Consider the following 72,089-nt stretch of genomic DNA (forward strand, 5'->3'; position numbering starts at 1 on the left):
AGAGGAAAGAAAACTTTGAGAGTGCACTGAAAACGAATTCAGTTTGTCAAGTTTCAAGCAGATAGCACACACCGAGTTTGATTTAGAGTTCCAAAGTCATCTATCACTATAGGAGAAAACAGAGTGAAACCTAAAATTTCAAAGTATTCCTGGAATCAAACTCTTCATCCTAGAGGCATACAGTTTGGGGGGTCCAAGTGCGAATGGAGTAATGATCATTACAGCCAAGTATCATCAAATTAGGGTGAAAAAATATTTGCTGAGATTTCAGGAAACTCATAGACTTGTGGAAGCTTGGAAAACGCTTCAAATGTAAGTGTTATTCTCATGCTCTGCTGAGGGCCTCTTTCCGAGGAAACAAATCATGCAGGTACCACTGAGAGCTAATTTAGAGTGTCAAGGTTCGAGCAGCTAGCACAAACCGTGTTTGATTTAGAGTTCCAACGTCATCTATCAGTATAGGAGAAAACAGTGTGAAACCTAAAAATTCAAACTGTTACTGCAAACGAACGCTTCCACTTAGAAGAAAGAAATTTGTGCGGCCAAGTGGGATTGGGGTACAGATCAATTCCACCAATTATTATCCATATTGGGTGAAAAAATATTTGCTGGTATTTCAGGAAACTCGGAGTTCTGTGGAATCTTGGACAGCGCTATCAAATGAAATTGTTCATTCCCTGCCTTTCCTTCGTTCTACTTCAAGAGGGAACAGAACTTTGAGAGGGCACTGAAATGTAATTCAGTGTGTCAAGTTTCAAGCAGCTAGCACACACCGAGTTTGATTTAGATTTCCAAAGTCATCTATCACTATAGGAGAAAACAGAGTGAAACCTAAATTTCAATGTATTCCTGAAATCAAACGTTTCATGCTAGAAGCATAAAATGTGGGGGTCCAAGTGGTAATGGAGTAATGATCATTACAGCCAAGTGTCATCAAATTTGGGTGAAAAAATATTTGCTGACATTTCAGGAAACTCGTAGTTTTGTGGAAGCTTGGCCATCGCTTCAAATGTGTTATTCCCATGCTCTGCTGAGGGCTTTTTCCCGAGGAAACAAATCATGCAGGTACCACTGAGAGCTAATTTAGAGTGTCAAGGTTGAAGCAGCTAGCACAAATGGTGTTTGATTTAGAGTTCTAATTGCATGTGTCACTATAGGAGAAAACAGTGTGAAACCTAAAAATTCAAGCTGTTACTGCAAACGAACACTTCCACTTAGAAGAAAGAAATTTGTGGGGCCAAGTGGGATTGGGGTACTGATCAGTTCCACCAATTATTATCCATATTGGGTGAAAAAATATTTCCATTGATTTCAGGAAACTCGGAGTTCTGTGGAATCTTGGCCAAGGCTTTCAAATGAAATTGTTCATTCCCTGCCTTTCCTTCGTTCTACTTCAAGAGGGAACAGAACTTTGAGAGCACACTGAAATCTAATTTAGTTTCAAGTTTCAAGCAGCTAGCGCACACTGAGTTTGATTTAGGGTTCCAAAGTCATCTATCACTATAGGAGAAAACAGAGTGAACCCTAAAATTTCAAAGTATTCCTGGAATCAAACGCTTCATCCTAGAATCATAAAATTTTGGGGTCCAAGTGCTAATGGAGTAATGATCATTACAGCCAAGTGTCATCAAATTAGTGTGAAAAAATATTTGCTGGTATTTCAGGAAACTCGGAGTTCTGTGGAATCTTGGACAGCGCTGTCAAATGAAATTGTTCATTCCCTGCCTTTCCTTCATTCTACTTCAAGAGGAAAGAGAACTTTGAGAACACACCGAGACCTACTTCAGTGTGTCAAGCTTCAAGCATGTAGTATATACCGTGTTTGATTTGGTGTTCCATCGGCATCTATCAGTATTGGAGAAAACAGAGTGACACCGAAAATTTCAAAGTATTCCTGGAATCAAACGCTCCATCTTAGAACAATAAAATTTGGGGGTCCAAGTGCTAATGGAGTAATGATCATTACCAGCAAGTATCATCAAGATTGTGTGAAAAAAATGTTTGCTGCGGTTTCAGGAAACTCATAGTTTTGTGGAAGCTTGGCAAACGCTTCAAATGTACGTGTTATGCCCACACTCTGCTGAGGTCTTCTTCCCGAGGAAACAAATCATGCAGGTACCACTGAGAACTAATTTAGTGTGTCATGGTTGAAGCATTTAGCACAAACGGTGTTTGATTTAGAGTTCTAACTGCATCTATCACTATAGGAGACAACAGTGTGAAACCTAATTTAGGGCTCAAAATAGCAGTAATGTTAGAGTTAGGGTTAGGGTAATGGATAGGGTAAGGAATAGGGTTAGAGTACTGGGTAAGGTTAGAGCTAGAGTTAAGGCTATTGTTAAAGTTAGATTTAGGGCTAGGGTTAAGTTTAGGGTTAGGTTTAGGCCAAGGTTTAGTGTTAGCATTAGGTTATATTTAAGGTTTCGGGATTGAGCTAAGATTTGCACAAGTACAAGGTTTAGGGTTAAAGTCAGGGTTAGGGTTAGGTCTAGGTTTAGCATTAGGTTTAGAGTTATGGTTAGGGTAATGTATAGAGTTAGAAGTAGACTTTGGCTTATGGTTATGGCTAGTTTTAGCATTAGTGATATGGCTAGGTCTAGGTAAGTGTTAGGTTTTCTGTTAGAAGAAGGTTTCGAGCTAGGGTTTGTGTTAGGGTAAGGGTCAGTGGTTGGGTTAGGGTTAGGTTTATGATTAGGTCCAGCATTAGAACTAGGGTTAGGTCTAGAGGTAGAGTTAGTGTTTGGGTTATGTTAAGGGTTGTTGTTAGGGCTAGGGCTAGGTTTATGTTTAGGGCTAGGGCTAGAGTTATCACTAGATGAAGGATTAGGTGTAGATCTAGGTCTAGTGTTAGGGTTAGGTATTGGTATAGGGTAACAGGTAGCACCAATGTTAGGGGTCAGATAGGGTTAGGGTCAAGTTTAGACCTAGGGTTAGTATTAGGGTCCGAATAAGGGTCAGGGTTAGATTTAGGGGTTTGTATAGGGATAGAGCTAGTGTTAGGACTAGTAATCGAGTTAGGTTTGGGGTTAGGCTAAGGATGAGGTTAAAACTAGGTAGTTTTAGTGTTAGAGTTTGGCTTAGGGTAAGGGACAGGGTTAGTGCTAGGGTTAGGGCTAGGGTTAGGGCTAGGCTTAGGGTCAGGGTTAGGGTTAGGGCTAGGGTTACAGTTAAGGGTAGTGTTAGGGCTTGGATTAGGGCTAGGTTTGGTGTTATCTTTAGGTCTAAGGCTAATGTAAGAACTAGGGTTACAATTGGGGCTAGTTTTACGGTTATTGTTACGTCTAGGTCTAGTATTAGGTTAGCTTTAGGGTTAGGGTTATGTTTATGGTAATGGATAGTTTAGGGTTAGGGAATGTGTTAGGGTTAGACTGAGGGTTAGAATTAGGGTTAGGGTTCGAGTTAGGGTATTGGATAGGGTTATATCTAGGGTTAGGTCTCGGGTTTTTGTTTTAGGTTTAGGTTTAGGTTTAGTGTAAGGAATTAAGTTAGGATTAGGTTTAGGGTAAGTGTTAGAGCTACATTTAGGTTTAGAGATAGGGGTAAAGCTAGTGTTTGGGCTCAGATTAGGGCTAGGCTTTGGGTTTTGATAGGGCTAGTGTTAGTGATGTGGCTAATGTAAGAACTAGGGTTATGATTGGGGCTAATTTTAGGGTTACAATTAGGACTAAGTCTAGTTTTAGGATTAGGTTTAAGTTTAGGATGATGTTTTGAGCTACAATTAATGTTAGGTTCAGAGTCAGGTTCATGGTTAGTTTTAGGTTAGGGATAGGACTTGAATTAGGGGTAGGCTTAGAACTAGATGTAGGGTTAGGATTTGGTTTAAGTTAAGGATTAGGGTTAGTGCTATATCTCGGTTATGTTTTAGGGCTAAGGCTAAGGTTATGGTAAGGGATAGGGTTGGAAATAGAAATAGGGCCAGGCAAGAATTAGATTTAATCTTAAGGCTCAGGTTAGGATCAGGGTTAGGGCTAAACTAGGCCTAGGAATAGGTCTAGGAGTAGTGTTAGGGATAGGCCTAATTTTAGGGCTATGTTTAGGCTTAGGTTTAGGGGAAGATGGGGTTATAGCTAGGTTTAGGGCAAGGGTGATTATTGGAATTAGGTTTAGGGATAGGGTTAGTATTGGATTAGGATTAAGGCTAGATTTGGTGTTAGGATGAGGGCTAGGGCTTTTGTTAGGTTTAGCGCAAATTTTAGGGATAGGGATAATGTGAGGTTTAGGGTTATGGCTAGGGGTAGTTATAGGGTTAGTTTCATGGCTAGGTCTTTTATAAGGGTTAGGTTTAGGGTAAGGATCAAGTTTAGAATTAGGTGTTTTTTTAAGGTCAGCTTCAGGTTTCGGTTATGGGTTAGGTTAAGTTTTAGTGTTAGGGCTCAAATTAGGGTTTGGGTTAGAGTTAGGTTTAGGGTAATGGATAGGTTTAAATTTAGGATTCAGGTTAAGATTAGGATAATGGGTATGGTTAGGGATAGTTATAGGGTTAGGGTTAGGCCTAGGGTTAGCATTTGTGTTATGGTTATTGTTAGGGTAATGGATAGCATTAGAGCTAGAGTTATGGCTAGTGTTTTGGTTAGGATTAGGGCTAGAGTTAGGGTTAGGGTTAGGGATAGGGCTAGGGTTAGTGTTTGGGTTAGGTTTATGATATAGGTTAGGTTTTAAACTAAGGTTAGTGCTAGGGTGAGAGTTAGGTTTAGTGTTATGTCTAGGGTTAGATTTCCAATTAAGGTTAGGGTTAGAGTTAGGGTTAGGGCTAAGGTTACCTTTAGAGTTAGGTTAATGGATAGGATTAGATGTGAAGTTAGGGTTAGGGGTAGTTTTAGGTTTAGGGTTACTGTTAGGATTTGGGCTAGGGTTAGTTAGAGTATAGTTTAGGATTTGATCTAGGGTTAGGGCTATGATGAGATTTAGGTTTAGGGTTAGGTCTAGGATTAGGTTTACAGTTAGAGTTAGAGCTAGGGTTATCATTAGGTTTAGGGTTAGGTCTAGGATTAGGTTTACAGTTAGAGTTAGAGCTAGGGTTATCATTAGGATTAAGGTTAGGTTTATTGTAATGGATAATTATAGAGATAGTATTAGGGTTAGTATTAACATTATGATTAGGGCTAGGGTTAGCGTTAGGTTTAGGGCTAGGGCTAGGGTTATGTTTAGAGTTAGGGTTAGGGTTTTAGCTAGGTTTAGGTCTAAGTGGAGGGTTAGGATTAGCGTGAGGGATACGATTAGTGTTAGGGTTATGCTTAGGGCTAGGTTTAGGCCTAGGATTAGGGGTAGATTTTGTGTTAGGTTTAGAGCTAGGGTTAGGGCTATGGGTATATAAGAACTAGGGTTATGGTTAGAGTTATGGCTATGTCTAGTGTTAGGTTTCTGTTTTGGTTATGATCAGTTTTAAAGCTAATTGGTGTTAGTGTCAGGGTCTGTATTTGGATTAGGAATAGGGTTAGGGAAAGAGCTTAAATTAGGATTGGTTAGGTCTAGATGTAGGGTTAGTGTTTGGGTTAGGTTAAGGGTTATCATTAGGGCCAGGGCTAGGTTTTTGTTTCTGTCATGGGTGAGAGATGGCTAGATTTATGATTAAGTTTATGTCTAGGGCTAGTGTTAGCGTAAGGTTTAGGTATAGGTTTACGGGTAGGGCTAATGTGAGAGTTTGGTTTATGGTTAGGATCAGGGCTAGGGTTAGTGTTATGGTAATGGTTATAACTAGAATGATGGCTAGTATTAGGACTAGTAATAAAGTTAGGATTTGTGTTAAGCTAAAGATTAGGGTTAGGACTAGGGTTAGCATTAATTTTAGGGTTTGGCTTAGGGTAAGGGATAGGATTTGTAGTAGGGTTAAGGTTAGGGTTAGGGCTAGTGTTAGGGTTAGGTTCATGTATAGGTTTATTTCTAGTGCTAGTGTTAGGGTTCGCTTTAAGGTTAGGTCAGGTTTAGACCTATGGTTACTGTTAGGGTCAGAATAAGTGTCAGGTTTGGGTTATGGTTAGAGCTAGAATGAGGGCTAAGGTTAGGACTACTAATAGGTTTAGGGTTTGAGTTAAATTAAGGATTAAGGTTAAGACTAGTTTTAGCATTAGGTTAGGGTTAACTTAGGGTAAGGGATAGGGTTAGAGATAGGTTTAGGGCTATGTTTAGGGTTAGGGTTAGGGATAGTGTTAGAGTTAGTGTAAGAATTAAAGCTAAGGTTAGCTCTCAGTTTAGAGCTAGGTTTAGGTTAGAGTTAGAGCTAGGGTTACAGTTACAGCCAATGTATGGACTAGGGTTACGATTTGGGCTAGTTATAGGATTAGGGTTAGGACTAGGTCTAGTATTAGGATAAACTACTGGAAAATTGACCCTAGACACAATCCTAAATTTAACAGCATAGCTGTAACCCTAACTCAAACACTAAACCTAACCATAAATCTAAACATAAACATATCCCTAATCCTAACCCTAAACCCAAATCTAACCCTAACCCTAACCCTATATCTAACCCTTTCCATTACCCTAACCCTAAACCTAACCTTAATAATAACCCTAGCCCTAACCCTGACTCTAACACTAACTCTACCATAATTCTATCCCTAGACCTAACCCTAAAACTAATCCTCTCCCTAGCCATAATTCTAGCTAAAAACCAAACCCTTACACTAACCATAACTCTAAACCTAACCCTAGTTCTAAACCTAATCCTAACCATAACTCAAGACCTATTCCTACCCTTAACCCTAGTTATAACCTAAGCTCTAATTTGACCCATTACTATAACCATAACTCTTACCCTAATGCTAACCCTAAGCCTAAACCTAACCCTATTGCTAATGCTAACCCTATCAATTACCCTAAACCTAACCTGAACCCTAAACTAAACCCTATCATTACCCTAACTCTAACCCTAATGCTAATTCGAGCCCTAAACCTAAATCCTAACTTAAACAAAACCTTAACCTTGACCCTAACCTTAAAATTTCCTAGCTCTAAACCTGACCCTTACCCTATTCCTAACCCTTACACTAGATGTAGACCTAAACTTAACATTAAAATTATCTTTAACCATAACCCTAGACCTGATATTAGCCTAGCCCTAATCCCAGCCCTAAAAACCAACAAAAAACCACTAGCCCTAAACCTAGCCTTAATCATAACCCTAAATCTACACCTATCCCTATCCCTACTCTAGCCCTAACCCTACCTCTAAACCTAGCTATAACGTCATCCCTTATCCTAAACATAATCCTAACCATATATCCATATAACCATATATCATATAACATATCGCTAGGCCTAAACTGAACACTAACTCTAGCCCTAATCCTGGCCTTAACTTAACCCTTATCCAAATCCTAACCCTAATCCTAGCCCTAAGACAAACTCTAACTCTCACACTAGCCCTATTCCTAGTTCTAACCCTATCTCTTTCCATAACTAAACCTAGCCCTAACCTTAGCCCTAACCCTTGCCCTATCCTTAGTCCTAGCGTAACCCAAGATCTAAGCCTAACTCTAAATATAACTGTAACCATAAGCCTAAGCCTAACACTAACAGTAGACCTAACCCTAATACTCATCATAAAACTAGTGCTAACCCTAACCCTGGAAATAAAACAAAACCAAGCAATAGACCTAACCCTAAACCTTAACTTAAAACAAACTCTAAATTACACCTAGAACAAATCCTAGCCCTAATTTGAGTCCTAACGCTAATCTTAAAACTAACCCTGACCCTGACTTATACCCTAACACTCACCCTAGCTCTAAAACACCACTCTTACATTAAACCAAACCCTAACAGTAAACCTAGCCCTAATTTGAGTCCTAATCCTAAAACTAACCCTGTCCCTGACTCCTACCTAACAATAACCCTAGCTGTAAATTCATCCTAAACTTAAACTTAAACCTGACCATAAACTTAAACACTTACCTTAAATCTAACTAAATTGTAATCCTGATTCTTACATTATTCATTGCCCTAACCCTAGCCCTAATGCTAACCCCAAAACTAGCCATAATTTGAGCCCTAAACCTAGCTTTAACCCAACCCATATCCTAATCTTAACCCTAACACTAACCCTAGCCTTAACCATAACCCTAACCCTAACTCTAGCCCTAATCCTAAACATAATCCTAGCCCTAACCATAGCTCTAAATTGATCAATTAACCAAACAATAACCATAAACCTAATGCTAACCCTAGGCCTAACCCTAACCCTATCCATTAACCTAAACCTAACATGAACCCTAAACCTAACCTGAAGACAAAACCTAACCCTATCCCTTACACTAACCCTAACTCTAACCCTAATGCTAATTTGAGCACTAACCCTAAACCTCAACCTAATCCAAACCCAAAACCTGACCTAACCATTATAATACCCCTAGGTCTAAACCTGAACCTTACCCTAAACCTAACTCTGAATATAGATCTAGCCATAAACCTTACCCTAAAACTAGGGTTAGAATTAGGGTAAGATACGGTATAATATTATAGCTAGGTTAAGGTCTAGGGTGAAGGTTCACTTTAGGTTTAGCCCTAGTGATAGGGTTTAGGCTCAGATTAAGGCTAGGTTTTGGGCCAGGATTAGGAGTATTTTTTTTTTTTTTTTTTTTTTTTTTTTTTTTGCATATGGGCTAACATTAGGGCAAGGGCCAATGTTAGGTCTAGGGTTATGGTTAGGGATATTTTCAGGGTTAGGTTTATGGCTATGTATAATGTAAGGTTTAGGTTGAGTGTTAGGTTCACTTTTGGAGATAGGGGTATTATTAGGGCCAGGGTAACAGTCAGGGTTTGTTTAGGTTAAGGTTTAGGGTTAGGGCTCAAATTAGGTTAGGATTATGTTTAGGGTTAGGATAAGGGATATGGTTAGGTTTAAGGTTCAGATTAGGTTTACGGTAATGAACAGGGTTAGGGTTATGGATAGAGTTAGGGTTATCCTAGGATTAGTATTAGGGTTAGGGTTAGGGTTAAGGTAATAGATAGGATTAGAGCTAGAGTTAGGGCTAGGTTTATGGTTAGGATTAAGGCTAGGGTTAGGATTAGGTTTAGAGTTAGGTTAGGGTTAAATCTAGTGTTAGGGTTAGGGTTAGGGATAGGTATTAGATTAGGTTAGGGTTAGGGTAGGGCTATGCCTAAAATAAGAACTAGGGTTATGATTAGGGCTAGTTTTAGGGTTAGGTTTAGGGCTAGGTCTAGTGTTAGGGTTAGTTTATGATTAGGGTGATGATTTGAAATAAGCTTAGTTTTAGGGTCAGAGTCAAGGTCAGTGTTAGTTTTAGGGTTAGGGATAACAGTATAAATAAGGCTAGAGTTATGAGTAGGTGTAGGGTTAGGTTTTGTGTTAGGGTTAGGGCAAGAATTAGGGCTAGGTATAATGTCAGGTCTGAGGTTACAGTTAGGTTAGTGTTAGGGTTAGGGCTAGGGATCAGTTTTGTTTTAGAGTTACAGCTAGTTTTAGAACTAGTTTTAGGATTAGCGATAGTGTTAGGGCTAGTGGTAGGGTTAGTTTCAGGCGTAGGTTTAGGGTTATATTTAGAGTTATAGTTAGATCTAGGGTTAGGACTTGGGCTAGCTTTAGGGGTTCGGTTAGGGCTACTGTTAGGGTTATGGTAACAGATAGAGTTAGTACTAGAAATAGGTCTAGGTCAAGAGTTAGAGTTAGTCTTAGGGGTAGGGTTAGAGTTAGGGTTATTATTAGCCCTAAATTAGGGCTAGGATTAGAGCTAGGGTTAATGATAGGGTTAGGGTTAGGGTTAGTATTAGTGTGAGTGTTGGATTAGGGTTATGGTTAGGGTTAGGGGAAAGGATGTGGTTATACCTATGTTCAGAACTAGGGCGAGGGTTGAAATTAGGGATTGGGCTAGGGTTGGGGTTTAGGTTAGGATTAAGGCTAAGTTTAGGGCTAGGATGAGGGCTTGGGTTTGTGTTAGGTTTAGGGCGAGAATTAGGTCTATGGTTAATGTCAGTTAGGGTTACGCTTAGGGATAGTGTTAAGTTTAGGTTTCTGGCTAGGTCTATTGTAAGGGTTAGGTTTCGGGAAAGTGTCCGGTTTAAATCTAGGTGTATTGTTAGGGTAAGTGTCTTGTTTAGGGTTTCATTTTGGTTATCGTTTAGGTTTAGGGCTTGATTTATCATTAGGGTTAGGGATTGGGTTAGAGTAATTAATAAGGTTAGGTTTAGTGTTCAGGTTAGTTTTAGGAAATGGATAGGGTTAGTGTTAGTGATAGGTTCAGAATTAGGCCTAGGGTTAGCATTTGGATTAGGCTTATGTTTAGGATAATGGATAGGTTTAGGGCTAGGGTTATGGTTAGGAATAGGGTTAGGTTTAAGCCTAGGGTTAGTGTTATGGTTAGGTTTAGGGTAAGTGTTAGGGTTTGCTCTATGGTTAGGGTAGGGCAATGGTTAGGCTTAGTGTGACATCTAGTTTTAGGGATAGGATTAAGTTTAGAGCTAGGTTAAGCATTATTTTTATGGTTATGTTTAGAGAAATGGATAGAGTTAGAACTAGGGTTTGGCCTTGGTTACGGTTAGGATAGGGACTAGGGTTAGGATTAGGTTTAGGGTTAGTTCTAGATTTATATTTGGGCAAGGGTTAGTGTTTGAGCTAGGGTTAGGGTTAGTGTTAGGTCTAGGGTTAGGGTTAGGGTTATGCTTAGAGCTAGGTTTTGTGTGAGGTTTGGGGTTAACATTAGGGCTATATGTAATGTAAGACCTAAAGTTAAGGTTATGGCTAGGTCTATTGTTAGGGTTATGGCTAGAATTTGGGTTAGCATAAATTTAGAGCTAGGATTTGTGTTACAGAAAGAGACAGTGTTTGGGTTAGGGTTATGGCCAGAATTAGGACTAGGTTTAGGTCTAGAGGTAGAAGTATGTTTGGGTTACGTTAAGGGTTATTGTGAGGACTAAGGCTAGGTTTTTGTTTAGGTCTAGAGCTAATGTTAAGGCTAGATTTTAAATTAGGTTTAAACCTAGGGATAATGGTAGGGTTAGGTGTAGGTATAAGGTTACCAGTAGGGCTAGAGTTAGGGTTTGGTTTAGGGTTACAGTCAGGTTGAGACCTCTGGTTTGGGTTAGTCAGAATAAGGGTCAGGGTTAGGTTTAGTGTTTTGGATAGGGTTAGAGCTAGAATTAGATCTAGGGTTAGGACTATTAATAGGGTTAATATTTGTTTAGCCTAAGAATTAGGAATAGGTCTAGGGTTACCATTAAGGTTAGTGTTTTGCTTAGGGTAAGGGATAGGGATAGACATATGTTTAGGGCTAGGGTTAGGGTTATCATAAGGGTTAAAACTATGTTTTTGGCTCAGATTAGGGCTAGTTTTTGTGTGATGTTTAAGGCTAAGGTTAGGGCAATGACAAATATAAGAACTAGGGTTACAATTAGGGTTAGTTTTAGGGTTAGGTTAGGGGTAGGTCAGTGTTAGGGCTAGGTTTAAAGTTAGATTGATATTTATAGCTAGAGATAGTGTTTGGATATGAGTCAGGTCAGGTTGAGTTTTACGGTTAGGGTTAGGACTCCAATTAGAGCCAGGGTTACTGTTAGTGTTTGGTTTAAGTGTAGGGTGCTGTTTAGAGCTAGGGTGAGTGTTAGGATATGAATCAGGTTCCGGGATATTTTTAAGGTTAGGATTAGGACTTGAATTAGGGATAGGGTTAGTTCTAGGTGTAGTGCTAGTGTTTGGTTTAAGTTACGGTTTAGTTTTAGGCCTGTTGCTCAGTTTTGTTTTAGTGCTATTGTTTTGGTTAGGGCTAGTTTTACAATTAGCTTTAGGGTTAGGGCTAGGGTTATGGTTTGGATTAGAATTAAGGATGGGTTTAACACTAGGATTAGGGAAAGGTTTTGTGTTAGGTTTAGTGCAAGAATTAGGGTTATGGCTAGTGTCAGGTCTAGGTTTAGAGTTTGGGAGAGTCTTAGAGTTAGGTTTATGGCTAGGTCAAATTTAAGTGTTACATTTAGGGAAAGGGTCAAGTTTAGAGCTAGGAGTATTATTAGGTTCATGGTCAGGCTTCAGGTTTGATTTAGGATAAGGTTTAGTTTTAGAGCTCAAATTAGCATTAAGGTTAGAGTCAGGGTTAGGGTAATGGATAGGGTTAGAATTAGGGTTCAGGTTAGTTTTAGAGTAATAGATATGGTTTTGGTTTGTGATAGGTTTAGGGTTAGGCCTAGAGATAGCATTAGCATTATGGTATCATTTGGGTAATTTATGGGGTTAGACCTAGGGTTAGGGCTAGGGTTATGGTTAGGATTAGGGCTAGAGTTAGGGTTAGGGTCAGGGTTAGGGCGAGGGTTAGAGTTAGGATTAGGTTTTGGAAATGGTTTAGGGTTTGAGCTAGGGTTAGTGCTAGGGTAAGGTTAGTGCTAGGGTTATGATCATGATTAGTATTAGGGTTAGCATTAGGGTTAGGGCTAGGGTTATCATTAGGATTAAGGTAGTAGATTTAGATGTCAGGTTAGAGTTAAGGATAAGTTTAGGTTAGAGTTAGGGTTAGGTTTAGGGTTAGGGTTAGGATTTGAGGTAGCTTAGTTTAGGGTTAGGGTTAGGTTCACTGCTAGTTCTAGGGTTAGGTTTGTGTTTATGTTTAGGGTATGTTTAGCTTTAGGTCTAGTGTTATCATTAGGGTAAAGTTTTGGGTTAGGGTAATGGGTAGTGTTCGAGCTAGGGTTATGTCTAGGGTTCAGGTTAGGATTAGGGCTAGGGTTAGGTTAGGTTTACGCCTTCAGTTAAAGTTAGGGTTAGCTTAAGTTTAAGGGTTAGGGATTGAGGTAGGTTTAGGGCTGGAGTGAGGGTTAGGGTTACAGTTAGGGCTAGGGTAGGGTTAGGATTAGGGTTAGGGCTAGGGTTAGCATTAGGTTTAGTGTTATGGTTAAGATAGTGGATAGAGTTAGAGTTAGGGTTTGTGCTATGGTTAACGTTAGGATTAGGTCTAGGGTTTGGGTGAGGTTTTGGGTTTAGGCTAGGGTTATGTTTATGGTAAAGTTAAGGGTTGAGCTAGGGTTAGAGCTAGGATGAGGGTTAGGGTTAGGTTTAGGGCTAGGTTTAGGGTTAGAGTTATGCTTAGGGTTAGGTTTAGGGCTACAATTAGGGCTAGGTTTTGTGTGAGGTTTAGGGCTAGTGTTAGGTGTATTAGTAATTTAAGAGCTAGAGTTATGGTTATGGCTATATTTAGGGTTTTTCTAGTGTTAGGGTTAGTGTTTGTGTTAGGATAAGGTTTAGGGATAGAGTGATGTATAGGGTCCGTGTTAGGGTGAGAATCAGGGTTAGTATTAGTTCTAAGGTTAGGATTAGGACTTGAATTAGGGCTAGTGTTAGGGCTAGGCGTAGGTTTAGGCTATGGTTTAGGTTAAGTGTTAGGGTCAGTGCTCTGGCTCGGTTTTGCTTGAGCGCTAGGGCTCAAGATATAGTGTAAGGGTTAGGGCTTGTTTTCAAATTAGCGTTAGGGTTAAAGCTAGTGATAGGGTATGGTTTTGGCTTCTGGTTAGGGTTATATTTAGAGTTAGGGTTAAATCTAGGTTATGGCTAGGGTTTGTGCTAGGGTTTGGGTTATCATAAGGGATAGGGTTAGATCTAGGGCCAGGGCTAGGCGAGAGTTAGAGTTAGGATTAGGGTTTGGTAGGGTTAGGGTTTGGGTTTTATTAGGGCTAGGTTTAGAGCTAGGGTTAGTAATAAGGCTAAGCCTAGGTTTAGGGCTACATTTAGGGTTATGGTTATGGTTAGGCATGATGTTATTGCTAGGTTTAGAACTAAGGCGAGGGTTAAAATTAGGGTTAGGGCTAGAGTTATGGTTAGGTTTAGGATTAAAGCTAAGTTTAGCACTAGGATTAGGGCTAGGATTTGTGTTAGGGTTATGGCTTCATTAGTGCTAGGGCTAATGTCAGGTCTAGGATTATGGTTAGATATAGTTTTAGGGATAGGGTTATGACTAGATATAGTGTAAGGGTTAGGTTAAGGTTTAGGATAAGGTTTAGAGCTAGGGGCATTATTAGGGTAAGGTACAGGGTTCCAGGTTGGATTAGGTTAATGTTTAAGGTTAGGGCTCAAATTAGCATTGGAGTTAACATTAGGTTTAGGTTTATGGACATGGTTATGTTTAGGGTTCAGGTTAGTTTTAGTGTAATGGGTAGGTTTAGGGTTAGGAATAGGGTTAGAGTTATCCTATGGTTAGCATTAGGGTTAGGGTTAGGGTTAAGGTAATGATAGGATTAGAGCTAGGTTTAGGGCTAGGGTTATTGTTAGGATCAGGGCTAGGGCTAGGGTTAGTGTTAGGTTTTGGGTTATTTCAAGGGTTAAGGTTAGCATTAGATTTTGGGTAAGTGTTAGATCTAGGGTTACAGTTATTGTTAGTGTTAAAGCTAGTGTTAGGGCTCTGATTAGGATAGGTTTTGGTTTAGGGTACTGCTACAGTTAGGGCTAAAGCTAATGTAAGAACTAGGGTTACAATTGGGGCTAGTTTTAGGATTGGGGTTAGGGCTAGGTCTAGTGTTTGGGTTCGGTTTAGGTTTTGGTTGATAATTAGAGCTAGAGTTAGTGTAGGGTCAGAGTAAGGGTCAGGGTTAGTTTTAGGGATAGGGATAGGACTCAAATTATAGCTAGGTTTAGTGTTATGTGTAGGCTTAGGATTTGGTTTAGGTTAAATGTTAGGGTTAGGGCTATGGCTCTGTTTTTTGTAGGGATTGGGCTAGGTTTGGGCTAGTTTTAGGGTTAGTGTTACAGCTTGTGTTACTGAGAGACTTAGGCTTAGGTTTAGGGTACATTTAGAATTAGGATTAGATGTAGGATTATGGCTAGGGCTTGGGTTAGGGCTAAGGTTTTGGGCAAGTTTTAGGGTTATAGTAAATGTTGGGGATAGAACTAGAAATAGGACCAGGCTGAGAGTTAGAGTTAGTCTTAGGGGTAGGGTTAGGTTAGGTTTAGGTCTAAATTAGGGCTAGGATTAGGTGTAGGCTTTGTGCTAGGTTTAGGCCTAGTTTTAGGCTTAGGTTTAGGTTTGGGGATAGGGTTAGGTTTAGGGGAATTGATGGGGTTATAGTTAGTGTTAGGGCTAGGTCGAAGGTTAGAATTATGATTAGGGCTAGGATAATGTTTTGGGTTAGTAATAAGGCTAGGTTTAGGGCTAGAATGAGGGCTAGGATTTGTGTTAGGGTTATGGCAAGTATTAGGGCTAGGGTTAGTGTCAGGTCTAGGGTTATGGTTAGGGATAGATTGAGGGTTAGATTTATGGCTAGGTCTAGGATAAGGGTTAGGTTTAGAGCTGGGAATATGATTAGGGTTAGAATCAGGTTTTGGTTTTGGTTTAGGTTAGGATTTAGGATTAGGGCTCCAATTAGCTTTAGGGTTAGAGATATGGTATGATAAGTTTAGGTTTAGGGTTCAGGTTAGGTGTAGGGTAATAGATAGGGTTAGAGTTAGTGAAAGGGTTAGGTTTAAGCCTAGAGTTAGCGTTAGAGTAAGGGTTATGTTTAGGGTAATGGAGAGGGTTAGAACTAGGGTTAGGGCAAGGATTATGGTTAGTATTAGGGCTTGAGTTAGGGTTAGGGTTAGGATTAGGCCCACGGATAGCGTTAGGTTTAGGGTACGGTTTAGGATTTGAGCTGGGATTAGCAGTAGGGCGAATGTTAGGTTTAAGGTTAGGCCTAGGTTATAGTTATGGTTATGCCTAACCCTAACACTAACACTAGCCCTAATCCAAGCCCTAATTTAGCCCTATCCTTAACCCTAATCCTAGCCTAAGACAAACTCTAACTCTCACACTAGGCCTATTCCTAGTTCTAACCCTATCCCTTACTGTAACTCTAAACCTAACCCTAACCCTAGCCCTATCCTTTGTCCTAGCCTAACACTATATCTAAGCCTAACTCTAAATATAACCATAACCTTAAGCCTAAGCCTAACACTAATAGTAGACCTAACCCTAATACTCATCATAAAACTAGTGCTAACCCTAACCCTGGAAATAAAACAAAACCAAGCAATAGACCTAACCCTAAACCTTAACTTAAAGCAAACCCTAAATTACACCTAGAACAAATCCTAGCCCTAATTCGACACCTAACCCTAATCTTAAAACTAACCCTGACCCTGACTTATACCCTAACACTCACCCTAGCTCTAAAACACCACTCTTACCTTAAACCAAACACTAACACTAGTCCTATCCCTAATTTGAGTCCTAATCCTAAAACTAACCCTGTACCTGACTCCTACCTAACAATAACCCTAGCTGTAAATTCATCCTAAACTTAAACCTAACCATAAACTCTAATCTTAAACACTTACCTTAAATCTAACTAAATTGTAATCCTGATTCTTACATTATTCATTTCCCTAACCCTAGCCCTAATTCTAACCCCAAAACTAGCCATAATTTGAGCCCTAAACCTAGCTTTAACACTAACCCTAATCCTAACACTAACCCTAACACTAGCTCTAACTCTATCCCTAAACCTAAGCAAAACCCTAACCCTAATGGTAACCCTAGACCTATCCTTAATCCTTAGGCTTATCAAAACCATAACCCTATTAATAGTCTTAAACCTAGCCCTCATTCGAGCTTTAACCTATCCCAAACCCTAACCCTAACCTTGACCCTCATTCTGACCATAACACTAACCCTAGGTATAAACCTGATTCTAACCCTAGACCAAACCTTAACACTAGCCCTACCAGTAAACTTATACTAAACCTGACTCTACCACTAGCCCTAGACCTAAACCTAATCTTAAATGTAGCCTTAACTCTAGACCTAGACCTAAACAAAAGCCTAGCTCTAGCCCTAACAATAACCCTGCATTAAACACTAAGCTAACTCTAAACCTGACCCTAACTGAAAATCTAAACCTAACACTAGACCTAGCCATAACCCTAACCCTACACCTAGCCATAATCATAATCCTAGCTCTTACATTACCCATAGCCCTAACCCTACACCTTAACCTAACACAAAACCTAGAGTGAATCCTAGGCCTAAACCTAGCCCTGGGTGCAACACTATCCCTAACCCTAGCCCTAATCCTAACCCTAACTGTATCCTTAGTCCTAAATTTACTCAATGCCTAACTCTTGCCGTAAATATAAACTTAGACTTATCCCTAACTCTAACCCTAACTCTATCCCTAACCCTAAATTTAACCCTATCCCTAAACCTAGCTCTGAACATACACATTACCCTAACCCTAACCCTATTGATAATCCTAGGCATAAACATAACCCTAACCCTAACCCTAACCAGAAATCTAACCTTAGACCTAACACTAAACATAACAGTTGCCATGGCCCCAACTCTAGCTCGCACCCTAACCTGTACTAGAAACCTAAACCTAACCATGCCTTCACCTTAATCCTAAAACTAAATCTAACCCAAAACCGAAACCTAAACTTACATCTAACCATATCCATTAACCTAAACCTTATCCCAACCCTAATGATAAACGTAGCCCTATCCCTAACCCTAACCCTAAACCTACCGTAATCTTATCCCTAGACCTAACGCTGAACCTAACCCAAAACTTAGCCCTTGCCCTAACTCTAGCTCAAACCCTAATTTTTACGGTAAACAAACCCTAGCCCAAACCCTAACCCTAATCCTAGGCCTAATCCTAACCGTAAACATAGCCCAAACCCTAGCTCTAACTCTATGCATTACCCTAACCATAATCCTAAACCTAATGCTAATCCTAGCTCTAATAACTTTAAATCTACCTTTATCCCTAGCTCTGATTCTAACCTGAACCCTCAACCTAGCCCTAACAATTACTAAATCCATGAGCCTTACCCTTAACCTAACGGTAATAAAAAACTAAGCCTAACCCTAACCCTAACCCTAGCCCTAACCATAATATAAACTCTAACTCTTGACCTAACTGAAAACCTAACCCTAGCCTTAGCACTAACACTAGCTTAAACCCTAACCCCTATACTAATCTTAACCCTAACCCTAAAACTAGCCTTAGTCATAACCCTAACCCTAAATTGAGCCCTAATCCTAAACATAATCCTAGCCCTAACCATAGCTCTAAGTCAATCAATTACCCCCAAAATAAGCATAAACCTAATGCCAACCCTAGGCCTAACCCTAACCCTATCCATTAAACTAAACCTAACATGAACCCTAAACCTAACATGAAGCCAAAACCTAACCCTATCCCTTACACTAACTCTAACTCTAACCCTAATGCTAATTTGAGTGCTAAATAAACCTCAACCTAATCCAAACCCAAACTGACTTGACCATTATAATACCCCTAGGTCTAATCCTGAACCTTACCCTAAACCTAACTCTGAATATAGACCTAGCCATAAACCTTACCCTAAAACTATCCCTAACTGTAACCTTAGACCTGATATTAGCCCTAGCCCTAATTTTTGCCATAACCCTAACACAAATGCTAGCCCTCATTCTAGCCATAAACCTAGTCTTGAATCTAACCGGAACCCTAACTCTAGCCCTATTCTTAATTTTACCCCTCGCCCTATATCTGAACCTAGATATAACCCCAACCCTTCCCCTAAATCTAACCCTAATTCTAACCCTAGATTTAAGCCTTACACTAATCCTAGACCTGATCCTAGACCTAATTTAGCCCTAATTCTAATCCTAACACTAGCACTAATACTAACTCTATCGCCCTAGCCCTATTCCTAGTTCTAACCCCATCCCTTACCATAACCCTAACACTTGCTCTACCCTTAGCCCTAAACCTAGCCCTATTATTAACCCTAGATCTAACCACTACTCTAAATCTAAACTCAACCCTAAACCTAAGCCTCACACTAAATCTAGCCCTAACATTAACACTAATCCTAAAACTAGCCCTTAGTCCTAGCCTTAAAAAAATCAAGCTATATCCCCAACTCTAACCTTTAACCTAAACCAAAACCTATCCCACACCTAGCCCTAACCCTAGCCCTAATTCAAGTCCTACCTTGACCCTAAAACTAACCTTGACCCTGATTCTTACCCTAACACTAACTATAGCTCTCAGATCACCCTAAAATTATACCTAACCCTAAAACTACACCTACCCCTAACCCTAATCCTAAAAGTAGCCCTAATCACAACCCTAGTTCTTATGTTAGTTGTAGCCCTAATCCTTGCCCTAACCTAACCCAAAACCTAGCACTAATCTGAGCCGTACACCTGTTTTAATCCTAACCCTAACCAGAGCCCTAACCATTACCCTAAACCTAACCCTAACACTAAAACTTGCCCTAACCCTAAACATAAACCTAGCCTTAATCCTAACCATAATCCTAGACCTAAACCTAGCTCTAACACTATCCATTACCCTAACCATAACCCAAACCCTAATGCTAATTTTAGGATAACCTTAACCCTATCTCTAACCCTAACTTTGTCCATTACTCTAAACCTAACCTGAAACCTAAACCTAACCATAAAGATTACCCTAACCTTAATACTAAACCGGATGCTAATTAAAGTCCTGATCCTAAACCTTAACCTAACTCAAACCTTAATCATGACAGTGACCCTAATAATAACCCTATCTCTAAACCTGACCCTATCCCTCAACCTAAAACTTACACTAGAACTAGCCATAAACCTAACCCTAAAATTAACCCTAACCATAAACCTAGACCTGACATTAGTGCTAGCACTAATTCTAACTATAACCCTCACACAAAACCAAACCCTAATCCTAGCCCCAAACCTAGCCCTAATCCTAGCCCTAAACCTAGATTTAATACTAACCCTAACCCCAACCCTAGCCCTAACCCTATTTTGTACCTCGCCCTAAATATAGCTATAACATCATACCTCACACTAATCCTAAACATAACCTTAGCCCTAAACCTAGGCCTAGCCCTACCACTAACCCTAGCGTTAATCCTAGGACAAATTAGGTCCTAAACCTAACCCTAACTCTAACCCTAACCCTAACTCTCACCCTAGCACTAACTCTAGTTCTAAATCTATCCCTTACCATAACACAAGCCCTAGACCTAAACCCAGCCCCAAGCCCATTCCTACTTTTGACATAGCCCTATAACTAGACCTAACCCTAACCTCAATCAAACCCCAAGCATAAGTCTATACCTCACCCTAACACTAGCCCTAACCCTAATGCTAATTGGAAAACTAGTCCTAACCCTAGCCCTAGCACTCAAACAAAACTGAGTCATAGGGTTAACACTAATTCTTAACCTAAACTAAAACCTACGCTTATACCTAGCCCTCACCCTAGCCCTAATTTGAGTACTAACCCTAATTCTAGAACTTACTCTGACCCTGACTCAGACCCTAACAATAACCCTAGATCTAAACATCACACTAACACTAAACTTAACCCGAACACTAGACCTAGCCCTACACCTAACCTTAAAATTAGCCCTTATTGTAACACCAGTTCTTACAATAGCAATAGCCCTGTGTTAACAGAAAAGCTAGCACTAATCCAAGAACTAAACCTAGATTTAAACATAACCCTAAACAAAACCTAGACATATACCTAACCCTAGCTCTAACTTTATCCCTTACCCTAAGCCAAACATTCACCCTAATGCTACCCTAGTCCTAACCCTAAACCTTAGCCTACCCCAAACCATAACACTATTACTAGTCCTAACCATAGCTCTCATTCTAGCTCTAATATTAACCCAAATCCTAACCCTAACCCTGACACTTAATCTGACCCTAACTCTAACCCTAGGATTAAACCTGACCCTAACCCTAAACTGAACCCTAACACTAGCCGTATGGGTAACCTTATACCTAAACCTAACCCTAACACTCTAACTATACAAAAACCTAATCTTAAATCTAGCCCTAACTCTAGCTCTAGACCTAAAATACTAACCTTAGCCCTCACAATAACCCTTAACCTAACCCAAACACTACCTCTACCTCTAGACTTAAACGTAGCCCTAATTCTGGCAATAACTCTAACCCAAACACTGTCTCTTTCTGTAACACAAATCCTAGCTCTAAATTTTATGGTAACCCAAATTCTAGCCATAATCCTAACAATAGACCTAGCCATAACCCTAACTCTAGGTCTTACATTACATATAGCCCTAATGTTAGCACCAAATCTCACACAAAACCTAGCTCTAAGCGTAAACCTAACCCTAACCCTAGACCTAATACTAACCCTAACCCTTGCCTTAACCCTAACCTTAGCTCAAACACTAACCCTTGCCCAAATATAAATCTAGACCTAACACCAACCCTAACCCTAACCCTAGTCCTAATCATAACCATAACCAAGGCCAAACCCTAGTTCTAACTCTATCCATTTCCTTAACATAACCCTAACCCTAATGCTAAACCTAGCTCTAAACATAACCCTAACCCTAAACCTAGGTGTCACACTAAGCCTAACCATTGCCCTAGGCCTAACTATAGCTCAAACCCTAACACTTACCCTAAACCTAACCATAACACTAACCCTAGGCTTAAACCTAACCCTAACCCTAGCCCTAATTCTAACCATAACTCTACCCCTAAACCTATCCATTATCCTAAACATAAGCCTAATCCAAATGCTAACCCTAGGCTTAACTCTAAAACTATCTCTAACACTAACCCTATCCATTTCCTAAAACTAACCTGAACAGTAAACCTAACCTTATTAATTACTCTAACCCAATCCCTAACCCTAATGCTAAATCCAGCCCTAAACCTAAACCATAACCTAAACCAAACCCTAAACAAGACACATACCCTAACAATACACCTAGCTTTAAACCGCATGCTTTCCCGAAACCTAACCCTTACAATAGACCTAGCCATAAACCTAACCTTAACACTATCCCTAAGCATAACCCTGACATTAGCCATAGACCTAATTCTTGCCCTAAACCTAACACAAACCCAAGCCCTCATCCTAGCCTTAAACCTAGCCTTAATCCTAACCTGAACCCTAATCCTAGCCCAATCCGTTATTTCAACCCTCGCCCTAGTTCTGAACATAGGTATAACCACATCCTTTCCCCTAACCCTAACCCTAACCCTAATTCAACACTCACACTAATGCTAACCCTAACCCTAAACCTAACATTAACCCTAGCTCTAATCCAACCCTAATTTAGTGTTAATCGTAACCCTAACTCTAACCCTACCCCTAAGACTAACTCTAACTCTTGACCTAGACCTATTTCTAGTACTAACTCTATCTGTTACCATAACCCTAACAGTAGCCCTAACCGAACCCCTAAACCTAGCCCAAGTCCTAACCCTAGATCTAAACATAACTCTAAATATAACCCTAACCCTAAGCCTGAACCTAACCTTCCACTAGCCCTAACACTATCGCTAATCCTAAAACTAGTTCTAAACCTAGCTGTAGCTCTAAAACAAAACTGAGCCCTAGCCCTAACCCTAACACTAACCTAACTGTAACCTCAAAAGTGACATTAGACCTAGCCCTAATTCTTACCCTAACCGTAACACAAAACCTAACCCTACACCTACCCATAACTCTAGCCTTATTTATAGTGTTATCCCTAACCCTAAAACTAACACTGACCTTGACTCTGACCCTAAAGCTAACCTTATTTCAAATCATCACTCTAATCATAACCTAACCCTAACACTAGACCTAGCCCTAACCCTAACCCTAAAACTAGCCCTAATCGTAACCCTAGTTCTTATATTAGCCATAGCCCTACCTTAACCCTAACCTAATATAAACCCTAGCCCTAAACCTAACCCTAACATTACCTTTAACCCTAAACTAACTCTAAACCTAATCTTAACCCTAGCCTTAATCCTAAGCATAAACCTTGACCTAACTCTAGCTCTAATCCTATCTATTACCTTAACCCTAACCCTAACCCTAATAATAATCCTAGGATAACCCTAACTCTATCCATAACCTTAACCATATTCATTACCATAAATTTAACCTGAACCCTAAACCTAACCATATCAATTATCCTAACACTAAACATAATTGAAACCTAATTTCAGCTCTAACCCTAAACATTAACCTAAAAAACCCAAAACATTACCCTGACCCTAATAATACCCCTATTTCTAAAAGTGACCCTAACCCTCACCTAACCCTTATACGATACATAGCCATAAACCTAACCATGAAATTATCCCTAACCATAACCCTAGACCTAACATTAGCCCTAGCCCTAATGATAGCCCTTATGATTAAAAAAAATAAGCCCTAATCCTGGCCCTAAACCTAGACTTAATCCGAACCCTAACCCTATCACTAGGCTTAACCCTAAAGTGAACCCTCACCCTAGCCCTTAACCTAGCTATAATATCATACCGTACCTTACCCTAATTCTAACCCTAGCCCTAAACCAAGACCTAGCCCTAATACTAAACCTAGCTCTAATCCTAGACCTAATTTATACCTAACCCTAAATCTAATCATATCCCTTGCCCTAAGAGTAACTCTAACTCTTGCCCTAGCCCTAGTTATAACATTATCCCTTACCATGACCCAAAGACTAGCCCTAACCCTAGCCCCAAACTTAGCCCTAGCCCTAAACCTAGATCTAACCCTCACTCTAAATATAACCCTAACCTAAAACCTATACCTCACCCTAACACTAGCCCTAATCCTAATACTAATTTGAAAACTATCCCTCACCATAGCCATAGCATTCAAGCAAAACTGAGCTACAGCTCTAATTCTACACCTTAACCTAAACCAAACCCTAACACTATGCCTAGCCCTTACCCTAGCCCTAATTTGAGTCCTAAACCTAACCGTACAACTAAAAATGACCCTGACTCTGATCCTAAAACTAACCTTAGCTCTAAACATCACCCTAACCCTAAACCTAACCCGAACACTAAACCTAGCCCTAACCCTAAAACTAGACCTAAACGTAATGCCAGGTCTTACATTAGCAATAGCCCTAACTCTAACACAAAACCTAGCCTTAATCTGAACCCTAACCCTAGCTTTAACATTAACACTAACACTAAACCTAACCCTAACCCTAGCTATAACCCTATCCCTTACCCTATGCCAACCCTCACCCTAATTCTACGCTAATCCTAACCCTAATCCTTAGCCTACCCCAAACCCTAACTCTATTACTAGTCCTTACCCTAGGCCTCATTCTATCTCTAACCCTAACCCCAAACCCTAAGCCTATCCCTGACCCTTATTCTGACCCTAACACTAACCCTAGATCTAAGCCTTACCCTAACTCTAATCCAAACACTAACACTAGCCCTATGGGTAAACCTATACCTAAACATAACCATAACATTAACACTAGACCTAAACTTAATCCTAAATATAGCCATAACTCTAGCCATAGCCCTAAACAATAACCTAGCTCCAGCACTAACAATAACCCATTAGTCTAATGCAATGACTAACAATACCCCTAGAACTAACCCTAGTAAAATTGTGCTACTCACCATAAATGTAATGCTAACCTGAACACTGACCCTTACCCTAACACAAACCCTAGCTCTAAACCTTATCCTAACCCAAAACATACCCGAACACTAGACCTATCCATAACCCTCACCTTAAAACTAGCCATAACCATAATCCTAGTTCTTACATTACCCATAATCCTAACACTAGCCATAAACCTCCTCCCAAAACCTAGCCCTAAATGTAGCACTAAAACTAGCTGCAAGCCTAATCCTAACCTTAGCCCTAGTCCTAATCCTCACACTTGCCTAGCCCTAAACTTAGCTTAAACTCTAACTCTTACCCTAATTGTAACCCTAACGCTAACCCTAACCCTAAAACTTGCCCTAATCCTAACTGTAACCATAGCAGAATTCCTACCTCATATTATTTCCATTACCATAAATATAACCCTAACACTAATGCTAACCCTAGCCCTAACTCTAACCCTAATTCTAACCATAGCTCTGATTTTAACCCTAAAACTTGCCCTAGCTCTAACCATAAACACTTAACCTAAACCTAACCCTAACACTAAACTTAGGCCTAACCCTAACCCTAGTCCTAATCCTAACTTTAACCTAATCCCTAACACTAGAACTAACTCTATCCATTACCCTACACATAAGCCTATCCCAAACGCTAACCCTAGGCCTAAACCTAGCAGTATCCCTAAAGCTAACCCTATACATTACTCTATACCTCACCTGAACACTAAACCTAATCCTATTCATTACTCTAACCCTAACCCTAATGCTAATTTGAGCCCTAACCCTAAACCTTAACATAAAGTAAAAACTAACCTGGAATTTGACACTAATAATACACCCAGCTCTAAAGCTGACCCTTACCCTAAACCTAACACTTACATTAGACCTTGCCATAAACCTAACCCTAAACATAATCCTAGATATGACATTAGTCCTAGCACTAATTCTAGCCCTTACCCTAACACAAAACCTAGCCCTCATCCTACCCTAAACCTAGCCTTAATCCTAAATCCAAAACCTCACGCTGGCTCTATCCCTAATTTTTACCCTCGACCAAGCCCTGATCCTACCTATAAGCCCATCACATCCCCTAAAACTAACCCTAACCCTAACAGTTACACAAACCCTAACCCTAGCCTTAATCATAGGCCTAACACTAACACTAACTCTAGCACTTATCTTAGCCCTAATTTAGCCCTAACCTTAACCCTACACCTAACCCTAGTCCTAACACTAACTCATTCTTACCCTAGCCCTATTTGTATTTCTAACCCTATCCATCACCTTAGCCCTAACCTTATCCCTCATTGTAGCCATAGCCCTCATCCTAGATCTAACCACAACTCTAAATCTAACCCTAAACTTAAGCCTAAACCTCACCCTACCACTAGCCCTAATACCATTGCTAATCCTAAAACTAGCCCTAACCATAGTCCTAGCCCTAAAACAATACCGACCCATTGCTATAACACTAAACCTTAACCTAAACCAAACTCTAATCTTACAACAAGCCATAACCCTACCTCTAATTCAAGTCCTAGGCCTAAAACTAACAATAGCTCTAAATATCACCCTAACTTTTAAGCTAATGATGACACTAGACGAGCCCAAATTCCATCACTAAAACTAACCCTAATCGTCAACATAGTTCTTACATTGGCCTTAGCCCTAACCCTAGCCTTAACCCTAAAGCAAAATAGCCCTAATCTGAGCCTAACACTAGATTTAACCATAACTTTAACCCTAACCCTAGTCCTAAATCTAACCTAAACTCTAGCACTAAATGTACCTCTTACCCTAAGCCAATCCCTATCCATAAAGTTAACCCTAGTTCTAATCCTAATCCTTAGCCTAACACTATTTCTAGTCCTAACATAAGCACTCATTCTAGCTCTAATTCTAACCCAAATCCTAACCCTAATCCTTACCCTTATTCTGACACTAACACTAATTATAGGTCTAAACCTGAATCTAACCCTAAACCGAAACCTGAAACAAGCCTTATAGTAACCTTATACATAAACCTCACCCTAAAAGTAGCAATAAACCTAAATCAAATCCTAAATCTAGCAATAACTCTAGCCCTAGACCTAAACAAAACTTAGTCCTAGCCCTATCAGTAAACCTTAACCTAAAACATACAATAAACCTACCTCTAAACCTAACCTCCTCCTAATTCTGGCTTTCACCCTAACCCTAACTCTAACCTGAACACTGACCTTGCCTTTAACAATAAACTATCTCTAATCCTGAGCCTAACCAACATCTAAACTTAACAATAGACCTAGCCATAACTCTAACCCTAATACTAGCCCTAAAAATAACACTAGCTCTTATATTACCCAGAGCCCTAACCCTAGGCCTAAACCTAACACAAAACCTAGATCTTATCCTAGGCCTTAACCTAGCCTTAGGCATAACCCTAACACTACCCTAACCTTAGCCTTAGTCTTAACCCTGAATCAAAACCTAAACCTTACTCTAAATATAAACTTACACCTATCCCTAAATCTAACCCTAAACCTAGCCCTAATCCTAACCTTAACTCTAGCACGAAACCTAGCTCTCAAGATATCCATTACCCTAAACATAACACTAACTCTATTGATAACCCTAGGCTTAACCTAAACCCTAAACCTAACCAGAAAACTAATCCTAAACCTAACCCTCTACCTCACCGTCACCATACACCTAACCCTCGCTCAAACCCTAACCCTTATTATAAACCTAACCATAACCCTAGCCCTAAGCCTAAAACTCAATCTAATTCTAACCATAAACCTAAACCTACATCTAATTTTATCCAATACCCTAACCTAACACTACCCCTAATTATGACCGTAGCCCTAATCCTAACCCTAACCCTAACTGTATTGTAATCTTATCCCTAGACCTAACCCTAAACTTAACCCTCGCCCTAGCCCTAAACCTAGCTCAAAACCCAAACTCTTACACTAAACATGACCCTAACACTAACCCTAGATCTAACCCTAACCGTAACCCTAACTCAAGACGTATTTCTAACCATAAACCTTGCCCTAAGCTTAGCTCTAACCCTATCCATTATCCTAACCATAACCCTGACCCAAATGCTAACTCTAGACCTATTGATAACCCTAACCATATCAATTACCCTAAACCTAAACTGAACCCTAAAAAACCTATCATTACCCTAACCATGACCCTAAAGCTAATTAGAGTCCTAAACCTAAACCCTAACCTCAAACAAACTCTAACCCTAAACCTTACCCTAATAATTCCCCTAGCTCTAAACCTGATCCTTACCCTAAAACTAACCATTACACTAGACCTAGCCATAAAATATTCTAAATCTATCCCCAACCGTAACCCTAGACCTGACATTAGCACTAGCCCTAATCCTAGCTCTAACCCTAACACAAAAAACCCCAGGGCTTATCCTAGCCCTAAACCTAGCCTTAATCCTAAACCTAACCCTAACCTTAGGCCTAAACCTAACACTAACCTTACCCTAAACTTAGCCCTAACCTTAGCCCTAATCTTACCCCTAATTTACACCTATCCCTAACTTTAGCCCTAACCCTAGCCCTAAGACTAACTCTAACTCTCATCCTTGCCTCATCCCTAGTTCTAAACCTATACCTTAGTGGAAGAATAATCCTAGCCCTAACCCTAGCCCTATCCTTAGATCTAGCCCTAACCTAGATCTAACTCTAACTCTAACTCTAACTCTTAACTCTAACTCTAAGTCTAAATTTAATCCTAAACCTAAACCTAAACCTAACACTAGCCCTAACCTTAATGCTAATCATAAAACTAGGCCTAATTCTAGCCCTAAAACAAATCCCAGACATAGCCCTAAACCTAACCTTTAACCTAAGCCAAACTCTAAGCCTAACCCTAAACTTAGCCCTAATTCAAGTTTTAAGCTGTACCAAAAACTAACCCTGACCCTGAATCAACCACAACACTAACCCTACCTCTAAAGATAACCCTAACCATAAAACTAAACCTAAGACTCGACCTAGCCCCAACCCTAAACCTAAATTTAGCCTTAAATGTAACCCTGGTTCTTACATTAGCCGTAACCCTAACCCCAGCATTAACTTAACACAAAACTTAGCCCTAATTCAAGACCTAACCCAAACTTTAACCCTAACACTAACCTTAACCCTAGTCCTAATCATAACCATAACTCTAGTCCTATCCTTAGCTTTAACCCTATTTATCACCATAATTATAACCCTAACACTAATACTAACACTAGGCCTAAACCTAACACTATCCCTAATGCTAACCCTATTCATTACCCTAAACCAAACCTAAACCCTAACCCTCACACTATCATTACCCTAACCCTAACTTTAATGCTAATTAAAGCCCTACATTTAATCCAGAGTGTATCCCAAACCCTAACCAATGCCCTGGCCCTAATAATACCCCTAGCTCTAAACCTGACCTAAAACTAAACATAACCAGTACACTACCTGTATCCATAAACCTAACCCTAAATATATCTTTAACCATAACCCTAGACCTGATATTAGTCCTAGCCCTAATTCTAGCCCTACCCTAAAACAAACTGTAGCTCTCTTCCTAGCCCTAAAACCAGCCTTAATCATAACCCTAACCCTAACCATAGGCCTAACCCTAATTCTAACCCTCACCCAACCACTAAACCTAGCTATAATGCCAATCCTTACCCTAAACTTAACCCTAACCCTAAACCTAATGCTAGGCCTAAGCAGAACAATAACCCTAGTTCTAATTCTACCCTAATTTAACCCTATCCCTAACCCTAACCCTAGCCCTAAGACTAACTCTAACTTTCACACTAGCCCTATCCCCAGTTCTAACCCTATCCATTACCATAACCCTAACCATAGCTCTAACCCTAGCCATAAAACTTGCCCTGTCCTTATTCCTAGCCATAACCCTAAATCTATCCCCAACTCTAAATCTAACACTAACCCTTAGCCTAAGCCTAACATAAACACTAGCCCTAACCCTAATGCTACTCGTTAAACTAGCCCTAACACTGACCCTAGAAGTAAATGAAAACCAAGCAATAGCCTAATACTAAACCTTAACTTAAATCAATTGTAATACTCCACCTAGACCTAACTTTAGCCCTAATTCGAGGCCTAACCTTAACCTGAATACTAACCCTGACTCTGACTCATATCCTAACACTCACCCTAGCTCTAAACACAATCCTAACCTTAAACCAAACACTTACAGTAACCCTAGCCATAATTTGAGTCTCAACCTTAACCTTGAAACTAAGCCTGACTCTGACTGCTAACCTAACACTAACACTAGCTCTAAATATCACCCTAAACTTAAACCTAATCCTAACACTAGAGGTCTAATCCCTAACCATAAACCTAAAATTATGTAACCCTAGTTTATGTAATATAATTGTAACCCTAGTTCTTACATTAGCTGTTAATCTAACCCTAGCCCTAATCCTAACATAAAAAGTAGCGCTAATCTGAGCTCTAAACCTAGCTTTAACCCTAAACATAGCCCTAACTCTACCTCTAACACTATCCCTTAACCTAAGCCAAACACTAACACTAATTCTAATCCTAATTCTAACCCTAATCCTTAACCTAATCCAAACCTATTTCCTATTACTAGTCCTAACTCTAGCCCTCATTCTAACTCTAACCATAACCCAAACACTAACCCTAACCCTGACACTTATTCTGACCCTAACACTAATCATAGGTCTAAACCTGAACCTAACCCTAAACCAAACTCTAACACTAGCCCTAGACCTAAACCTAAACCTAAATCTAGCCATAACTCTAGCCCTAGACCTAAAGAAAAACCTAGACTTATCCCTAATAATAACCGTTAGCCTAAGCTAAACACTAACTCTTCCCATAGACCTAACCCTAGTCCTAATTCTGGCTTTAATTCTAACCATAATCCTAATCTGAACACTGATGCTGACATTAACCCTAGCTCTAAATATCACCCTAACCCTAAAACTATACCTAGCCCTAACATTAAACATAAAACTAGCCCTAATCATAACAAGTTCTTAATTTAGCCATAGCCCTAACCTATTCCAAAACCTTGCCCTAATCCAATCCCTACCCTATCTTTAACCTAAAGCTAACCCTAACCCTAACCACAGCCCTAACCCTAAGCCTAAGCCTAACATTAGATCCAATCCTAAGCATAACACTTGCCCTAACCCTAGCTCTAACCCTATCCATTACCCTAAGGATAACCCTAACACTTATGCTAACTCTAGACCAAACCCTAATCCTATGCCCATCCCTAACTATATCCATTACCCTACACCTAATTGGAACCCTAAACCTAAAACTATTGATTAAACTATCACTAAACCTAATGCTATTTCGAGCCCTAAACATAAACTATAACCTAACCTAAAACCTTACTCTGACCCTAATAATACCCCTAGTTCTAAACCTGACCCCAACCATAAACCTAACCCTTACAATAGACCTAGATATAAACCAAACCCTAAAACTATCCCTAACTCTACCCTAGACCTGACATTAGCCCTAGCTCTAATCCTAGTCCTAACCCTAACTAACACAAAACTTAACCCACATCCTAGACATAATCCTCACCTTCATCATAACACTAACCTTAACCCTAATTCTAATCCTCTCCCTATCCCTAATACTACGTATAAACTCATCCCTTACCCTAAACCTAACCCTAATCCAAGGCCTAACACTAAACCTAGCCCTAACCCTAAGCCTAACACTAACATTAACACTTGCCCTAATCCCAGACCTCACTTAGCCCTATCCCTAAAAATAAACATAATCCTAGCCCTAAGACTAACTGTAACTCCTGCCTTAGACCTATAAGGTAGTGCTAAACTTTTCCCTTACCATCACCCTAAACATAGACCTAATATTAGCCCTAACCCAAGCTCTAGCCCTAAAACAAAACCGAGTTATAACCCTAATCTTAACCCTTAACCTAAACCAAACTCTAACCTTACACCTAGCCCTAACCCTATCAATAACCCTATCCCTAATTCTAGTCCTAACCTGGAAACTAACCCTGACCATGACTATAACGCTAACACTAAACCTTGCTCTAAAATCATTGTAACCATAAATAGAACCCTAACACTAGACCTAGCCTTACCCTAACCTTATAACTAGTGCTAATGATAACCTTACTTTGTACATTAGCCATATTGTTAAGCCTAGCCCTAACCTAACCCAAAACCTAGCCTTAATCAGTCTTAACCCTAGCCCTAAGCTAACAGAAAACCTAGCCTTATCCTAGCTTTAACCCTTAAATTAAACCTAACACTAACCCAAACAAAAGCCTTAATTCTATACATAACCCTAGCCCTAAACTTAGGTCTAACTCTATCCATTACCCTAATGATAATCCTAACACTTATGCTAACCCTAGGCCTAACCTTAACCCTATCCATTACACTAAACCACAACTAAACCCTAAACCTAACCCTGTTATTACTCTAACCCTAAATCTAATGCTAATTTGAGCCCTAAACTTAAACCCTAACCTAACCCAAACCCTAACCTTGATTGTGACCCTCATAATAACCCTAGCTCTAAAACTGACCCTTACCCTAAACCTAAACCCTTACATTGGACCAAGCCATAAACCTAACACTAAATGTATGCCTAATTGTAACCCTAGACCTGACATTAGCCCTAGACCTAATACTAGCCCTAAACCTAATACAAACACTTGCCAAGCCCTCAATCTTGCTATAACCCCTTCCTTTAAACTAAACCTAACCCTAACTGTAACCCTAAACCTAGGCATAAACCTAACACTAACCCTAGCCCTAATTTAGCCCTATCACTAACCATAACCCTAAACCTATCCATAAGATGAACTCTAACTCTCACACTAGCCCTATCACTAGTTCTAATCCTATCCCTTACCATGAAAATAACCCTAGCCCTAACAGTTGTCCTAACCCTTACCCTATCCTTAGCCCTAGCACTAACCTTAGATCAACACATATCTCTAAATCTAACCCTAATCTGAAGCCTAAGCCTAACCCAAACACTATCCCTAAGCCTAACACTAATTCTAAACCTAGCCCTAACCCTAGCCATAGCCTAAAACAAAACTGAGCCATAGCTCTAACACTAATCCTTAAACTAAACAAAACCCTAACCATACACCCACCCCTAATACTAGACCTAATTCGAGTTTTAAGCTGAACACTAAAACTAACTCTGACCCTGACTCTGACACTAATATTAACCGTAGTTCTAAGCATCACCCTTACCTTAAACCTAACCCTAACACTCATCCTATCCCTAACCTTAACCCTAAAGTTAGCCCTAAATGTAACTCTAGTAATTACATTAGCCATAACCCTAACCATAGCACTAAGTTAACCTGAAACCTAGCCAGAATCTGAGCCCTATCCTGATCTTTAAACCTAACCCAAGCCCTAATCATAACCCTATCCCTAATCATAACCATAACCCTAGCCCCAACCCTAGTTTATCCCTATCCATTACCATAAACATAACCCCAACCCTAATGCTAACCCCAGGTCTAAACCTAAAGCTATCTCTAGTCCTATTTCTATCCATAACCCTAAACCTAACCTGGGCCCTAATACTAACCCTGTCATTACTCTAACCCTAACCCTAATGCTAATTCAATCCCTAACTTTACACCTTAACCTACCCCAAACCTTAACCCAGACCTTGTACATAAAAAATACCCCTAGCTCTAAACCTGACACTACCCCTAAACCTAACCCTTGCACTAGATGTAGCCACAATCCTAAACATAACATTATCTTTAAACATAATTCTAGACCTGAAATTAGCCATACCCCAAATCCTAGCCCCAACCCTAAAACAAACACTAGCCCTCATCCCAGCACTAAACCTAGCCTTAATCATAACCCTAACCGTAACCAAAGCTCTAATCCTAATTCTAAATATTACCCTAACTCCAAACCTAGCTATAACATTATCCCTTAACCTAAAATTAATACTAATTCAGACACTACTCTATATATAAGCTGAACACTAACCATAGCCCTAATCCCAGCCCTAATTTATCCATTTCCCCCCAAGCCCTAAGACTAACTCTAACTCACACTAGCCCTATCCCTAATTCTAACCCTATTACATACCATAATCTAACCCTAGCCCTAACCCTTGCCTGATCGTCAGTCCTAACCCTACACCTACATATAACCCTAAATCTAAATCTAACCCTAAACCTTAGCTTAAGCCTAACACTAACACTAGCCCTAACCCTAACACTAATCAGAAAATTAGCACTAACCCTAACCCTAGCAGTAAAACAAAACCAAGCAATAGCCTAACCCTAAACCTTCACTTAAACCACAGTAACACTACACCTATACCTAACCCTAGCCCTAAATTCGACTCCTAACCCTAACCGTAAAAGTAACCCTGACACAGACTCATATCCTAATGCTCACCTAGCTCTAGACACCATCCTAACCTTAAACCGAAACCTACCAGTAACCCTATCCCTAATTCGAGTCCTACCCTAACTCTGACCCTCATTCATATCCTAACACTAACCCTAGCTCTAAATATCACTCTAACCTTAAACCTAACCCTAACACTAGACCTACCCTTAACCCTAACCCTAAAACTAACCCTAACGGTAACCCTAGTTCTTACATTAGCCATTGCCCTAACCCTAGTGCTAACCCTACAAAAAAACTAGCCCTAATTAAAGCTCTAAACCTAGCTTTAACCCTAAACCTAACCCTAACCCTAGCTCTATCCCTATCTTTTACCCTAAGCAAAAATGTTACCCTAATGGTAACCCTAGGACTATTCCTAATTATTAGGCTTACCAAAATCCAAACCCTTTTAATAGTCTTGACTAGCCCTCATTCTAGCTCTAATCTTATCCCAAACCCTAACGCTAACCCTGACACTTCTTCTGACACAAACAATAACCCTAGGTCTAAACCTGAACCTAAGCATAGAGAAAACCCTAACACTGGCCCTACCAGTAACCTTATAATTAAACCTAACCCTAACCCTATCAATAAGACTAAAGCTAACTCTCACACTAGCCCTATCCCTTACCGTAACCCATAACCTAGCCCTAAACCTAGCACTAATGCTTGCCTTATCCTTAGTTCTTGCCCTAACCCTATTTCTAACCCTAATGCTAAATCTAACCCTAAACCTAAGCCTAAGCCTAACACTAACACTAGCTCTAACTCTAATGTTAATCATAAAACTAGACCTAACCCTAACCCTAGAAGTAAAACAAAACTGAGCAATGGCCCTAACCCTAAACCTTAACTTAAACCACTCGAAAACTACATCTAAACCTAACCCTAGCCCTAAATTCGACTCCTAACCCTAACCTTAAATCTAAACCTGAAACAGACTCATATCCTAATGCTCACCCTAGCTCAAGACCCCATCCTGACCTTAAACAAATCCTAACAGTAACCCTATCGCTAATTCGAGTCCTAACCCTAACCCTGACCCTGACTCATATCCTAACACTAACCCTAGCTCTAAATATCACCCTAACCTTAAACCTAACCCTAACACTAGACCTCCCCTAACCCCAACCCTAAACCTAATTGTAACCCTAGTTCTAACATTAGCCAATGCCATAACCCTAGCCCTAAACCTACAACAAAAACAAGCCCTAATCCAAGCTCTAAACCTAGCTTTAACCCTAACCCTACCTCTAACCCTAACCCTAGCTCTAAACTTATCCCTTACTCTAAGCAAAACCCTAAAACTAATGGTAACCCTAGACCTATCCCTAATCCTTAGGCTAACCAAATCCTAACCCCATTAATAGTTCTGACCCTAGCCCTCATTTTAGCTCTAATCCTATCCCAAACTCTAATGCTAACCCTGACCCTTATTCTGACCCTAACACTAAACTTAGGTCTAATCCTGACCCTAACCCTAGACCAAACTCTAACACTAGCACTACCGATAAACTTATTACTAATCCTAACTCTACAACTAGCCTTAGACCTAAATCTAATCCTAAATCTAGCCTTAACTCTATCCCTAGACCTAAACAAAAACCTAGTCCTAGACCTAACAATAACACTTACCCTAACCCAAACACTATCCCTACACCTAGACCTAAACCTAGTCCTAATTCTGGCTATAACCATAACTTTAACCTGAACACTGACCAGCCTTTAACAGTAAACCTACCTCTAAACCTGACCCTAACCGAAAATATAAACCTAACACTAGACCTAGCCATAACCCTCACCCAAAAACTAGCCCTACTCATATCCCTAGATATTACATTACCCACAACCCTAACCCTAGGCCTAAACCTAACAAAAAAGCTAGAGCTAATCCTAGGCCTTAACCTAGCCCTAAGCATAACCCTAACCCTAACCCTAGCCCTAATCCTAACTTAACCCTAGCCTTAGTCCCAACTCTAGGTCAAAGCCTAACACTTACCATAAACATAAACCTAGAAATATCCACAAATCTAACCCTAACCCTAGCCCTAATTCTAACCTTAACCCTAGCACTAACCCTAGGTATAAACCTACAAAATACACTAAAACTAATCCTAAATCTATTGGTAACCCTAGCCTTAACCCTAACCATAACCGTAACCCTAACCAGAAAACTAAACCTAGACCTAGCCTTAAACCTAACACTCGCTATAACCCTTACCTTAGCTCAAAACCTAACCCTAACCCTAGCCCTAATTCTAACCTTAACCCTAGCACTAACCCTAGGTATAAACCTACAAAATACACTAAAACTAACCCTAAACCTATTGGTAACCCTAGCCTTAACCCTAACCCTAACCAGAAAACTAAACATAGACCTAACCTTAAACTCGCTATAACCCTTACCCTAGCTCAAAACCTAACCCTAACCATAAACCTAAACATAACCATAGCCCTAACCTTAACCCTAAACTTTAATGTAACCCTAACCATAAATCTAAACCTAAATAAAACCACATCCATTACACTAAACCTAACCCCAACCCTAATGATAATCCTAGCCCTAACCCTAACTCTAACCCTAAAACTACCGTAATTCTATCCCTAGACCTAACCTTTAACCTAACCCTTGCTCTAGTCCTACCCATAGCTCATAACCTAACCCTTATGCTACACATAACCGTAAACAAAACCCTAGTTCTAACCCTCACCCTAACCCAATCTCAAGACCTAATTCTAACCATAACCCTAGCCCTAAAGTAAACTCTTATTGTATCCATTACCCTAAACATAAACCTTACCCTAATTCTAACCCTAGGCCTAACACTAACCCTATCACTAACCCCAACCCTATCAATTATCCTAAACCTAACCTGAAACCTAAACCTAACCCTATTATTACAATAACCCTATCCTAAAGCCAATTTGAGCACTAAACCTGAACTCAAACCTAAGCCAAACCCTGACTCTGAACATGACCCTAATAATTCCCCTAGCTCTAAACCTGACCCTTTCCCTAAACCTAACCCTTACACTAGACCAGGCCAAAACCCTAAGCTTAAAAATATCCCTAATGGTAACCCTAGTCCTGACATTAGCCCTAGCCATAATCCTACCCTAACCCTAAAACAAAACCTAGCTCTTAGCTCTAAACATAGCCTTAATCATATTCCTAACCATAAACCTGGGCCTAACCCTAACACTAACCCTAGCCCTAATCTTAGCCCTAATTTATTCGTATTCCTAACCCTAATCCTAACCTAGCCCTAAGACTAAGTCTAACTCTCACCCTTGCCCTAAAACTAGTTCTACCCCTATATCTTACTGGAACCCTAATCCTAGCTCTAACCCTAGGCATAACACTAGACCTTTTCTTAGTCCTAGCCCTAAGCCTAGATGTAATTTTAAATCTAAATCCAACCCTAAACATAAGCCTAAACCTAAACCTAACACTAGCCCTAACCCCAATGCTAATCCTAAAACCAGTCCTAACTCTAGCCCTAGCCCTAATACAAAACCAAGCCATAGCCCTAACCTTGACCCTTAACCTAAACCAAACCTTAACCCTACACCTTTCCCGAACCTTAGCCCTAATTTGAGTTTTAAGCCAAAAACTAAAACTAACCCTGACCCTGACCTAACCCTAAACCTACTTCTAAACATCACTCTAACCCTAACCCTAAATCTAACACTAGACTTAACCCTAACCCTAACCATAAAACTAGTCATAATTGTAACCTTAGTACTTATATTAGAACTAACCCTATCCCTAGCCTGAACTGAACCCACAACCTAGCCAGAATCTCTGCCCTAACCAAAGCTTTAACCCTAACCCTAACCTTAAGCGTAACACTAGCACTAATTGTAACCATAACCCTAGCCATAAACTTAACTCTAACCCTATCCATTACCTTAACCATAACCTTAACCCTAATGCTAACCCTAGGCTTATACGTAAACCTATCCCTACTCATAACCCTATTCATTACCCTAAACCTATCCTGAAACCTAAACCTTACCCTATTATTACCCTAATTTTAACCCTAATGCTAATTCGAGCCCTAAATTAAAACCTTAACCTATCCCAAAAACTAATAGTGACCCTGACCCTAATAATACCCTTAGCTCTAAACCTGACCCTAACCTTAAACCTACCATAATACTAGATGTAGCCATAAACCTAACCCTAAAACTATCTTTAACCATAATGCTGGACTTGAAATTAGCCCTAGCCCTAACCCAAAACATAACCCAAGTTTTAACCCTAATTCTAACCCTTGCCCTAGCCCTAAACCTAGCTATAAACCCATCCCTTACCCTAAACCTAACCATAACCCTAAACCTAACCCTAACCCATTCTCCTAACCCTAGGCCTAACAATAGCACTAAGCCTACACTAATCCTAGCCCTAATTTAGTCCTATCCAAACCTAGCCTTAGCCCTAAGACTAACTCTTGCCCTAGCCCTATCGCTAGTTCTATCCTTAGTTCTAGCCTAATCTTAACTCTAAATATAAACCTAACTCTAAATTTAACTGCAAACATAAGCCTAAACCAACCTCTAACATAGTCCTAACAATAATGCTACTCCTAAATTTTGAACTACGCCTAGCCCTAGTCATAAAAAAACCAAGCCATAGCCCTAACACTAACCTTTATTCTAAACCATACTCTAACCCTACAATTAGCCCTAACCCTAACTCTAAAACTAACCCTGAACCTGATGCTGACCCTAATACTAATCGTAGCTCTAAACATTACCCTAAACTTAAATTCTGCCTAGCACTAGACCTAGCTTTAACCCTAACCATAAAACTAGCCCTAATCATAACCCTAGTTCATACATTAGTCATTGTCCTAACCCTACCCCTAACCCTAACACAAATCCTACCCGTAATTTAAGCCCTAACCCTAGATTTAACCCAAATCTTAACCCTCACACTAGCCCTTACCCTAAACCTAGCCCTAACCCTTTCCCTTACCCAAAGCCAAACCCTAACCCAAATGCTAACCCTAGTACTAACCCTAATCCTTAGCCCAACTTATACTCTAACCATATTACTAGTCCTAAACCTAGCCCTCCTCTCTAGCTCTAACCCTAAACCTGATCCTTATTCTGACCCTAACACTAACCCTGAGTCTAAAGCTGACCTTAACCCTAAACCAAACCCTAACACTAGCCCTACCTGTAACCCTATATCTATATTTAACCCTAACACTAGCCTTAGACCTAAAACTAATCCTAAAAATAGCTATAACTCTAGCCCTAGACCTAAACAAAAACCCAGCTATAGCCCTCACAATAAGCCTTAACCTAAACCAAACACTAACCCTATGCCTAGACCCAAACCTAGTCCTAATTTGGGCTATAACCCTAACCATAACCCTATCTTGAACACTGACCCTTACCTTAACACTAAACCTAGCTCGAAACCTGACCCTAACCCAAAACCTAGACCTAACAGTAGATCTAGCCATAACCCTAACCCTAAAACTAGCCCTAAACATAACCCAAGCTCTTATGTTACCCATAGTTCTAACCCTAGCCCTAAACCTAACATAAAGCCTAGCCCTAATCCGAGGCAGAAACTTAGTCCTAAGCATAACCCTAACCCTAATCATAGCCCTAACACTAACCCTAACCCTAACCCATGCCTTAGACCTAACCCTAGCTAAAGGAAAACCCTTTCTCTAAACATAACACACTAGCCCAATCCTAAACCCTAACCCTAATTCTAGCTCTAATCCTAATTTTAATTCTAGCCCAAACTTTAGCTCTAACCCTATCCATTACCCTTACACTAACCCTAATTATAACCCTATCTCTAATACTAAACCTAACTTTAAACATAAATGTAACCCTAGACCTAACCCGAAACCTAAACGTTGCAATAACCCTAACCCTAGCTGAAACATTAAGCCTTACATTAAACCTAATCCTAACACTAGTCCTAACCCATACCCAAACCAAAACCCTAACCCTACATTTCATATTATCCATTACCATAAACTTAACCCTAACCCTAATTAAAACCTAGCTATAACCCTAACCCTAAGCCAAACCATAACCTTAAACATAACTCTAGACCTAAACTTAAACCTAACCCTCTCCCTAGCTCTAACCCTAGCTCAAACACTAATCTTTACTCTAACCTAACCATAACCCTAGCCCTAACCCTAACACTTACCCTAACCTCAATACTTACCCTAAAACAAACCCTATCCCTATCCCTAAACCTAACCCTAATCCTATACTTAATACAAACCATAAACTAGCCCTAACCTGAGCTCTAAACCTATCCATTACACTAAACATAACCCTAACCCTAATGCTAATCCTAACCCTATCAATAAAACTAACCCATTCTTTACCCTAAACCTTAACTGAAACCGAAACCTAACCATATCCATTACCCTAACCCTAAACCTAAAGTGACCACTAACTCAAGCCTTAACCATAAACATTAACCTAAACCAAATGCCAACTCTGACTATAACCCTAATAAAACTCCTAGCTCTAAACCTGACACTTACACTAAATGTAACTCACTAGAACTAGGAATAAGCTAATCTTAAAACTATCCCTAACCATAACCTAGACTAGTCCTAGCCCTAAAACTAACAGAAACCCAAGTCATTCTTCTAGCCCTAAACCTAACTTAATCCTACCCTGAACACTAACCCTAACCCTAATCCTAATTCTAACCCTCATCCTAGACCTAAAGCTAGCTATAACACCACCCATTCCCCTAAACTTAACTTTTACCCAAATGCTAACCCTAAACCTAGCCTTACCCCTAGGCCTAACCCTAACACTAACCCTAGCCCTAATCCTAGCCCTAATTAAGCTGTAACCCTAACCCTAACCTAAGCCTGGTACTAAGTCTAAAACTAAATCTCTTCCTAGCTGTATCCCTAGTTCTAACCCTATCCCTTCTGGAACCCTTACTTAGCCCTAACTCTAGTCCTAAATCTAAACCTAAATCTAAATCTAACCCTAACCCTAATCCTAAACCTCATCCTAACACTAGCCCTAATCCTAACACTAATCCAAAATCTAGGCCTAAAAATAGCCATAGCCCTAAAACAAAACTGAGCCATAGCCCAAACCCTAAACCTTAACTTAAATCAACCCTAACCCTACACCTAGCCCTAACTTTAGCCCTAACCCTAAAACTAACCCTTACCCTGACTCTGACCCTAACACTAAACCTAGCCCTATACATCGCCCTCACCCTAAACCTATGCTTTGCATGCTTCAGCATAGGACTACATTAACAAGGAAAAAAATAGAGAGTGCCCAAGAGAAATGATTGAGTGTGTGAAGTTTCAAGCAGCTTACACCAACCCTGTTTGTTATCCAGCTCCATTTCCGATTACACATATAAGTCAAGATGAAGTGAAACCTTAAAACACAAACTGTTCTGACAGCGAACCATGAACCGAGAAGGTCCAAACATGGGGAATATAGTAAGGCTAGGTAAAAGATGAATCCTCCCTGGTATCAAATAAATTTGAACAAAATTAACTCTAACCCCAACACTAATTCTACCCTAGCCCTAACCCTAACCCTAACCCTAACCCTAACCTGTTTAGAGAACCTTTGATCATAGAAGACCCAAACTTGGGGTGCCTCGTAGGGCAAGGTAACTGATGAAACCTACCCAGTATAAAAAAACAAAATCTGACAAATTAATTGGGGGAGGTGTTTCAGTACATGCCTATTTCCCCTGTATTTTTCCTAAAGTGCTGTTGGATAATGTTCTTTTCATTGTCATGGCTTTGGAAAACTTTCACTAGGAAGAAACCAGAGAGTGCCCACAGAGAACTGATTGAGTGTGTGAAATTTCAAGCAGCTAGCACCAACCCTGTTTGATTATCAGCTCCATTTCCATTTACCCATATAGGACAACTTGAAGTGAAACTTTAAAATACAAACTGTTCCTGACAGTGAACAATTGAAATTAGAAGGCCCCAAACTGGGGAACATAATAAGGCTAGGTAAAAGAGAAATCCTGCCCAGTATCAAAGAAATTTGAACAAAAATAACTCTAACCCTAACACTAGTTCTAACTCTAGTCCTAAATCTAACACTAATCCTAAACCTACCCTGTTTATAGAGCTTTGATCATAAAATTTCCAAACTTGGGGAACCCAGGGCAGCAAGCTAGTAGATGAATCCTGTGCAGTATCAAACAAATCTGACCAAATAATTGGGGGGGGTAGTTCAGGACATGCACATTTCCCTGATATCTCATAAAGTGCTCTTGGATAAAGGTATTTTTGCATACTGTGCTTAGAGCTACTTTTACAAGGAAGAAACCACAGAGCGCCCACAGAGAACAGATTGAGTGTGTGAAGTTTCAAGCAGCTAGCAGAAACCCTGTTTGATTTATAGCTCCATTTACATTTATCTGCATAGGTTCAAATGAATTGAAACTCAAACTGTTCCTGACAGTGAACCTTGAACCAAGAAGGCCCCAAACTGGTGAACATAGTAAGGCTAGGTAAAAGATGACTCCTGCCCAACATCAAAGAAATTTGAACAAAACTAACTCTAACCCTAACACTCGCTCTTACACTAGCTCTAACCCTAAAACTAAAACTAACCCTAACCTGTTTAGAGAACCTTTGATCATAGAAGTTCCAAACTTGTGGAGACTAGTGGTGCAAGCTAACAGATGAATCCTGTGCAGTATCAAAGAAATCTGACCAAATGACTAGGGGATGTAGTTCAGTACATGCATATTTTCCTCTTGTCTCCTAAAGTGCTCTCAGATAAAGTTTTTTTTTTTTTTTTTTGCATGCTTCAGCTTTGGGAAACATTCACAAGGAAGAATTCAGAGAGTAACAACAGGAAATTGATTGAGTATGTGAAGTTTGAAGCAGCTAGCACCAACACTGTTTGATTTCGAGCTCCATTTCCATTTCCATTTACCCATAGAGATCAAAAGGAAGTGAACCCTTCCCGTCAGTGAACACTTGAACTGAGAAGGTCCAAAATTGGGGAACTTAACAAGGATAAGGAAAAGATGAATACTGCCCAGTATCAAATAAATTTGAACAAATCTTATTGTAACTCTAATGCTATATTTGACTCTATCCTCAACCCTAATGCTAAGCTGTTTAGAGAGCCTATGATCATAGAAGTTCCAAAATTGGGAATCTAGTAGGTCAAGCTAGTAGATGAATCCTGCACAGTATCAAAGAAATATGACCAAATAATTAGGGAAGGTATTTCAATATATTTATATTTCCCCTCCTCTCTCCTAAAGTACTCTCAGATAAACTTGATTTTCATGCTTCAGCTTTGAGCTATATTCACAAGGAACAAAGCAGAGAGTGCCCACAGAGAACTGATTGAGTGTGTGAAGTTTGAAACAGCTAGCTTCAAACTAGGGTTAGATTTAGAGTTAAGATTTGATCTATGGTTAGGGCTAGGACTAAGGATAGGGCAAGGGTTAGGACTAGGGTTAGGGTTAGGGCTAGGGTTATGGTAAGGGATAGGGTTAGAACTAGTGATAGGCTAGTGTGAGAGTTAGAGTTAGTTGTAGGGCTAGGGCTAATGTTATTTTTAGGGATAGGGCTAAATTAGGACTAGGGTTAGTTTTAGGTTTAGACCACAGGTTAGGGTTAGAGTTAGGGTTACATGTAGGGTAAGGGAGTGGTTTATAGCTCAGTTTTGGGCTAGGGCGAGATTTAGTTTTAGGGTTAGGGCTAAGGTTAGTGTTAGGGTTATGATTAAGCCTAGGCTTAGGGCTAGAATGAAGGCTAGTGTTTGTATTAGGGTTGTGGCAAGTATTAGGGCTATGGCTAATGCCAGGTCTATGGTTACAGTTAGGGATAGATTTAGTTTTAGGTTTATGGCTTGGTCCAATGTAAGGGTTAGGTTTAGGGTAAGGGTTAGGTTTAGAGCTAGGGTTATTATTAGGGTCAGGTTCAAGTTTAGGGTTTGGTTTATGTTAGAGGTAAGGTTTAGGGATTGAATTAGCATTAGGTTTAGGGTTAGGGTTAATGACAGAGTTAGGTTTAGGGTTTAGATATGGTTTAGTGTAATGGATGGGGTTAAGGTTAGGCCTAATGTTTAGCAAAAGGGTTAGGGTTATCATTAGGGTAATGGATAGGGTTAGACCTAAGTTTAGGGCTAGGGATATGTATAGGATTCAGGCTTTTGTTTAGGTGAGGGTTAGGTTTGAGTTTAGGTTTAAAGCTAGATTTAGGACTTGGATTAAGGCTAGGTTTTGGGTTAAGTTAGGGCTAGGGTTAAGGCTACGTGTAATGTACAAAGTAGGGTTATGATTAGCGCTAGTTATAGGGTTAGGGTTAGGCTTAGGGCTAGTGTTAGGGTTAGGTTTATGGTTATGACACTATTTAGACCTAGATTTGGTGTTAGGGTCAGAGTCAGTGTCCATATTACTTTTCAGGTTATATTTAGGACTGGAATTAGAGATAGGTGTAGGGCTAGGTGTAAGGTTAGTGTTTGGTTTAGGTTAAGGGTTAGGATTAGGGCTATGACTCAGTTTTGTTTTAGGGCTAGGGTTAGGGTTAGGGCTAGTTTTAGGATTAGTGTTAGGGTTAGGTATAGTGTTGGTGTGAGGTTTAGGCTTAGGTTTAGGGTTAGATTTAGACTTAGGTTTAGATCTAGGGTTTGAGCTAGGGTGAAGGATAGGGCTAGGGTTAGGGCTAAGTTTAGGGCTAGGATTAGGGTGATGGTAAGGGATTGTGTTACAACTCGGTATAGGGCTAGGGTGAGAGTTAGAGTTAGTCTTAGTTCTAGGGCTAGTGTTAGGGTTAGATTTAGGTATAAGTTTACCAGAAGGGGTACTTTTAGGGTTCAGTTTAGGGTTAGGTACAGGTTTAGACTTACGATTAGTTTTAGGGTCAGAATAAGGTTCAGGGTTAGGGTTAGGATTTGGGTTATGGTTAGAGCTAGAATGAGTGCTAGTGTTAGGACTAGTAATAGGGTTAGGGTTTGTGTTAGGTTAAGGATTAGGGTTAGCATTAGGGTTAGGGTTTGGCTTAAGGTAAGGGATAGGGTTAGAGCTAGGGTTTGGGCTTGGAATAGGGCAAGGATTAGGTTAAAGCTAGGTTTAGGGCTTCGATTAAGGCTAGTTTTGTGTTAGGTTTAGGGCTAGGCAACGGCTAATGTAAGAACTAGGGTTACAATTAGGGTGAATTTTGGGGTTATGGTTAGGGGTTAAACCTCTAGTGTTAGGATTAGGTTTAAGGTTAGGGTGGTATTTAGAGCGAGTGTTAGTGTTAGGTTAATAGTCAGGGTCAGAGTTAGTTTTAGAGTTAGGGTTAGGACTCCAAATAAGGGCAGGGTTACTGTAAGGGTTTCGTTTAATGTTAGGGTGTTGTTTAGAGCTAGGGTGAGTGTTAGGATATGAGTCAGAGTCAGGGTTAGTATTAAGGTTAAGGATAGGACTCGAATTAGGGCTAGGGTTAGTTCTAGGTGTAGTATTAGGTTTTGGTTTAAGTTAAGGTTTAGTGTTAGGGCTATTACTCGGTTTTGTTTTACTGCTAGGGTTAGGGTTAGGGCCAGTTTCATGATTAGTGTTAGGGTTAGTGCTAGTATTAATATTATGCTTAGGCTTAGGGTTAGTGTTAGAGTTAGAGTTAGATCTAGGGTTAGGAGTAGAAATAAGTGTTAGGCAAGTGTTATGGCTAGGTTTATGGCTAGGTTTAGGGCTAGAGTTAGGGTTAAGTTAAGGGCTATGGTTAGAACTAGGTATAGGGCTAGTGTGAGAGGTAGAGTTAGTCTTAGGGCTATGGTTAGTGTTAGAATTAGGGATAGGGTTAAATTAGGGCTAGGATTAGGGCTAGGTTTAGTGTTCAGCTTGGGTCTAGTGTTTGGGTTAGGGTTAGGATTAAGTTTAGGGTAAGGGATGGTGTTATATCTAGGTTTAGTGGGAGGGTGAGTGTTAGAATTAGGTTAGGGCTATGGTTTAGGTTAGGGTTATGATTAGGGCTATGTTTAGGGCTAGAATGAGGGCTAGGGTTTGTTTTATGTTTAGGTATAGGATTAGGCTAGGGCTAATATCAGGTCTTGGGTTATGATTAAAGATAGTTTTAGTGTTTGGTTTATGGCTACGTATAATGTAAGGGTTAGTTTTAGGGTTAGGGTCAGGTTTAGAGCTAGGAATATTTGTACAGTCAGGGTCTGGGTTAGGGTTTGGGAAAGGTTAAGTTTTAAAGTTAGGGCTCAAATTAGCATTATGTTTAGTTTTAGGTTAATGATAGGGTGAGGTTTAGAGTCTAGGTTTGGGTTAGAGTAATGGAATGCATTAGAATTAGGGATAGGGTTAGGTTTAGGACTCGGTTTAGCATTAGAGTTAGGGTTATGTTTATGGCAATGGATAGTGTTCGAGCTAGGTTTAGGGCTAGGGTTATGTTTATGAATAGGGCTAGGGTTAGTGTTAGGATTAGGGTTAAATCATGGGTTACAGCTTGGATTAGGGCTAGGTTTTGTGTTAAGTTAGTGCTAGAGTTAGGGTTATGGCTAATGTGAGTACCAGGGTTATGTTTAGGGCTAAATTTAGGGTTAGGATTGGGGCTATGTCTAGTGTTAGGTTTAGGTTTAGGATTAGGGTTATGTTTAGAGCTAGGGTTAGTGCTATGGTCAGAGTCAGGGTCAGGGTTATTTTTAGTGTTCAGATTAAAACTCAAATTAGGGCTAGGGTTAGGGTAAGTGTTTGGTTTATGTTAAGGTTTAGGGTTAGGTCTATCATTCAGTTTTGTTTTAAGGCTAGGGCTATGGTTAGGGCTAGTTTTAGGATTAGCATTAGGGTTAGGGCTAGTGTGAGAGTTAGAGTTAGTGATAGGGCTAAAATTAGATTTAGGTTTTGGTATAGGGTTAAATTTGTGCTAGGATTAGGGCTAGGGTTAGTGTTTAGCTAAGGCCTAGTGATAGGAATAGGGTTAGGTTTAAGTTTAGGATAAAGAATGGTTTTATAGGTAGGTTTAGACATAGGGTGAAGGTGAGAGTTAGGGTTAGGGCTAGGTTTGGAGTTAGGGTTATGATTAAGGCTAGTCTTAGGGCAAGGATGAGGGATAGTGGTCACTTTAGACTCAGGGCTAGGATTGGTGCTAGGGCTAATATCAGGTCTAGGGTTATGGTTAAAGATATTTTTAGGGTTAGGCTTATGGCTACGACTAGTATAAGGGTTAGGTTTAGGGTAAGGGTCAGGTTTAGAGCTCAGGGACTTATTAGGATTACATTTGGCTTAGGTAAGTATTCAGGTTCTCAGATTAGCATTAGGGTTAGGGTTAGGGTATAGTTAGGGTATGTTTTAAGGTTCAGGTTTGATTTAGGGTAATTGATCCAGTTCACATTAGAGATAAGGCTCGGGTTAGGCTTAGGGTTAGCATTAGGGTAAGGTTTATGGTTAGGGTAATTGATAGGTTTAGAACTATAGTTATGTTTACATATATGCCTTGAGTTAGGATTAGATTTAGTGTTAGAACTAGGTTTAGGGTTAGGCTTAGGGTTATGTTTAGCATAAAGTTTAGGTTTTGAGATAGGTTTAGGGCTAGGTTTAGGGTTAAGTCTAGGGATAGGATTACGGTAGGTTTAGGGTTAGGGTGGTGTTTTGAACTAGGATGAGTGTTAGGATATAAGTCAGGAACAGGGTTATTTTTAAGATTATGATTAGGACTTGAATTAGGGCTAGGGTTAGATCTAGTGCTAGGGTTTGGTTTAAGTTAAGGTTAGTGTTAGGCCTGTTGCTTGGTTTTGTTTTAGTGCTATGGTTAGGCTTAGGGCTAGTTTTATGATTAGCTTTAGGATTAGGGCTAGAGTTATGGTAAGGTTTAGGATTAAGGCTAGATTTAAGGCTAGGATTAGGGCTAGGTTTTGTGTTAGGTTTAGGGCAATAATTAGGGCTATGAATAATGTCAGGTCTAGGTTTATAGTTAGTGATATTTTTAGGATGAGGTTTATGGCAAGGTCAAATTAAAGTGTTACTTTTAGGGAAAGGGTCAGATTAAGACCTGGGGTATTATTAGTGTCAGGGTCAGGCTTTGGGTTTGTGTTAGGTTAAGTTTTAGTGTTAAGGCTCAAATTAGCATTAAGGTTAGAATTAGGGTTAGGGTAATGGGTAGTGTTAGGTTTAGGGTTAGGTTTGGTTTAAGGTAATGGATATGGTTAGGGTTAGTGATAGGTTTAGGTTTAGGTCTAGTGTTAGGATTAGGTTTAGGTATAGGGTAATGTGTAGAGCTAGGGTTAGCATTAGGGTAATTTATAGGTTTATACCTAGGGTTAGGGGTAGGATAAAGGTTAGGATTAGGGCTAGAGTTAGCATTAGGATCAGGTTTAGGGCGAGGGTTACACTTATGATTAGGTTTAGGGTATGGTATACGGTTTGAGCTAGGATTTTTGATATGGCTAAGATTAATTTATGGTTTGGTCTACAGTTATGATTATAGTTAGTGTAACAGTTAGGGCTAGGGTTATCATTAGGGTTAGGTTAATAGGTTTAGATGTCAGGTTAAATGTAGTGTTAGGTTTAGGTTAGCATTAGATTTACGTTTAGAATTAGGGTTATCATTTGAGCTAGCTTAGGTTTAGGGTTAGGGTTAGGTTCACAGTTAGTTCTAGGGTTAATTTCGTTTAGGGTTAGGGTAGGTTTAACTTTAGGTTTAGTGTCATCATTAGGGTTAAGTTTAGGGTTAGATTAATGGGTAGGGTTCAAGCTAGGTTTAGGGCTTGGGTTAAGGTTAGGATTAGGGCTGGGGTTAAGTTTAGTTTTTGACCTTGGGTTAATATTAGGGTTAGATTAAGTGTAAGGGTTAGGGATTGAGCTAGTTTTAGGCCTAGGGCAATGAATAATGTAAGAATCAAGATTACAATTTGTTAGATTTAGGGTTAGTGTTTAAGATTATTGTTTATGGTTATTCATTGCCCTAACGCTAGCCATAATTCTATTCCCAAAACTAGCCATAATCTGAGCCCTAAACCTAGCTTTAAAACTAACTCTAGGTTTTAGATTAGGTTAGGGATAGTGTAGGACTATGGCTAATATAAGAACTAGGGTTACGATTAAGTATAGTTTTAGGGTTAGGTTTAGGGCTAGGTCTAGTGTTAGGGTTAGGTTATGATTAGATTGATGATTTGAAATAGGGTTAGTGTTAGGGTGAGAGTCATGGTCAGTGTTAGATTTAGGGTTAGGGATAACACTAGAAATAAGGCTAGAGTTATGGGTAGGTGTAGGGTTAGGTTTTGTGTTAGGGTTAGGGCAAGAATTAGGACTAGGTCTAATGTCAGGTCTGAGGTTACTGTTAGGTTAGTGTTAGGGTTACGGCTAGAGCTCAGTTTTGTTTTAGAGCTACAGCTAGGTTTAGAACTAGTTTTAGGATTAGCGATAGTGTTCGGGCTAGTGGTAGGGTGATGATCAGTTTTAAGATTATATTTAGAGTTATAGATAGATCTAGGGTGAGGACTTGGGTTAGGTTTAGTGGTTAGGTTAGGGCTAGTGTTAGGGTTATGGTAACAGATGAGTTAGCACTAGAAATAGGTCTGGGGCAAGATTTAGAGTTAGTATTAGGGGTAGGGTTAGAGTTAGGGTTACAATTAGCAGTAAATTAGGGCTAGTATTAGAGCTAGGTTTAGTGTTAGGGTTAGGGTTATGGATAGTGTTAGTGTTAGTGTTGGATTAGGGTTAGGATTAGGGTTAGGGGAAGGGATGTGGTTAAACCTAGGTTCAGAACTAGGGCGAGGGTTGAAATTACAGATTGGACTAGGGTTAGGGTTCAGGTTAGGATTAAGTCTAGGTTTAGGGCTAGGATGAGGGCTTGGGTTTGTGTTAGGTTTAGGGCAAGAATTAGGTCTATGTCTAATGTCAGTTTGGGTTCCGCTTAGGGATAGTGTTAAGGTTAGGTTTATGGCTAGGTCTATTGTAAGGGTTAGGTTTTGGAAAGGGTGCGGTTTAAAGTTAGTTGTATTGTTAGGGTAAGTGTCTAGGGTTTGGTTTAGGTTATGGTTTAGGTTTAGGGCTTGATTTAGCATTAGGGTTAGGGATTGGGTTAGAGTAATTAATAAGGTTAGGTTTAATGTTCAGGTTAGCTTTAGGAAATGGATAGGGTTAGTATTAGGGATAGGTTTAGAGTTAGGCCTAGGGTTAGCTTTTGGATTAGGCTTATGTTTAGGGTAATGGATAGGTTTAGGACTAGGGTTATGTGGTTAGGATTAGGGCTAGGGTTAGGGTTAGGGTTAAGCCTAGTGTTAGTGTTAGGGTTAGGTTTAGGGTAAGTGTTAGGGTTTGCTCTATGGTTAGGGCTAGGACAATCGTTAGGGTTAATGTGACATTTAGTTTTAGGGTTAGGGTTAAGTTTAGAGCTAGGTTTAGCATTAGGTTTGGGTTATGTTTAGGTAAATGGATAGAGTTAGAACTAGGGTTTGGCCTTGGTTATGGTTAGGATTAGGACTAGGGTTAGGGTTAGTTTTGGGTTAGGTCTAGATTTATATTTGGGCAAGGGTTATTGTTTGAGCTAGGGTTAGGGTTAAGGCAAGGGTTAGGGTTAGGATTAGGTCTATGGTTAGGGTTAGGGTTACGCTTAGAGCTAGGTTTTGTGTGAGGTTTGGTGCTAACATTAGGGCTATATGTAATGTAAGACCTAGAGTTAGGGTTATGGGCTAGGTCTATTGTTAGGGTTATGGCTAGATTTTGGGTTAGCATAAAATTTAGAGCTAAGATTTGTGTTAGAGAAAGGGACAGTGGTTGGGTTAGTGTTATTGCCAGAATTAGGACTAGGTTTAGGTCTACATGTAGAGGTAGTGTTTTGGTTAGTTTAAGAGTTATTGTTAAGGCTAAGGCTATGTTTTTGTTTAGGTCTAGAGCTAGAGTTATCATGATATTTTGGAGTAGGTTTTTTTTATAGTTCGAGTGTTAGGGTTAGGTTTATGTATAGGGTTACCAATAGGGCTAGTGTTAGGGTTCAGTTTAGGGTTAGGGTCAGTTTTAATCCTAGGGTAAGAGTTAGGGTCAGATTAAGGGTCAGGGTTAGGGTTAGTATTTGGGTTAAGGTTAGAGCTAGAATGAGGGCTAGGTTTAGGACTAATAATAGTGTTATCATTTGGGGTAGGTTAAGGATTAGGGTTAGGACAAGGGTAGCATTCGGGTGAAGGTTTGGCTTATGGTAAAGGAGAGGGTTAGAGCTAGGGTTAGGTATAGGTCTAGGTTTTGTTTAGGGTTATGTTTAAAGCTAGTTTTAGGTCTCGGATTTAGCTAGCTCTTTTGTTAGCACAGGGCTATGGCTAATATAAGAACTGGTGTTACGATTAGGGCTAGTTTTAGGGTTAAGGGTAGAGCTAGGTCTAGTGTTCGGGTTAAGTTTAGTGTTAGTGTGATGTTTAGAGCTAGGGTTATTGTTAGGGTCTGAGTTAGGGTTAGAGTAAATTCTAGAGTTAGGGTTAGTACTAGGGCTAGTGTTAGGGCTAGGTATAAGCTTAGGTTTTAGTTTAGGTTAAGAATTAGCATTAAGCCTATGACTCGGTTTTGTTTGATTGCTAGGGCTAGGGTTAGAGCTAGTTTTCCAATTAGCATTAGGGTTAGGGCTAGTGTTAGGGTGAGGCTTAGACTTAGGATTAGGGTTTGATTGAGATTAGGGTTAGGTCTAGGTATAGGGCAATGGCAAAAGTAGGAATGGGGTTGGGGCTAGGTTTAGGTCTAGGGTTTGTGTTATGGTAAGGGAGAGATTTAGAACTAGGGTTAGTGCTAGGGTGAGAGATAGGGTTAGGGTTACAGTTAGGGTTAGGTTTAGGACTAAATTTGTGCTAGGATTAGCACTAGGGTTAGTGTTAGGGCGAGGCCTACGTTTAGCGCTAGGGTTAGGATTAGGATTAGTGTAAGGTATGATGTTATAGCTAGGTTTAGGGCGAGGTACAAAATAGGGTTAGGGCTAGGGTTGGGGTTAGGGTTAGTATTAAATCTAGGTTTAGGGCTAGGATTAGGGCTAGGTTTGGGGCTAGGATTAGGGTTAGGTTTTGTGTGAGGGTTATAGTTAGAATTAGTGCTAGCACTAATGTCAGGTCTAGGTTTATGGTTTAGTTTTAGGGTTAGGTTTATGGCTAGTTCTAGTGTAAGGTTTAGGTTTAGGTTTAGGGTCAGGTTTAGAGATAGGTTTTATAAGGTCACTGGCATCATTAAGGTTTGAGTTAGGTTAAGGTTTAGGATCTGGGCTTTCATTAGTGTTAGGGTTAGTATTAAGGTTAGGGTAATGTTTATGTTTATGTTTAGGTTTCAGGTTAGGTTTAGGGTAATGGACAAAGTTAGGGTTAGAGATAGGGTTAGGGTTATCCTAAAATTAGCATTAGGTTTAGGGTTATGATTAGGGCAATGGATAGGGCTAGAGCTAGGTTTAGGGCTAGGATTATGGTTAGGATTAAGGCTAGGGTTAGGTTTAGGGTTATGGCAAGTTTTAGTGTTAGGGTTAAGTTTACGGTAATGGTTAGGGCTCTGGTTAAGGTTAGGAGTAAAACAGGCGAAGGGATCAGATTAGTGCTAGGTTTTGGGTTAGGTTAGGACTAGGATTAGGGCTATGATTAATGTAAGAACTAGGGTTGTGATTAGGGCAACTTTTAGGGTTAGGGTTAGGGGTAGGTGTAGTTTTATGGTTAGGTATAATTTTAGGGTGATCGGAGAGCTATAGTTAGTGCTAAGGTCAGAATCAGGGTCAAGGTTAGTTTTAGGGTTAGGGTAGGATTTGAATTGGGCTCGGGTTAGGGCTAGGTGTGGGTTAAGTTTTGGTTTATGTTAAGGGTTGGAGTTAGGGCTATAGCTCGATTATTTTAAGGCTAGGACTAGGTTAGGGCTAGTTTTAGGATTAGCATTAGTGTTAGGGCTTGATTTATTGTGAGGTTTAGGTTTAGGGTTGGGGTTAGATTTAGAGTTATGGTTAGATCTAGGGTTAGGACTTGGGCTAGGTTTAGGGCTAAGTGTAGAGCAAATGTTAGGGTTATGGTAAAGGATAAGGTTAAAACTAGGAATAGGGCTAGGGCTATAGATAGAGTTAGTATTAGTGCAAGAGTTAGGATTAGGTTTAGGGCTAAATTAGGGCTAGGATCAGGTCTAGGATTAGTGTAAGGCTTAAATCTAGGGTTAGAGTTAGGGTTAGATTTAGGGGAAGGGTTGGGGTTATATCTAGATTCAGATATAGGGCGAGGGATAAATTTAGGGATAGGGCTAGAGTTAGGGTTCGGTTTGGGATCAAGACTAGGTTTAGGGCTAGAATGAAGGCAAGCATTTGTGTTAGGGTAATGGCAAGAATTAGGGCTAGGGCTAATATCAGGTATAGGGTTATGGTTAGGGATAGTTTTAAGGTAAGGTTCATGGCTAGGTCTATATTCAGAGTTAGGTTTAGGGTAAGGTTCAGGTTTACACCGAGGGGTATTATAATGGTCAGGCAGGTTTGGGTTTGGATTAGGTTGAGGTTTAGGGTAAGCCCTCAAATTAGCATTAGGGTTAGAGTTAGGGTTAGTGTAAGGGATAGGGTGAGGTTTTGGCTTCAGGTTATGTTTAGGCTTCATGTTAGGTTTAGGTTAATGGATAGGGTTAGAGTTAGGCCTAGGGTTAGCATTAGGTTTATGGTTATTGTTTGGGTAATTGATCAATTTAGAGCTATGTTTAGGGCTAGGATTATGTTTAGGATTAGGGCTAGAGTTAGGGTTAGGGTTATTGTTAAGGCTAGGGTTAGGGTTAGGGTTAAGATGAGGATATGAGTTAGGGTTTAATCTAGTGCTAAGGCTAGAGTTAGGTTTAGGGTTAGGTCAAGGGTTCGTGTTAGTATTAGGTTTAGGGCTAGGTTTAGGCTTAGTGTTAGGCTTAGTTTTTTTTCTTACCGTTAGGTTAAGGGTAAGGCTCATGGATTTAGTAAGTGTTAGGGCTAGGTTGAGGGTTCAGGTTAGAATCAGAGCTAGGGATAAAGGTAGATTTAAAGTTATTAGAGCTAGGGTTAGCATTAGGTTTATGGTTATGGTTAGGTTAAGGATAGAGTAGAGCTAGGATTTGGGCTATGTTTACGGTTAGGATTAGGGCTAGGATTAGGGTTAGGGTTTGGGCTAGGGTTTGTTTTCCATAAGGATTAGGGTTTGAGCCAGAGATAGGGCAAGGGCTAAGTTTTGGGTTAGGTTCAGCATTAGGTCTAGGGATAAGATTACAGTAGGTTTAGGGTTAGGGTTAGGGTTAGGGCTACGTTTATCATTGGCTTAGGTTAAGGGTTAGGATAACGGATATGGTTAGATGTAAGTTTAGGTTTCGGTTTAGGGTTAGATTTAGTTTTAGGGTTAAGGTGAAGGCATGGTTAGGTTCAGGTTTCTAGTACAGATTAGGGTTTGAGCTAGAGTTAGGGCTATGGCAAGTGTTAGGTTTAGTGTTAGGTCTAGGGTTAGTCTTCCAGTTAGGGTTAGGGTTAGGTTTAGGGTTATGGCTAGGGTTATCAATAGGGTTAGTTATAGGGTTAGTGTAATGTGTATGTTCAGAGTTAGGTTTAGGGATAGGGTTAAGTTTAGTGTTAGGGATAGGGTTAGGGTTAGAGTTAGGGATAAGTCTAAGTTTATATTTATGGAAAGAGTTAGGCATTGAGTAAATTTAGGACTAAGGCTACATTTAGGATTAGGATTAGGATTAGGGCTAGGGTTAGGGTTAGTGTTGCACCTAGGGCTAGGTTTAGGCCTAGGATTCACTCTAGGTTTTGAGTTAGGTTAAGGTGTAGGGTTAGGGCTATGGGTAATGTAAGAGCTATGATTATGATTAGGGCTAGTTGTAGGGTTAGGGTTATGGCTAGGTCTAGTGTTAGGTTTAGATTTTCAGTTAGGGTCAGGTTTAGAGTTAGCTTAGTGTTAAATGAAGGGTCCATGTTCAGGTTAGCGTTAGGGTTAAGGTTAAAGCCAGAATTAGGACTAGGTTTATGTCTAGGGGTAGGGTTAGACTTTGCATTAGGTTAAGGGTTATTGTTAGGGTTAGAGTTAGTGTTAAAGGTAGAATTAGGGCTCAGATTCTGGCTAGTTTTTGGGTTAGCATTAGGGCTAGGGTTAGGGCAATGAATAATGAAAGAATCAGGATTACAATTAAGTTAGATTTAGGGTTAGTGTTTAAGATTATTGTTTATGGTTAGGTTTAAGGTTAGGATGAATTCAGAGTTAGGGTTATTGTTAGGTAGGAGTCAGGGACAGGGTTAGTTTTAGGATTAGGACACAAATTAGGGCTGGGTTTACTGTTAGGGTTTGGTTTAAGGTAGGAGTGGTGTTTTAGAGCTAGGGTGAGTTTTAGCTTGTAAGTCAGGGTCAGGGTAAGTTTTAAGATTAGGGTTAGGACTCAAATTAGGGCTAGGATTTGTTCTAGATGTAATTTAGGATTTGTTTTAAGTTGAGGTTTAGGGTTAGGTTTATTGCTCGGTTTTGTTTGAGTTCCAGGGTTAGGGTTAGCACTAGTTTTATGATGAGTATTAGGGTTAGGTCTACTGTTATGCTTATCCTTATGGTTACAGTTATATTTAGAGTTAGGCTTAGATTTAGGGTTAGGCTAGGACTAAGGATAGAGAAAGGGTTAGGTCTAGGCTTAGGGCTAGGTTTAGTGTTACGGTAAGGGATAGGGTTAGAACTAGGACTAGGCCTAGTGTGAGAGTTAGAGTTTGTCTTAAGGCTAGGATTAGGGTTAGGGTTTAGATAAGGGTTAAGTTAAGGCCAGGATTAGGGCTAGAGTTAGTGTTTAGTTTAGGTCTAGCAGTAGGGTTACAGTTAGTTTTATGTTAAGATAAGGGATGGTGTTATACCTATGTTTAGAAGTAGGGTTAGGGTTAGAGTAGGGATAGGGATAGGTGTAGAGTTAGGGTTATTATTAAGGCTAGGTTTAGGGCTAGGATGAGGGCTAGGGTTGTTTTTTTTTAGGTTTAGGGCTGGGATGAGGGCTAGGGCTAATATCAGATCTAGGGTTATGGTTAAAGATAATTTAGGGTTAAGTTTAGTTCTACAACTAGTGTAAGGTTTAGGGTTAGGGTAAGGGTCAGGTTTAGGGCTAGGGGAAATTTTAAGGTTAGAGTCAAGGTTAAGGCTTGGTTTAAGTTAGGATTTAGGTTTAGGGCTCGAATTAGCATTAGGGTTAGAGGTAGGGTAATGATAGTGTTTAGTTTAGGGTTCAGGTTAGGTTTAGGGTAATTGATAGGGTTAGCATTAGCTATAGGTTTAGGGTTAGGCTTAGGGTTAGCATTAGGGTAAGGGTTATAGTTATATTAGTGGGTCGGATTAGAGCTTAGGTTAGAACCAGGGTTAAGGTTAGGAATAGGTCTTGAGTTATGGTTAGGGTTAGGTTTAGAACTAGGGTTAGTTTTGGGTTATGGTTAGTGTAAGGGCTCGGGTTTGAGCTACGGTTATGGCTAGGGAGAGGGTTAGTTTTAGGGTTAGGTCTAGGGATAGGATTATGGTAGAGTTAGTGTTAGGGTTAGGGTTAGGGCTAGGGTTATCATTAAGGTTAGGTTTATGGTTAGGGTAATGGATAGGGTTAGATATAGGGTTAGGTTTAGAGTTAGATTTTGGTTTAGGGTTAGGATTAGGGCTATGGTTATGTTTAGGCTTATGGTTAGGTTTAGGGTTTGAGTTAGGGTTAGGGCTATGCCGAGTGTTAAATTTAGGATTATGTCTAGGGTCAGTTTTCCAGTTAGTTTAGCCCCTAATCCTATAACTAGCCCAAATCATAACCCTAGTCTGTACCTTGGGTGTAACTTTAAACCTAGCCCTAACTCTAACCAAAACCTAGCTGTAAACTGAGACCTAACCTTAGCTTTAACCCTTACACTAACTTTAACACTAGCCCTAACCCTAACCCTAAACCTAGCCCTAACCCTAGTTCTAACCCTATCCCTTACCCTATGTTAATGCTAACCCTAATGATAACACTAGTCTTAACCTTAAACCTTACTTTAATCCAAACCCTAAACCTATTAGTAGTCCTAAACTTAGCCCTCATTCTAGCTCTAAACATAACCCAAACCTGACACTTATTCTGACCCTACGGTAACTGTAGGTCTAAACCTGACCCTAACCTTAAACCGAACCCTAACACTAGCACTAGCAATAAACCTATACCTTAACCTAATCCTAACCCTAACCCTAGAACTAATCCTATTCCTTACCCTAAGCCAAACTCTAACCTTTATGCTAACCCTAGTCCTAACCCTAATCCTTAGCCTAACACAAAATCCTAACTTTATTACTAGTCCTAATCCTAGCCATCATTCTAGTTATAATCATTACCCAAACACTAACCATAACCCTGACCCTAACCATAAACCAAACTCTAACATTAGCCCTACCTGTAAACCTATACCTAAACCTAATACTAATTCTAGCCATATCTCTCACCCACAACCTAAACAAACCTAGCCCTAGCCCTAATGATAACTCTTAACCTAACCCAAACACAAACCCAACATCTAGATCTAACCAATCCTAATTTAGGCTCTATCCCTAACCATAATCCTAATCCAAATACAGACCCTGACACTAACACAACCTTAACTTTAAAACTGACCCTAACCAAAACACAAACCTAACACTAGACCTGGCCATAACCCTAACCATAACCCTAGTCCTTAAATACCCATAGCCCTAACCCTAGATCTAAACCTAACACAAAATCTAGCCCTACTCCTAGGCCTAAACCTAGCCCTAAGCATAACCCTAACCCTAATGGTATCCCTCATGCTAATCCTAACCCTCAACTTAGACTTAAACCTAACTAAAACCCTAACCATAACTCTAAACATAACCCTAGCCCTATTCCTAAACCTAACGCTAACCCTAGCCATAATCATAATGTTAATACTAACCCTAATACGATCTCTATAATTATCCATTACAATAAACCTAACCCTAATCCTAATGATAACCCTAGCTCTAACTCTAACTGTAAACCTAATCCTAGACCTAACCCTAAACCTAATGATAACCCTAGCTCTAACTCTAACTGTAAACCTAATCCTAGACCTAACCCTAAACCTAAATCTCATCATAGCCCTAACCCTAGATCAAATCCTAAACTATACTCTAACTAACCCTAGCCCAAATCCTAACAGTAACCCTAAACCTAAAACTACCCCTAACCCTAACTTCACATCTAATCCTATCCATTAACCTAACTCTAAAGGTAACCTTAGCCCTAACCCTAACTCTAACCCTAACCTTAATTGGAAATCTAACCCTAGACATAACACTAAACCTAACTCTCACCCTAGCACTAACCTTAGTTTAAAACCTAACCTATATCATAAACCTAACCCAAACACTAACCCTAGTCCTATCCCTAACCCTAACCCTAACTCTAGCCCTAATCCTAACCAAAACACTAGCACTAACCCTAGCTCTAATGCTATCCATTACCCTAACAATAACCATAACACAAATGCTAACCCTAGGCCTAACCCTAACCCTATAACTATCCCTAACCATACCCATTATCCTAATCTTAACCTGAATCCTAAATTTAAACCTATCCATTACCCTAAACCTAACTCTAACCCAAACCCTAATTTGAGCCCTAACACTAAAACTTAACCTAACCCATAACCGAAACCTGAAGCTGACCTTAAAAAACACCTAATTCTAAACTTGATCCTTTCCCTAAACACAACCCTTATACAAGACCTAGCCATGAAACTAACCCTATAACTACCCCTAGCCATAACCCTAAACCTGAGATTATCCCTATCCCTAAAATTTTCCCTAAAACCAACAAAAGCCTTAGCCCTCATCCTAACACCAAATCTAGCCCTAATCTTAACCCAATCCTAACCCTCTCCCTAAACCTAATTCTAATCATCGCCCTAGCCCTAAACCTAGCTATAACCCCATCTCTTCCCCTAAACCTAATCCTAAATCTAACCCTAAACATAACCCTAAAATTAGGCCTAACCCTAACACCAATCCTAGACCTATTCCTAGGCCTAGTTTAGCCCTAACCCTAATCCTAACCCTAGCCTTAAGACTAAATCTAATTCTTGCCTGGCCCTATTTCTAGTTCTAACCCTATCCCTTACCATAAACTTAGCCTTAGCCCTAAAACATAACTGAGATATAGCACTAACCCTAATCCTTAACTTAAACCAAATCCTAACCCTTCATCTAGCCCTAAGCCTATCCCTAATTCAAGTCCTATCCCTAACCTAAAACTAACCCTGAACCTGACTCTGAACCTAACACTAATTGTAGCTCAAAACATCAACCTAAAATTAAACCTAATCCTAAAACTAGACTTAGTCCTTACTGTAACCCTAAAATTAGCCCCAATCATAACCGTAGTTCTTACATTAGCCATATCACTAACACTAGCCCTAACAAAACCCAAAACCTAGCCCTAATCTGAGCCCAAATCCTAGCTTTAACCCTAGCTCTAAACCTAAATGTAGCTCTAACCCTTACCCTAAACCTAACCCTAACTTTAATCCTTACACTAACCCTAAACCTAACCCTAAACCTGGCCCTAATCCTAACCAAAACCCTAGCCCTAACCCTAGCTCTAACCCTTTCCAATTCCCTAACCCGAACCCTAACCCTAATGCTAACCCTCAGCCTAACCCTAACACATTCCCTAACCCTAACCTATCCATTTTCCTAAACATAACCCTAATGCTAAAGCTAACCTAATACTGGACCTAGACATAACAATAACCCTAAAACTAGCCCCAATTTTAACCCTAGTTCTTACATTAGCCGTAGACATAAGGCTAACACAAAACATAGCCCTAATCCGAGCCCTAACACTAGCTTTAACACTAACCCTGGCCCTAATGCTAACCCTCACCCTAAGCCTAGCCCTAACCCAAGCCCTACCCCTAGCACTAACCCTGTCCCATACCCTAAGCCAAACTCTAACCCTAAAGCTACCTAGTTTTAACTTAATCCTTAGCTTAACCCAAACCCTAACTCTATTACTAGTCCTAACACTAGCTCTCAATCTAGCTCTAGCCCGATCCAAAACCCTAAATATAACCCTGACCCTTATTCTGACCCTAATACTAACCATAGGTCTAAACCTGACCCTAGCCCTAAACAGACCCCTAACATTGGTGCTACCTGTAACCCTATACCTATACCTAACCCTAACACTAGATCTAGATCTACACCTAATCCTTCATCTAGCAATAACTGTAGCCCTGGCCGAAAACAAAAACCTTGCCCTAGCCCTAACAATAACCCTTAACCTAACCCAAACACTAAATCTACCCCTAGACCTAACTCTAGTCCTAATGCTGGATCTACTCATAAACCTAACCGTAACCCAAACACTGACCCTTACCCTAACAAAAACCCTAGCTCAAAACCTTTTTCTAACCGAAAACCTAACACTAAACTAGACCTAGCCATATCACTAATGCTAAAACTAGCCATAACCATAAGCCAAAGCCTACCTCTAACTCTGTCCATTACCCTAACCCTAACACTAACCCTAATGCTAATGCTAGCCCTGACCCTAACCATGACTCTAATCCTAAACCTCATCCTAGTGCAAATCTTAGCTCAATCCCTAACCCTTAAACATAACCTAAAGCTAACACTAACCCTTGGCCTAAACCTAACCCTAGCCCTAATCCTAACCTTAAACCTAGCCATAACTCTAGCTCTAACCATACCCATTACCCTAACCCTAACCCTAACCCTAATGATAACCTTAACCCTAACCCTAGACATAGCCATAAACCTAAACCTTTTCATAGACATAACCCTAGCTCACACTCTAACCATAACACTAAACTTAACCCTACACGTATCCCTAACACTACCCTTAAGCCGAAACCTAATACTAAACTTAACCCTAACCTGACACCAAACCCTATCCAATACCCTAAACCTAATGATAACACTAGCCCTAATCCTAACACTAACCTTGATGCTAACCTTAACTGTAACCTAGGCCTAACCCTAAACCTAACATTCGCCCTCTTGGTAACCCTATCTCAAACCATAAACCATACTCTAAACCTAAACCTAATGCTATCCCTGGACCTAACCCTTGCCCTAACCCTACCTCAAGGCCTCATACTAACAATAACCCTTGTCCTAACCCTAGTTCTAACCCTCTCCATTACCCTAAACATAACCCTTACTCTAATGCTAACCCTAGGACTACATCTAACCCTTTTACTAAATCTAAACCTATCTACTACCCTACACCTAACCTGAACCCTAAACCTAACCCTATCATACCATATCCCTAACCCTAATGCTAATTGGAGCCCTAATCCTAAACCCTAACCTAAACCAAAACTGAAACCTGATTCTAACCCTAATCATACCCCCAGCTCTAAACCTAACCCTTATCCTAGCCCTAGCCATAAATCTAAGCCTCAATCTATCCCTAACTGTAACCCTAGATTTGAAACTAGCCCTAACCCTAATTCTTGCCATAACCCTAACACAAAGCCTAGCCCTCATTCTAGCCCTAAACCTAGCCTTATTACTAACCCAAAACATAATCCTAGCCCTAACCATAATTCTAACCTTCGACCTAGCCCTAACACTAGATATAACCCCATCCCTTCCCCTAAACCTAACCCTATCCCTAAACCTAAACCTAAGCCTAAAACTAGGCCTAAACCCAGCACAAAGCCTAGACCTAATCCTAGCCCTAATTTAGACCTAAACCTAACCTAAACCTAGCCTTAAAACTAACTAACTCTCACCCTAGTCCTATTCCTAGTTCTATCCCCAACCGTTACCATAACCCTAAAACTTGCCCAAACGTTAGCCCTACCTAAAGCCCTAGCCCTAATCCTACATTTAATCCTAACTCTAAATGCAAGCCTAAACCTAAGCCTAAATCTCTCACTAACACAAGCTATAACACTAACACTAATGCTAAAACTAGCCCTAACCTAGCCCAAGCCCTACAACAAAACAGAGCCATAGCCCTAACCCTAACACTTAACCTAAACCAAACCCAAGGCCTACACATAGCCCTAAACCTAGCTCTGTTTGAGTCCTATCCCTAACCCTAAAACTAACCCTGACCCTTACTCTGACCCTACACTAACTCTAGCTCTAATCATCACCCAAAATCTAAACCGAACCCAAACTCTAGACCTAGCCCTAACCCTAACCCTAAAACTAGTCCTAATAGTATCCCTAGTTCTTACATTAGCTGTAGCCCTAACCCTAGCACTACCCTAACCTAAAACCTATCCTAATCAACGCCCTAACACTAGCTTTAACACTAACAGTAACTGTAACCCTAGATCTAACACTTACACTAAATCTAATGCTAACCTAACCCTTGAAATAACCCAAAACCTAGCACTAACCCTAGCCCTAATCCTAACAATAACCCTAGCCCTAAACCTACCTCTAATCCTATCATTACCTTAACACTAACCCTAACCCTAATGCTAACCCTAGGATAACCCTAACCCTATTCCTAACCCTAAACCTACCCATTACACTAAAACTAACCTGAACCCTAAACATAACCATGTCCATAAACCTAAACCTAATGTTAACTCCAATGCTAATTTGAGCCCTAACCTTAAACATTAACCTAATCCAACCTAGAACCCTGTACCTTACCCTAATAATGCCCCTAGCTCTAAACCTTATCCTAAACCTTAACCTAACCCTTACACTATATCTACTCATAAACCTATCCCTAAAACTATCTCTAACCATAATCCTAGACCTGACATTAGCCTTAGCACTAATGATGCCCTAACCCTAACACAAACCCTAGCCCTAATCCTAGCCCTAAACTTAGCTTTAATCCTAACACTAACCCTAACACTATCCCTAACTCTAATTTTAACCCTCGCTCTAGATAACATCATGCCTAACAATAACCATAACCCTAACCCTAGCCCTAAACCTAGGCTTAGCCTTAATACTAACCCTAGCTCTAAACCTAGCCCTAATAAAGCCCTATCCCTAACCCTACCAAACCCTAATCCTAAGACTAACTCTAACTCTCACCCTAGCCCTATCCCTAGATAAAACCCTATCCCTTATGATAACCCAAACCCTAGCCCAAACCCTAGCTATAACCTAGATTTAATCCTAACTCGAAATATAACCCTAACCATAAGCCTAAACCATACCCTATCACTAGCTTTAACCCTAATGCTAATTTAAAAACAAGCCCTAACCCTAGCCCTAGCGATCAAGCAAAACCGAGCCATAGCACTGACACTAACACTTAACCTAAACCATAGCCTAAACCTACACCTAGCCCTAACACTAGCCCTAATTCAAGTCCTAACCCTAATCTTAGAAACAGTACTAACCCTGACTCTGACCCTAACACTGACCCTAGCTCTATAAATTACCTAATCCCTAAACCTAAACCTAACACTACACCTCAACCTAAACCTAACCTTAATAGAGCCCTAATTGTAATGCCAGTTCTTACATTAGACATACCACTAAACCTAACACAAAACCTAGCACTAATCCAAGGCCTATCCCTAGGTTTAACCCTAACCCTAGCCCTAACGCTAACCCTAACCCTATCACTAGTCTTAACCCTAGCTCTAACCCTATCCTTTACCCTAAGACAACCCCTCAGCCTATTGCTACCCTAGTCCTAATCCTAATCTTAAACCTACTCCAAACCCTGACGTTATTACTAGTTCTAACCCTAGCCCTCATTCTAGCTCTAAACTTAACCCAAACCCTAACCCTAACCCTGACCCTTATTCTGACTCTAACACAAAAGCTAGGTTTAAGACTGACCCTAACCCTTATCCAAAACCTAACACTAGCCCTACCAGTAACCCTATAACTAAACTTAACACTAACACTAGCCCTAGACTTAATTCTAATTCTAAATATAGCCATAAACCTAGCCTTAGCCCTAACAATAACCCTTAACCTAAACCACACACTAACCCTACCCCTAGACCTAACCCTGGTCCACATTCTGGACCTAACCCTAAACCTAATCTTAACCTGAACCCTGACACTTACCCTAACAAAAACCCTAGCTCTAAACCTTATCCTAAGCCAAAAACTAAACCTAAGATTAGAAAAAACCAAAATCTAGCCATAACCATAACTCTAGTTCTTAAATTACAAATACACCCAACACTAGCCCTAAACCTCACACAAAACCTAGTCCTAATTGTAGCCCTAGCCCTAACCCTAAGAATAACTCTAACCCCAAACCTAGCCCTAAACCTAACACTAACCCTCGTCTTAGCTCTAACCCTCACTCAAACCCTTAACCTTACCATAAACATAACCCTAGCCCAAACCCAAAACCTCACCCAAACCCTAGACCTAATCCTAACCTTAACCATAGCACAAACCCTAGCTCTAACTCTACCCACTACCTTAACCATAACACTAAACCTAATGCTAACCCTAGCCCTAACCCTAATCCTAACCCTACCTTAGCCCTGACTGTAACCCTAACCCTCACTCCAGCCCTAACCCTAACTAAATCCCTAACCCTTAAACTTAAGCTAACCCTAACTCTAACCGAAGGCCTAACCCTAATCTAACCCTAGCCCTACTCCTAACCTGAACCCTAGACAAAACCCTAGCTCGAACCCTACCTGTTACCCTAACCTTAAACTTTACCCTAATGATAACACTAGACATAAAGCTAAACATACCCTAAGCATAAACATAAATCTAACCCTAGAATTAGCAGTGAACCTAACCCTAACCCTAAACTAAGCTACTTCAAATCCTAACCCTAACCCTAAACCTAACCCTAACTCTCACCTAAACTTATCCATAACTCCTACCTGACATCTAAATCTATTACCCTAACCCTAATGATAACCCTAGCCCTAACCCTAACAATAACCCTAACTCTAACCATGACCATAACCCTAGCACTAACCTTACCCTAGCACTAACCCTAGCTCAAACCCTAAACCATTTCTGAAACCTAATCCTAAATCTAACCGTCGCCCTAACCCTGACCCTAACCCGAAATCTAGCCCTAATCCTAACCATAATCCTAGCCCTAACCCTAGGTCTAACCCTATGAATTACCTGAATGATACCATAACGCTAATGCTAACTCTAGGCCTAACCCTAAACCTATCACAAACCAAAATCATATCTATTACTCTAACCCTAACATAAACCCTAATCCCAACCCTATCAATTACCCTAACCCTAACTATAACCTTTAGGCTAATTTGAGCCCTGAATCTAAACCTTATCCTAACCCAAACCCGAAGCCTGACCATGACTCTAATAATACGCCTAGCTCTAAACCTGACCCTTTCCCTAAACGTAACACTTAAATTTGACCTAGCCATAAACCAAACACTAAGACTCCAAAACTGTAAACCTAGACCTGACATTAGCCATAACCCTAATTCTTGCACTAAACCTTACACAAAACCTATCTTTAATTCTAGTGTTAAACCCAGCCTTAATCCTAACCCAAACCATAACCCTGGCCCTAACCCTAAAGCTAATCGTAAAACTGCCCTAACCCTAATCATAGCACAAAAACAAAACTGAGCAACAGGCCTAACACTAAAACTTAATTAAACCAAACACTAGCACAACACCTAGAACTAACCCTAGCCCTAATTCAAGTGCTATTCCTAACCTTAAAAATATCCCAGAACCTGATCCATATCCTAACACTCACCCTAGCTCTAAACAACACCCTAAATTTAAACCAAACCCTAACAGTACCCCTAGCCCTAATTCAAGTCCTAACCCTAACCATAAAACTAACCCTGAAACTGACTCATATCCTAACACTATCTCTAGCTATAAATATCAATCAAACTTTAAACCTAGCCCTAACACTGATCTACCCCTGACCTAACCCTAAAACTAACACTAATTATAACCCTAGTTCTTATATTTGTCATTGCCCTAATCCTAGCTTTAAAACTCACACAAAAACTAGCCCTAATCTGAGCCCTAAATCTAGCTTTAACCCTAACCCTAACCCTAACCCTAGCCCTAAACCTATGTCTAAACCTATCCCTTACCCTAAGCAAAACCCTAACCTTGATGGTAACCCTAGACCTATTCCTAATTCTTGGGCTAAACAAATATTAACCCTATTAATAGTCCTAAACCTAGATCTAACTCTAGCTCTAACCCTATCCAAAACCCTAAACCTAACCTTCACCCTTATTCTAACCATAACACAACTGACCATAACCTTAAACCAAACCCTAACACTAGCCTTACTGGTAACCTTATACCTAAACCTAAACCTACCATTATCCCTAGGTCTAAAAATAATTTAAAATCTAGCCTTATCTTTAGCTCGAGACCTAAACAAAAACCTAGCGTTAGCCCTCACAGTAACCCTTAACCTAACCCAAACACTACCTCTACTTCTAGACCTAAACCTAGACCTAATTCTGGAAATAACCCTAACCCAAACACTGTCCCTTTCTGTAACACAAATACTAGCTCTAAATGTTATGCTAACCCCAAATCTAGCCATAACCCTAACAAGACCTAATTATAACCCTAACTCTAGATCTTACATTACATATACCCCTAATGTTAGCCCCAAACCTCACACAAAATCTAGCTCTAAGCGTAAGCCTAACCCTAACCCTAGACCTAACACTAACCCTAACCCTTGCCTTAATCCTAACCCTAGCTCAAACACTAACCCTTGACCAAATATAAATATAGACCTAACCCTAACCCTAACGCTAACCCTAGTCTTAATGATAACCATAACCAAGGCCAAACCCTAGTTCTAACTCTATCCATTTACCTAAACATAACCCTAAACCTAACACTAAACCTAGCTCTAAACTTAACCCTAAACCTAGATGTCACACTAAGCCTAACCATTGCCTTAGCCCTGATCATAGCTCAAACCCTAACACTTACCCTAAACCTAACCCTAACACTAACCCTAGGCTTAAACCTAACCCTAACCCTAGCCCTAATCCTAACCACATAACCCTAGACCTAAACCTATCCATTACCCTAAACATAAGCCTAATCCAAATACTAATCCTAGGCCTAACTCTAAACCTATCTCTAACACTAACCCTATCCATTTCCTAAAACTAACCTGAACACTAAACCTAACCTTATTAATTATTCTAACCCAATCCCTAACCCTAATGATAAATCAAGCCCTAAACCTAAAGCAAAACCTAAACCAAACCTTAAACAAGCCACTTACCCTAACAATACACCTAGCTTAAAACTGCATCCTTTCCGGAAACCTAACCCTTACAATAGACCTAGCCAGAAACCTAACCTTAACACTATCCCTAAGCATAACCCTAACTGACATTACCCATACACCTAATTCTCACCCTAAACCTTACACAAACCCAAGCCCTCATCCTAGCCCTAAACCTAGCCTTAATCCTAATCTGAACCCTAACCCTAGCCCAATCCGTAATTTCAACCCTCAACCTAGTTTTGAACCTAGGTATAACCACATCCCTTCCCCTAACCCTAACCCTAACACTAATCCAACACTAACACTAGTGCTAACCCTAAACCTAAACCTAACACTATCCTTAGCTCTAATCCTAGCCCTAATTTAGTGCTAATTGTAGCCCTAACTCTAACCTTACCCCTAAGACTAACTCTAACTCTTGCCCTAGACCTATTTCTAGTACTAATTCTATCTGTTACCATAACACTAACACTAGCCCTAACCTAACCCCTACACCTAGCCCAAGTCCTAACCATAAATCTAAACATAATCCTAAACCTAAGCCTGAACCTCACCATACCACTAGCCCTAAAACTATCGCTAATCCTAAAACTAGTTCTAAACCTAGCTGTAGCTCTAAAACAAAACTGAGCCCTAGCCCTAACCCTAACACTAACCTAACAGTAACCTCAGACTTGACATTAGACCTAGCCCTAATACTTGCTCTAACCCTAACACAAAACCTAACCCTACACCTACCCATAACTCTAGCATTATTTATAGGGTTATCCCTAACCCTAAAACTAACACTGACCTTGACTCTGACCATAACACTAACCCTATTTCAAATCATCACTCTAATTATAACCTAACCCTAACACTAGACCTAGCCCTATACCTAACCCTAAAACTAGCCGTAATTGTAACCCTAGTTCTTATATTAGCCATAGCCCTAATTTAACCCTAACCTAATATAAATCCTAGCCCTAACCCTAACCCTAACACTAGCTTTAACTCTAACCTAACTCTAAACATAATTCTAACCCTAGCCTTAATCCTAACCATAACCCTAGCCCTAACTCCAGCTCTAATACTATCATTACCTTAACCCTAACTCTAACCCTTATACTAATCTTAGGAAAACCCTAACTCTATCCATAACCATAACCCTATTCATTACTATAAACCCAACCTGAACCCTAAATGTAACCATATCCATTATCCTAACCCTAAACATAATTCTAACCTAATTTGAGCCCTAAACCTAAACCTTGACCTAAACAAACCCTAACAGTTACCCTGACCCTAATAATACCCCTATCTACAAAAGTGACCCTAACCCTCAAACTGAACCTTACATTATACATAGCCATAAACCTAAGCCTGAAACTATCCCTAACCATTACCCTAGACCTAACATTAGTCCTAGCCCTAATGTTAGCCCATATGCTAAAAAAAGCCATAATCCTGGCCCTAAGCCTAGACTTATTCCAAACCTTAACCCTATCACTAGTCCTAATCCTAAAGTGAACCCTAACCCTAGCCCTTAACCTAGCTATATTATACCGTACCGTAACCCTAATTCTAACCCTAGCTCTAAAACAAGACCAAGCCCTGATACTAAACCTAGCTCTAATCCTAGACCTAATTTAGCCCTAACCCTAAATCTAATCATATCCCTAGCCCTATAACTAACTCTAAATCTTGCCCTAGCCCTATCCCTATTTCTAACATTATCCCTTACCATGACCCAAAGCCTAGCCCTAACCCTAGCCCCAAACTTAGCCCTAGCCCTAAACCTAGATCTAACCCTCACTCTAAATCTAACCCTAAACTGAAACCTATAACTCACCCTAACACTATCCCTAATCCTAATGCTAATTTGAAAACTATACCTCACCATAGGCACAACATTCAAGCAAAACTGAGCTACAGCTCTAATCCTAAATCTTAACGTAAACCAAACCCTAACACTACGCCTAGCCCTTACCCTAGCCATAATTTGAGTCCTAAACCTAACTGTACAACTAATAATGACCCTGACTCTGATCCTAAAACTAAACTTAGCTCTAAACATCACCCTAACCCTAACCTAACCGGAACACTAAACCTAGCCCTAACCCTAATCCTAAAACTAGACCTAATTGTAATGCCAGGTCTTACATTAGAAATAGCCCTAACCCTAACACAAAACCTAGCCTTAATCTGAACCCTACACCTAGCTTTAACCCTAACACTAACACTAAACCTAACCCTAAACCTAGCTCTAACACTATCCCTTACCCTATGCCAACCCTCACCCTAATTCTACTCTAGTCTTAACCCTAATCATTAGCCTACCCTAAAACCTAACTCTGTTACTAGTCCTAAACCTAGGCCTCATTCTATCTCTTACCCTAACCCCAAACCCTAAGCCTATCCCTGACCCTTATTCTGACCCTAACACTAACCCTAGATCTAAGCCTTAAACTAACCCTAAACAAAATACTAACACTAGCCCTATAGGTAAACCTATACCTAAACCTAACCACAACATTAATACTAGACCTAAACTTAATCCTAAATATAGTCATAACTCTAGCCATAGCCCTAAACAATAACCTAGCTCCAGCTCTAACAATAACCCATTAGTCTAATGCAATGACTACCAATACCCCTAGAACTAACCCTAGTAAAATTGTGCTACTAACCATAAATTCAATGCTAATCTGAACACTGACCCTTACCCTAACACAAACCCTAGCTCTAAACCTTATCCTAACCCAAAACAAACCCTAACACTAGACCTATCCTTAACCCTAACCTTAAAACTAGCCATAACCATAATCCTATATCTTACATTACCCATAATCCTAACACTAGCCATAAACCTCCTCCAAAAACCTAGCCCTAAATGTAGCACTAAAATTACCTGTAAGCCTAATCCTAACCTTAGCCCTAGTCCTAACCGTCACACTTGTCTAGCCCTAAACTTAGCTCAAACTCTCTTACCCTAACTGTAACCCTAACGCTAACCCTAACCCTAAAACTTGCCCTAATCCTAACTGTAACCATAGCAGAATTCCCACCTCAAATTCTTTGCATTACCTTAAATATAACACTAAAACTAATGCTAACCCTAGCCCTAACTCTAACCCTAATTCTAACCATATCCCTGACTTTAACCCTAAAACTCGCCCTAGGCCTAACCATAAACATTTAACCTAAACCTAACCCTAACACTAACCTTAGGCCTAACCCTAACCCTAGTCCTAATCCTAACTTTAACCCAATCCCTAACACTAACACTAACTCTATCCATTACCCTACACATAAGCCTATCCCAAATGCTAACCCTAGGCCTAAACCTAGCACTAACATTAAAACTAACCCTATACATTACTCTATACCTAACCTGAACCCCAAAACTAATCCTATTAATTACTCTAACCCTAACCCTAATGCTAATTTGAGCCCTAACCCTAAACTTTAACCTAAAGAAAAAACTAACCAGGATTTGACCCGAATAATACGCCCAGCTCTAAAGCTGACCCTTACCCTAAACCTAACACTTACATTAGACCTAGCCATAAACCTAACCCTAACCATAACCCTAGACCTGACATTAGTCCTAGCACTAATTCTAGCCCTTACCTTAACACAAAACCTAGCCCTCATCCTAGCCCTAAACCTAGCCTTAATCCTAATCCAAACCCTCACCCTGGCTCTATCCTAATTTTAACCCTCGAATGAACCCTGAAACTAACTATGAGCCCATCACATCCCCTAAAACAAACCCTAACCCTAACAATTACACAAACCCTAACCATAGCCTTAACCATAGGCCTAACACTAACTCTAGTGCTAATCCTAGCCCTAATTTAGGGCTAACCCTAACCCTACCCCTACCCCTAGTCCTAAGACTAACTCACTCACACCCTAGCCCTATTTTTATTTCTAACCCTATCCATTACCTTAGCCCTAACCTTAGCCCTCATCATAGCCATAGCCCTCACCCTAGATCTAACCATATCTATAAATCTAATCCTAAAATTAAGCCTAAACCTCACCCTACCACTAGCCCTAATACCATTGCTAATCCTAAAACTAGCCCTAACCCTAGTCCTAGCCCTAAAACAAAACCGAGTCATTGCTCTAACACTAATCCTTAACCTAAACCAAACCCTAATCCTACAACTAGCCATAACCCTAGCTCTAATTCAAGTCCTAGGCCTAAAACTAACCATAGCGCTAAATATCGCCCTAACCCTAAATCTAATGCTGACAGCAGACCAGCCCAAATCCCATTCCGAAAACTAACCCTAATAATAAACATAGTTCTTACATTGGAATAGCCCTAACTCTAGCCTTAACCCTAACACAAAATAGCCCTAATCTGAGCCCTAACACTAGATTTAACCCTAACCCTAACCCTAACCCTAGTCCTAAACCTAACCCTAATTCTAGCCCTAACCATATCCCTTACCCTAAGCCAAAACCTATCTATAATACTAACCCTAGTCCTAACCTTAATCCTTAGCCTAACCATATTTCTAGTCCTAACACAAGCACTCATTTTAGCTCTGATTCTAACCCAAAACCTAACCTTCACCTTCACCCTTATTCTGACACTAACACTAAGTATAGGACTAAACCTGAACCTAAACTTAAACCGAACCCTGAAACAAGCCTTATAGTAACCATATACCTAAACCTCACCCTAACCTAGGGTGAGGTTTAGGTATAAACCAAATCCTAAATCTAGCAATAATTTTAGTCCTAGACCTAAACAAACTTACTCCTAGCCCTAACAATAACCCTTAACCTAAAAGAAACACTAACCCTACCCCTAACCTAACCTTGTCCTAATTCTGGCTTTCACCCTAACCCTAACTCTAACCTGAACACTGACCTTGCCTTTAACAGTAAACCTATCTCTAAACCTGAGCCTAACCAACATCTAAACCTAACACTAGACCTAGATATAACTCTAACCCTAATACTTGCCCTAATCATAACCCTAGCTCTTATATTACCTATAGCCCTAACCCTAGGCCTAATCCTAACAGAAAACCTAGATATTATCGTAGGCCTAAACCTAGCCTTAGGCATAACCCTAACACAAACCATAGCCCTAACACTACCCTAACCTTCGCCTTAGTCCTAACCCTGGCTCAAAACCTAACACTTATCCTAAATGTAAACCTACACCTATCACTAAGTCTAACCCTACACCTAGCCCTAATCCTAACCTTAACTCTAGCACTAAACC

This window comes from Marmota flaviventris, unplaced genomic scaffold (assembly GCF_047511675.1).
Source record: "Marmota flaviventris isolate mMarFla1 unplaced genomic scaffold, mMarFla1.hap1 Scaffold_58, whole genome shotgun sequence".
NCBI lineage: Eukaryota > Metazoa > Chordata > Mammalia > Rodentia > Sciuridae > Marmota > Marmota flaviventris.